The sequence below is a fragment of the Pinus tabuliformis genome, chromosome X (assembly GCF_031772625.1).
Source record: "Pinus tabuliformis cultivar Carrire ecotype Pingquan chromosome X, CPIR1, whole genome shotgun sequence".
NCBI classification, from domain to species: Eukaryota; Viridiplantae; Streptophyta; class Pinopsida; order Pinales; family Pinaceae; genus Pinus; species Pinus tabuliformis.
Window position 1 is genome coordinate 425,140,151 of NC_142308.1, and position 72,089 is coordinate 425,212,239.

At 38.2% G+C, this 72,089-nt stretch overlaps 1 protein-coding gene across 2 annotated transcripts; it reads right to left on the minus strand.

Annotated features, from left to right (window-relative positions):
* Positions 1–11,589: 11,589 nt before the first annotated feature.
* On the minus strand, positions 11,590–46,216 carry LOC149140386 (uncharacterized). 2 transcript variants are annotated; one of them, XM_089453167.1, is made up of 2 exons: positions 45,397–46,215; positions 11,590–11,960 (listed from the first exon to the last, which is right to left on the minus strand). In XM_089453167.1, the coding sequence occupies exon 1, from the start codon at positions 46,005–46,007 to the stop codon at positions 45,408–45,410; it is 600 nt and encodes a 199-aa protein (XP_089309293.1). In that variant the 5' UTR covers positions 46,008–46,215; the 3' UTR covers positions 11,590–11,960; positions 45,397–45,407. The 2 variants fall into 2 exon arrangements, with proteins under 2 accessions (XP_089309293.1, XP_089309294.1); XM_089453168.1 differs by lacking the exon at positions 11,590–11,960 and adding an exon at positions 13,303–13,835 and having other exon boundaries at positions 45,397–46,216.
* Between the last annotated feature and the right edge of the window lie 25,873 nt (positions 46,217–72,089).

Genomic DNA, 72,089 nt, shown 5'->3' on the forward strand with positions numbered 1-72,089 from the left:
TGATCAAACAACAAGATGTATCATTTAGTTTCATCAGCAACTTCTAACCATAATGCCAACAATGAATTATTTGAAGTATATGCTCCCCCTGAGTGTGAGCCAACCATGACTGAACCATTTCCTGAGTCTGTTCTGCTGCCATTTATGCTCCCCCTGAGCCTGAGCCACCCATGACTGAACCATTTCCTGGGTCTGTTCTGCTGCCCTTTCTACATATACGCGACTTTGCAGCCTGTAACTCGCGTATATACGCGACTTGTCTTCATTATATCAGCGTATGCAAGATGGAATACTGAAATTCATCACTTTCAGATTCCCTTGTGTCTGTTATGTCAGCTGACTGAGTTATGCCACACCTTTCTGTCTCTGTCTTCTTCAATTCCTGGAACTGTGATGATGTATGGTCCTCTTGTTTTGAATTTTGAAATCAGCTCCCGCATTCCCTTGCTTTATGCCCATATTTGTTGCATGTATAACATCTTACATATTTCATGTTCCTTCTATCGCAATCAATTGCTTTGTGTCCATATGCATTGCAGGCAAAGCAATATCCTTTGAAATACCTGGGATGCGATGATCTTTTGTAATGGTCTTGAACCATTCTACTTCTACATTTGGATGCAACATGTCCAGGATTATGACATACATAACATTCAACATTATTCAGTGGAGGAAATAATCGTCTATCACGTCCATAGTTAGTAGTAAAGGATCTTCCTTGAGGAATTTCTTTCCTTGGTTGTTCCTTGTTGAGCATTTAAGATTTCTCATTAGAGTTTCTTGCCTCACCTTGTGAACTAGATTCACCTTCAACATATTCATGAAAACCAAGACCAGTTTTGATAGCAGGAGACCTTTGACTATTAAGAATATCATCCAAGACTTTAGTACTATCTTGAAATCGTAAAAGCTTATCCTTTTCTTCTAGTTTACCTTTCAAGATATTTACCTCAACTTGATGTTGTTCTTCCTTTTCCAGATACTGATTCCTTAGGTCTTCTTCAGCTTTTCTTCCTTCTTCCACTTGTCGCTTTAGTTTGATCACTTCATGTTCTTGTTCTTCAAGAGCTTCTCTGTTCTGTTCTCTTGATTTTTTAAGATCTTCTTTTAGAGAGAGGATCTTTGATTCAAGTCTCTGAATTGTTATGCTCTGCTCCTTTACTGTATCCTGCAATTGCTCTCTTACCCTGGTTACTGTCTCCAATTGTTCATTTAATTTGGTAACTTCTTCAGTTTCTGCATTCTTCTTTTCATATGCCATGAGACTTCTAATATCTTCACTAACATTGAATGAAGCATTCTTCTTTTCATGTGCCATGAGACTTCTAATATCTTCACTATCATTGAATGAATCATTACTTTTAACATGGGTATAATAGCTTCTACCATCTTCTTCAGACATCTTTCCTTTGTTATGAGGGCATCTAGCAGCATAGTGACCAACTCTACCACATAGAGAACATTTGAAAGGTAGCTTACCTTTGAACCGTCCAGTTACTCGTTCAAGATTCTTGACAAAATTTACCTCATCTTCTTCCTCTGACGCTTCGAATGCGGCTTCCAATGGTACCTCTATTCGCATTTCAAAAGCAGTTAAGATCCCGTGAAGCTGTGACATGGTGATTTTCTGCACGTTCTCTTTTTCTTCTATGGCAGACACTTTGGAATCAAATTTAGAAGACAGAGATCTCAAAACCTTTTCAACTAAGACAACTTCCTTAAATTCTTCACCCAGATCCCTCATACAATTTACAATCTCATCCATACGCAGGAAATAATTAGCTATGCTTTCATTACTATGCATCTTAAGGTTTTCATACCGGATTCTGAGAGTTTGAAGCTTTGCTCTTTTTACCTGATCATCTCCTTCGTAGCTTGTAACGATTTTGTCCCATATTTCCTTAGCTGATTTGAAATGCATGACCTTCATAAATTCTGATTGTGTCAAACTACTCAATAAGACAGTAACAGCTTTGGCATTGAGCTCATATTACTTTTTCTCTGCTGGATCTGTAGGAGTTGCTGATGGGAATTTGTATCCTCCTTCTACGATTCCCCAAACTTCTGCTCCAAGTGATTGTAGATATGCAGTGGTTCTTATCTTCCAGTGGGTAAAATTGTTCCCATCAAAGACTGGTGGCCTGATGTGTGCCTCTTTTTCTGGATTAGCCATTCTGATGGATCTTTTCCTTCAAGCGATCAAGTTTCCTCTAAAGGACCTCCTCCGATACCAATTGTTGGAAATAATACTGAGAGGGGGGGGGGGTGAATCAGTATTATCAGATCAGTAAAACCTTTCCAATTTCATACTCAGAAACATATACGCTACTTCAGTTAAGTGAACCCGCGTGTACACGCTACTGTGTCTAAAGCAACTAGCGTATATCCAAAGATCTTATGATTTAGTTAGCTTATCTTCAGTAAATGCATCAGAACATTATTAACCATATTAACAGTAAACAGGTGTAGTATAACAGAACAGATCATCACACAAAAGCCACACACATGAACACCATGATATAAGATGGAAACCCAATGTGGGTGAAAACCACCTGCTGTAATTCGTCTCTTTCTTCTTTAATAAGAAACTTCTTTTACAATGTACTGGTGCAGTCCTTTACCAGTACGCAGGCTACAACCTGCAGAGGGCTACAACCCTCTCTCGTTTTTCAGCTACTTCTGGAAGGGAGCTACAACCCCCTCAGCTCTTGTACTAGCCGATCCATTTACTAGTACGTAGGTGCTGACCCTACAGAAGGCTACAACCTTCTTTCCTTTAGGGACCACGTTTCATCAATTTTCAGACTGGATCCATGAGTACAAAACAAACACTGCTGCAATACAATCATCAACTTATACTTGCATCATAATTCTCTAAATCACCCAATACTGAATCACTGAAACCCTGTCATCAAGAACACAGAACACAAACCAGAGCCCAGAACTCTGCAACAACCACCAGAATCAACAGCAACCTGAAATATCAAATCTTATTATGCATACGCTACTTCGCTATACCAAAACCGCGTGTATACGCGCTTTCACCAAAGGCAACCCGTGTGCAGATCCAGAAATAAATACTTGTACCTTCGCTGTCAGATCTGACCCTTGCCGAGCGTCCCGAACAGATAACCTGCAGTACTAGATCTTCTTACTTTGTCAGACACACCTTCATTGCTCAACTTTGCCTAATGATCTTCTCCTTATATAGCCTTAGGCCCTTCACAATACCACGGTCCAAAACCATAGTAACACAATACCATCAACTTCAAAACTAGGGATCGACACGTCTGTCAAGACACCATGGTCCAAAACCATAGGCACAACTTCCAAGGACTAACCGCCACGGACCAAAGGTACATTTTCACATGTACGCGCTTTTACTGAAGCCATCCCGCGTGTATACGCTGATTTTCCTTAATGAACCTGTGTATATCTCTTTCTTGTCCTGTTGTACTAAGATCTGTCCTCTGATTAAGTTGCCATCACTTGTACCTACTTCTGAGTGAGTTGCCATCAAGGACAACACTTGTATCATAATGCCAACACTCATTACTATGTACCCATCACTCCTACTCAATGATTTGCAACATCAATCTTGCCTCAACCATTTGCACCCATCTAAATGAACCAATATTGAAATATGGGGTCTAAGAAGCTATAATGAAACAATCCTTCAACCAGAGATAGTAACACAAAAGTTGTTGATAAAATGGCAAAAAGGTCATCCAACAATCCCAAACAACCTATAGATTGCTGATTTTATAGAAAGTATACATACTTGATCAAAATAACCATTACGAAGTTCCGAGAATCTTCCAACACACCTTACAATTGCATATTGAGATGGATCAAGAATCATTACATTAAAATATTGTAGATTGTCCTTAGACAAGGAAACAATTATATTAGGTGATGGTTCACTAAGAAAGAGTTGACCTTCCTTTATGATTATGTGAGGCAAACCACTCTTCAACATAGTTGCACAACAAACAAACAAAGAGACCTACTTATACCAGTGGATTCACAAGCAATTAGATTGTGACCACTTTTTATTTCCAACGATCTAAAACAATAGAGCCAGAGAGACCCCTCTTCTACTAGAAAGTGTCCACTACATGGAGGTAACACAACTTTTTACTTAGCTCTCTTCTACTAGCAAGTGTCCATTAAGTGGAAGTAACGCAACTTTTTATTTGAATTACTATAAAACAAAAAACAAAATAACTAAAATTTTAAAAATAATAACTAAAATTTTAAAAATAATAATAATACTAAGATTAGTTTCCATCGATTATGAAATTGACTTATTTTTCCCATCCATCCAAGATATTTCATGCATTTCATTTCATAATAATAAAATTCCAAATCCCTACCAAAAACACATAGTTTCACATATGCAAAGAGCATAATGTATTATTATATTTTCAATTATAATAATAAATGGTTTTCATAAAGTTGGAAAAGTGGGTGTAGCTTAAAAAGGATTGTATAATGATGATTTATATATCACTAAACTCTATGGCATGGCAAGGGAACTATTTACTATAAAACACAAGGTATAAAATTAAAATTTGGATTATGTAATTGGTCAAACATTCATTTGTCAAGCTAAACTATTTTGCCAATAAAAGTGGAGGAATAGGTTGTAACAAAGCTTATAACATGTTTTGTTATGTGAGGGTGAGGAATAGGTTGTAACAAAGCTTATAACATGTTTTGTTATGTGAGGGTGTAAAGATAATTGGCATAAATTTGATAAGTCATGTAACAATTGTATTTATCAAATATCGTAGTTATTGGATAAAAATTAAAGATATCATAAGAAAATCAAATTTTTATTCTATTCTTTATCTTAGATTTATTCTAAAACCAGAATAAAGGATCTAAGATATTTGTACTTGTATGAAATTATGAATGATGTATGCTCATAATTTTGATAAGAAAAACAAATTTAGATTTATGTTAACTCATGTAACAAGAGAGGTAGGAGTTTCTAAATATTTAATTTATTCATATCAAAATCAATAGTCTTTTAAACCATTAAATTGGTTATTGAATTGAACAAATTGAAGTGCAATTGAAAGAAAAGAGTCATTGAATTGTAAAAGGGTGGAGTTTCAAATCCTTTGAAAGTCAATTTTGAAAAATTGCCAATTCGAACCTCCCCAAAACTGAATGAGCTCATTTTCAATGTCAAAATCATTAAGGATTTAAAATAAATTGAAATAAAAAATAAACACACTTTTGGATGCATAACCAATAAAACCCAACATCCCAAGGTTGACAATTAGGAAAAAAACGACATAAAAGAAACAAGGGAGTGCGTACATATGGGCATAAAAAGTGCAAAATATAAAATGGATAAAAAAGAAACACATTTGCAAAACACCAATCAACAAGTCAAAGAATTATAAGACTCCTTACATGATTTAGATTATTGGGTTTTGATCTTCACAAGCAAAATAATCTAAAGGACAAATTGATTGAAGCATTTCAACTAAAACTAATAAAAATTGAACAACAAATTTCACACATGGTTGATGCGGCATATGCAACAAATGACCTCATACAAATCCTTCATGCCACTTGTGACATGAACAACCTAATTTAGATTGTTGATGTTACTTGTGATACACATGACCTAATGGTTGATACAAATACAATCAAAGATAATGGTTGATAATTCCTTAACAAATTATGAAAAGGAATTGTACCTTGAATTGATGAATGAATGTTTTGAGTCATAAGAAGAAACACAACGTGATAATGGCATCATAAATGTGAATTTGAAGTCATAAAAGAAAACATTTATGAAGAAAATAAAGTACAAAATAATCTTTCCAACATGGTTTTCAAACCTTGGGAGGAATTGCAATTCAACAAGAATCAACTTAAATTATGACTAAGGCAACAACGTTCATATCCCAGATTACTCTGAACCAATTCAGTTAGTGAGTACAAGGTTTATGGATTAAAAATTGAAGGTTTGAGAAATTAACAACAAAAAATAAAAATGTTGATGATACCACTGAGGATAAAAACATTGAGAAAATTCATAATAGATGTCAACATTATTATAGAGTTGACTATATGGCAACATTGTGTTTTTTATCTCCATCATTGTCTTCATCATGGAAAGACAAATCATCTTTCAGATAAATGCTTGAAAGAAAAAAAGGTTATGAAAATAACTCATTACGATTTGATGAAAGTTGCATAATTCATAGAGTGTAATGTAGACAAAGGTAAAGACACATTTCTATAGAGATCACAAAAAATAAGGTTTTCAAATAATTGTTCTAGATGTTAATATTGGGCATGATTGGATTCTATGTCTACATGTCTTTTAAGTTGAAACATGAATCAAAGACAGTACTCTTACACTCAAGGGATAGGGTTTACACTAATGAAGACAAATTGAACTCTTTTTCATATAAAAGGAGCAACTATATTATGAAAATCGTTAGTGGTTAGAAAAACTACCACAAAAATAATGAAATTTGTTAGTGGTCAATCAACAAAACCACCAAAGATTGTGATGAACCATTGAAGAACAAAAGAATCCAAAGGCTCAAATTTGGATCTCTTCAACAATCTTCTCACTTAGTGCTTGATAAGGGGGATATCAACAATGATAATCAAGGTTCAAGTTTTGAAGTCCTCTCAATCAAAATTCAATCAACATTTGGAAATTCCAACATGACAACTAGTCTCCTCAATAGGCTATCTACAGTGAAATCAATTATTCATCAAGATGTTGTTCAACACCTAATTGTGTGTATATTTAAAGAGAATTTTGATGACCCCATTTATTCACTAATTCCAAAATGGGGACCTTATTTGTTCACTAATTACCAAGGGAATGTTTAAAAAATGATAGTTGTTCACTTCCAAAGTTTTTGCGCTCTTAAAATTTTATTTGAAATCAACCATTCAATGTCCATATTAGCAATTTTTCAAGAATGTCTTTATCAAAGCTCAATGAAAAAATTTTAGAATAAAGATTGACGATAATACTAATTTATGCATGAGTTCATGTTACTTCACTAGTATAATTATTTATACTTGTGATTGATTGAGAAGAGAAACATCAGATTGTGAGTCACTAAATAATCACAATGTCCAAGATCACCTTCTTATGAGTTGCCATCTTTATCCACAAAGAGTTATCAATGAGATCTAGATCTAGAGGTGGTCAAATGCATGCATTAAAAATTAATATCATTGAATGGATACATGTGTTGGAAATCCTTAAGCATTTTTTTTCATTGTTATCTCTTCAAAATTCATTTCAAATGAACCATTCAACATCCATATTAACAATTTTTAGGCATCTCTTTATCAAAGCCCAGTTCAGAAATTTTAGATTGAAGATAATACTAGTATATGCACAAGTTTATGTTACCTTACTAGTCTAATCATTCAGAGTTGTGATTGTGAGTTGTAATGTTAGATTGTGAATCCATAAACAATCATGTTTAAGATCACTTTTTTATTACTTGTCATCTTTATCCATCGATGAGGTGTTGTCATTATCCAATGATGAGTTGTCAATGTAGAGGTGATCAACTACATGTACTATAAACTGATACCATTGAATGAATACATGTGTTGAGAATCGATTAGAGCCTTTTCCACCAAGTTCTCGTCTCTCGTTCTATTTCTTAACAAAAACCAAAGGGCTTGCAAAAGCTACTAGAGTGAGTGTTTGGATTCATTTTGCTTTTCTACCACAAGAGCACATTCAAAAGTCTCCTTAAGAAAGGCGCTAGAAAAACAACAATACATCATAATGTAATGAAGGTAGCAAACTTGAATTAAATTTGATAGTAAATACCTTTTCATCCAAAAAACTTATTGTTAAGACCAAAGCTTGGAGAAGAGTTTGATAAAGTGATAGACTCTCTACTTAAAGAATTGTCCCAATTGCAATGAACATGCAAAGAGATTTTTGCAATATCTAGGAGCGTAGAAACAACCACAAAAAGAAACTATGAAATCATTCTAAACACTGGAGAAGTCCTCATTTAATTTGACCATCAAAATGAGCTCAACTGAGGAGTGCATTTCAATAGGGATACCTTGATCTCATCAATGCAGTGCAAAACCCTCCAAATGTTGCATAACATTGGCTACTTTCTCATCATCGAACTGTGTTCGATAGGCCTAGAAATAGATCTTAAAGTTGTGAATCCAATAGTCAACCTTCTCCCCATACATAATGTCATTAAAATGGAGGGGGTGTGTGCACAAAATGGAGGGGGGGTGTACACATCATGTTGAAGCATTGAGCATGTTTGTTGCTTGGTAAGGAGATAAAAGAAGATATGTTGGCTATCATCTTGTCTCTCCTAAGTGAGGAACAAGTGCTTAGGAAACTATAAAGCAATATCACATTCTTTATCATGATGAATGAGAATGCAGCTAACACACAGGAGTGTGATGTAAGTTTATTTGTGTTGTTGGTGCACAAAATAAAAACCTACATAGGTGTGTCATTGGCGCATAGAGGATCTAGGAGGTAATAACGAATCTCCAAGCCATATATGTCAAGGAGGCAATGTGATTTTAAGAAATAGAGCAAGCAAGGCATGGATCAAGAACTCGGCAAAAAGAGATTTAAGCTCTCTCAACACATGTATTCATCTCATGAAGTCAATTTATTTTACAAGGATGTGAACACCTTGTAAACTAAAGAATGACAACACACTTACACCTCACCAAGAATAAGAATGATAGCTTATAAAGAAGTGAACTTGGACTTTGTGATCATCTAAGAACTTGCAATCTAAAATACCCCCCAATCACAGGTCCTAATAATTATACAACTAGGGCAATGATAACTAGGGCATAGACGGGTATCCTTTGAATCATCAATCTGAAACTTCTAAATTAAGTACCGATACAAATATGTTGAAAAACTATCAAATCCAAATTTTGAATAATCATATAAAATGGACTTTGAAAGAGAGAAAATTCTAAAAGTGAACAACTACCATGTTTGAACATGTCTTGATTACTTGATCATTTGCCAAATAATTTGGCTACAAGAAAATAGCATCGTCTAACCATTTGGTGAAAAATAGGATAATCATTCTTCTATTGGTGAACAACTAGACTCACCAAAGTTCTCTCTAAATTTAAACACAACTAGGTGACATAACATCCCAATGAATAACTAAAAAACAATAAGAGGGCTCTAGATTACATGATAATCATCTGAAATATGTTGATTAGAAAGGATTCATCAATTGAATTGTAGATGTCTTGATGAGGAGAAAAACTGGAAGGCTAGAATTCTCAAATGTTTATTTAATTTTGAATAACAAATTTCTTAACTTGAAGCCTAACTACCACCATTGATATAGAAATGGGCACTCAAAATTCAATGCTCACTGAAAATTCATTCTAGCTACTTCCTTGCTATGTAAATAAAGCGAGTCATAACACTAACTTTATTCATGACCATTCAAGTTGGAACTTTCACCATTCACATCATTTATTCCAATAGCATGACCTCCCTTACATGGATCTACAATATTAAACATCTTGGGGAAAACTACCATGGATTCACATTTAACTCGACAATCTCCATCTTACAAATCCACGAGTCTTATGTGTCTATAGAGCAAATCTATGTCATATGGCAATAGATCTATGAACTAATATGTAAATAAAAAATAAAATATTACTCTTCCCTCTATATCTCATATTCTAGACGCAAATAAATATTCTTCAAAATACATAGTTAAACAATTGCATATTAAACCAACAAGGAAAAGAATGGTGATTGTCTTTATCTTTGCCATTACATAAGAGATCTACATATTTGCTTCCACCATGGGGTGCACTCTCATGGATAACTACCATGAGGCATTACAATACCTCGCATTCCATTAATCACTATCATTGAGTTATCAGCCCCCTTAAGACTAAAGCAACTTTAACAGCATGGTGAGAAATAGAACAAGCAAAACACAAGACAAGAACTTGCCAGAAAAAAATTTAAGCCATATTCATCCCATGGTAGCAATTTATAGTAGAAGGATGTGACCACCTTGTAAACCAGAGAGTGCCAACATATCAACACCCCATCAAGGATAATGATGACCACTTATAAATAATTGATCTTACACTTCATGACTGTCTAAAGAATCCCTCTAAAAAGATTATCAAAGTAAACATCAAAGATAATGATGACCACTTATAAATAACTGATCTTAGACTTCATGACGGTCTAAAGACTCCCTCTAAAAGGATCATCAAAATAAACAAGGGAATGTAACTCTATAATGTTATAAAATCCTACAAATATCACTCAGAGATATTTAAATATTAAAATAAAATAAATAAATAAATTGACATGAACTTCATGCTCTAAAACCAAATGATATCTAGGTAAAGTGTGCAACAATGCATAAAATGAATATTAAAATAAAATAAATAAATAAATTGACATGAACTTCAGGCTCTAAAACCAAATGATATCTAGGTAAAGTGTGCAACAATGCATAAAATGAATATTAAAATAAAATAAATAAATAAATTGACATGAACTCATGCTCTAAAACCAAATGATATCTAGGTAAAGTGTGCAACAATGCATAAAATGATTAAAAAAATGCAAAATTCTAAAACCAAATGATATCTAGGTAAAGTGTGCAACAATGCATAAAATGATTAAAAAAATGCAAAATGCTACAATACAGAAGATTGTGTAATTGTACATTAACGATGTACACCTTATTTTCTATTATACATATTTACAGTTTAGTAGAACACCTTATTTTCTATTATACATATTTACAGTTTAGTAGACAAATAAAGCCTCTTTTATTGGGATTTTTATTTAAATTTGATAGGAATTTTCCAAAAAGAATAACTTCACTTTATTGATAAAAACATTGACTATATATTTTTATTAAAAAAATTCTTCAAATCCAATAGAATTGAATGGCTTCATGGCTTCATCTTATTAATAGCAACTTTGATTATGGAATTTTGCCTGTAAGAGTTTTTGACCTATTTTAAGATGACCCAATGAATCAGAATTTTGAAAACATTAGTAAATCAAAATAAATTTACTAATGTGTATCATTTTTCTTGGTGGATATCATCATCTGTGAATAAAAAATTGGAATTAAGATGAATTTATCCTTATTGATCTTTTTATTTTTTCTTTTTTATTTGGTAGAAAGATCATAAGTTTAACTGAATTTTAATCCATTTCATTTTATTACCATTCCCACATATACGGAAATGCAATTATTCAAGGTCAAATGTAACCAGTACATGTCAACTGCATAATTAACAAGAAATCACCTTTTAAACAAAACAAGCTCTTTTTCATCTTTAGTCCCAATTATTTTTATAGAATTCGCAGATGGAACCATCCAAAATATGTGTCTTTTCATCTATAATCACAGGTATCCTCAGAATGATTGATTTGCAGGCGGAACTATCCAAAATATATATACTTTGTATTGGCATTGTAGAAGCAATTATTGTTTGAAAAGTTTAAGCGTTTTGTTGATTGATCAACAGAGAAAACTGCCATAGGGAAATTACAACAGACCACATTCAATATAGTGAGTTTAGCAAAGAACCCCAAAGACATATTTCTTAATTGCAGCTCCAAATTAAAGCCATTTTTTGAAATAGTTGACATACACTGATAATTAATGTGCGTGCAAAGAACACTTTCAAAATTGAAAAAAAAAATACAGATATAAGTGTTGGATATCTTTGGACAGACCATCCATGTCTCCTATAAGATAGACCGCATCTAAGCAGTCTATCACTGCAACCCCTCGTAGGATGAGATGTCTTTGTCAATAACAGTGCATTCCTTTCCTGCCATTCCAATTTCGATAAGACAGATCACGTCTAAGCAGTCTATGACTTGCAACCCCTCGTAGGATGAGATGTCTTTGTCAATAACATACTGCATTATTTTCCTGTCATTCCAATTTTGATAAACTGATTATACAAAACTTGAGAATGCGTGTGCACACAAAGGATTTGTTATAAACCTAATTTGTCCAACTGTGCATGCACAATGAAAATTTGACCCTGAACCTCCATTTCTGATATCCATTTGAGAATATGCAGGTGATGATTTTAACCAGTGTATTGGCATGAGTCATCACTTAAAGCATAATGAACACTTATTATAGTATCAAAACATGCTACAACTTGAAAAGGACCAAAAACAGAAATCAGAATTTTGATTAAGTGTCTATTCAACGAAAAATAATTGATGCTCATAGACTGTTGAAACTCAGCTTATTTCATAAAGAACGCAGTTTGAACATTAGTTTAACATGTATCCCGTCACCATAAATGAAGGTAACATTAGAATGTTTCTTATGAACACACCAAGGCTTACAGACCTGCTCTAAAGAAGTTCAAAGCAAGTTATTCTCAACCAAGCAAGCATTGAAGGTGCAGTATTTTTTCAATTTTATATAAATACAAACATCAATTCCACAAGAAGACAAAGGTAAAAAAAGAAAAAGCATGGCTTTAACCTCCAACTGGACATAGAAGCATTTGACTCGCAACTGTGGATGCAGGAATAGCAGAAATTCAAAATTAATCAATGTTCCACCAAGACTCTGGGACGGGGAGACGCGGGTGCGGGGAGACACACAGGGGGGTCCTGTGAAAGTACCCTCAAATTTTAGAGAAATTTAGGGGGGGTAGGGAGACGTGGAGGTATATAATTTTTTTAATATTCTATATATATATATATATATATATATATATATATATATATATATATAATTCAAATTCATATTCAATAATGAAATCATAAATATATTGATCGATACATAATTGAATTAAATAATGAAATACACTAGTCCATTTTCATCGTTCATACTAGTACATACATCATTCATACTCATCATCCATACACCACGAGATTCAATAATGAAATACATTGATCCATATTCATCATTCATCATTCTAGAATTTACATTGATTTAAAAATTAATCTTATCATTCATAATTCTAGAATGCAAAATTGATTTAAAATTTAAATTCATCACTCATCATTCTATAATCTAATTAATACTAAACAAAATAGATTATAGTAGATAACAATGTTATCAGAATCGAACCAGTAATCAAATCAGAAAACCCTCTGAAATGAGAACCAGTCAAAACTGGCCTAGTACTGGTAAAAAAACCAGACCAAAAAACCAATCGACCAAAACCACCTAAAATATTCAAATTTTAGAGAAAAACATATATATTCATGTGCATCCATATGAATCCAAACCATTTATACACAAATAAGCAAAATTTCTCATTTATATAGCATGTAAGGGTGCACATAACCAAAATAACACTGAGTGCAATCCATCTTTGAACCGAAAATGCATCAACAAACAAGCTCTAGATGGCCTCTAGCATCTAAAAAGTCATGCTACAACAAATACCTACATATCATCAAAGTCATTACCTATATTGTGATCTTTGTCATCAGTATCACCCTCAAAGCATTAAAATGAGATAGAGAGAATGTAGCATGCTGCATGTCAAGTCAAGATTTTGTTTGAGTGATGGGTACATTTTTAGTAGGAGTCATGATAGAGGAGTTTGACAACCAATGCCACTAACATCAAGGTACATAGAGAGCTTGGTGCTCTTGCTTAAATACTACTCCCATACCCTTGTAGATGACAAAATCCAATGGAAACGTTTCCCCCTGCGTCTCCCCGTGTCTCCCCAAAAGGGGGCGTGGGGAAACCTTTCCCCAGGCGTCCCCCCATCCCGGGTGAAAGGGAAGCGTGGGGTGCGTGCACCCCACCCTAAGGGATGCATCCCTGTGGAACACTGGAGTTAATTAGCAATGTGACCAATATCCCAAACAATGATTGCATGTATGAGAAGCAAATTTGAAGGAATAATTGATTGCCCTGCCTAACAAATGGTTATAGAGAACTGAAATGCCTATCTGAAATTGTACGTCTACTTACCATGAATTTCAACATATACTGGAATTATGAAGATTAATTTCTTTCTGCGGAAACAAATACAACTTTCATACAATAAAGCCTCGTAATAAAATATTGATAGATGATATATACAGTAATATGAACTCTTTAACACCAAGAAATGAACACAGGAAAAGACTTCGTGTTTATCAAACAAATAGCAGAAAATAACTGAGAACATAAAATTCATTATTCAACAAACTAATGTTGTACGTTAAAACTTTGAATTAGCAACAGAATGCATCCCACAACAGACGTACTGAAGATACATTCTATTATAATGGATAGTACTCCAATTCAAGACAGAAAGACTTTTAACTTGTTTAATAACTATTTGTATTTCGTCTTGGTGAGACTCTGCTTTAAAAGCAAGCAAGCCCCACATTTGTTAGGAGTTCAAATTCCAGCATGTTTCTGGGGATATACACTGAATTTCGACATCCTACAAGTTGGGTCTCGCTGGCACAAATGGCACACTGAATCCAGTTCCAATGAAACACCTCGAAACATTCATGCCTGGTACATGCAAGTAAAACACCACTAGCCAAATCAATATGGTCCCAAATAGGTTGTTTGAGATGGACTAACCTCCAATGAAAAGCTGAAAATAAATGGAACATATGATGCAACGGACGGGCTTGACTGTTGTTTACCTATTAATATCATTTGCCTTATCATCTGCCTTGTAACTAACACTACTACCAGTTGATTGAAATTTTGAGAGGAGGAAAAATGGGAAAGACATATGCTAGGGTTTTGATATTTTTCTGTGATGCAGATGGCGCCGCCTCGAAGCTATGGCTCGCCTCTGGTGCTCCTGGCATCCTTCACTCTGGGATTCATATGCTTCGATAAGCGTTAATGGAGGGACAAGAGCACTTTGGTATAGGTTTGGCGGGCTCTCAGCTTAATCAAGGCCATCTTAAATTAAAGATGCACACCAAATCAGTCTCTGCAGTTTTTTCCATATTCAAAGATCCAGATCTGTTTTTTGCCATCCTACAGATATCGTTGTGAGTTTAGCCGTGGGGTATAGAGGGAGCATGGAATTTTTCTAATCAGAGGCATCTTCTGCAAAAATCAAATCCGGATATGGAGGAATCTTATCAAATCTTTGTGAAACCCTAAATGGGAAATCGCTCCTCTTTGGGATTCGGCTCTCTAATCTGGTGATAAATCTGAAAAAGAAGGTCGAGTATAATTTGGGGATACTGGCAAATCTACAAATTCTTATCCATGAAGACAGATCGTTACAAGATGTCATCCAACTGAAAGATTACAATATAGATCGCAATGCCACAATTATCATAAACCTGAGGTTGCGAGGTGGAGCTCCAAGAATGAGTAACCCATATGGATCAACTTCATCTGCCAGAAACCTTAAGGGTCCAGCCTCGTTCAAGGATGTCGTGAAAGGGAAAGTTGCTACAACATACAGACAATCCCCAAACCTATCAATTCTAGCTCCTTATCTGGTTGAACAAATGGAAAAAGCACCAGATATGTCAGTAAATTTGTCAGAAGTAAGTGGTCTTTTCATAGCTCTTCAAACCACAAATCTTATTTGCAGATTTAATGGTTTCTGGCCCAAGTCCAAAGATCTACATCAGTGGATCTTCACCAATTGGACCAATAAATGTGATATCTACCTGTGCTCAAAGCGGTTTTTTGTGGTTCAGTTCGATAAACAAGAGGATTTGGACTTTGTTTTAAAGAAGGGACCATGGTTTTGGGGAAGGGTGAGTCTCTTCATAACTCCATGGTTCCATCTTTTGATGCTACAACAATGGTGGTTATGAAGATGCCGGTATGGGTGAGACTACACAACCTCCCTCTCCCTTTCTGGCACCACCAAGTTTTAGAAGGTATTGGAAACACGTTGGGGAATTTCTCAAAATGGATCAAGACAAAATGCAAAAAGGTATCTTTACTTTTGCTAGGATCTGTGTTGAGAAAGACCTTAGTAAAGGCCTACTAGATCGCATCCATGATCCATCTGGTCCATAAAGATTTTAAGTGGACCCAATTGTTAGGTTTTGAAAATACGGCTTTCAAATGCCGAATTTGTCATCAGATAGGGCACTTGCAGAATACATGCCCCCAACAAAAAAAGGGGCAAAGAAAAGATCGCAAAAGCCAAATGGATGGCAATATCTAGATCTATTTTCTTTAGAAGATGAAGGAAAAGAAATGGACGAGAATCATCAACAAGCAAAATAACAGAACCAACAAGGTCCCCAAGTGAAGGAGGACAAAAAGAAGCAGAATAATCTTGAAAGTCACACCAAGAAAGCCAATGATTTAGCAGTGATCCCGGTTCCAGGAAAACAGCATGAGGATATATGCAACAACCAAGGAGGAGCCATAACAAAGCAAACTCATTCGTCTGAGAGTTGAGACTCAGATAAAGAAGTGCCAATAAAATCAGCAAGAGAAGAAATGGCAATTGTAATTGCCGATCCAAATTTTGGGGGTTGGCAAAAAGTAAAAAAGGGGAAAAGTAAAAAAGAGAAACTCAGTTTATCTGGGTAAATGTAATTCTTCTTTTTGTGCATTTTTTGCATGTTATGAGTACAGGTAGCTAGGCTACCATGAGCGCATTAAGCACATGCAAAATGTGATTTTATTTTTTTAAAGAATTACAAGTTTTTTTTTCGGAAGAACAAAAAAAACACACTACTACTAGTATAGTGCCAAGTGGCATAACAGTAACCACATAATCAAATGGCTGAGAGGCTAAATCATAGCAAACTTTTTAGATTTGGTCAAAAGATGGATAGCCAACAGCATATCTAGCTTCTTGCCAGAACAAGGATTCAAAAAGAGCTAATATAAAGAAAAAACTAAATTGTATAAATATTAAAAACAATGTGAGACAGAAACGTCCATGCAGAAAACAATGCCAAAAAGGAATTTCCTTCCTTAGACAAGTGATCCTACAGAGGTCAGAATCAGACCCAAAGAACAAATCATTCCATATCTAAAAACTATATGCACACCTTGACAAAGAAATAGACTGAATAACTGAACACTGGTAAAAGCAGAACTAGGTCACACAACTTGTAAATTTGTAATTTGAGACACGAGGAGCAATTTCTCTTAAATGTCCCTACCAAATCAGATTGTGACTTCTTACGTGAGTGCAAGATAAATACCAACCTACTCTACGTGTCCTACAACCTTTCACAATGTTCGATGAAAGGTTTTTTTTGTGGTTCAGTTCGATAAACAAGAGGATTTGGACTTTGTTTTAAAGAAGGAACCATGGTTTTGGGGAAGGGCGGGTCTCTTCGTAACTCCATGGTTCCAGCGTTTGATTCTACAACAATGGTGGTTATGAAGATGCCAGAATGGGTGAGACTACACAACCTCCCTCTCCCTTTCTAGCACCACCAAGTTTTAAAAGGTATTGGAAACACGTTGGGGAATTTCTCAAAATGGATCAAGACAAAATGCAAAAAGGTATCTTTACTTTTGCTAGGATCTGTGTTGAGAAAGACCTTAGTAAAGGCCTACTAGATCACATCCATCTGGTCCATAAAGATTTTAAGTGGACCCAATTGTTAGAATTTGAAAATATGGCTTTCAAATGCCGAATTTGTCATCAGATAGGGCACTTGCAGAATACATGCCCCCAAGCAAAAAAGAGGCAAAGAAAAGATCGCAAAAGCCAAAGGGATGGCAATATCTAGATCTGTTTTCTTTGGAAGATGAAGGCGAAGAAATGGACGAGAATCTAAGCCGCCTAGACACGGGGATTCGGGACACGTAGGATTCGAGAATCATGGTGTCGGATTCAGACACGCTGACCCCCCGGAACAGAACACGTTATATATTATTTTATATATATATATATATATATATATATATATATATATATATAGATATTTAAAATATATATATATATATATATTAAAAATTAGATATTATCATATTTCTTACACAAATTTATGACCCCCCGGAACAAGACACGTTATATATTATTTTATTAAAAATATATATATATATTTAAAATATATATATATATATATATTAAAAATTAGATATTATCATATTTCTTACACAAATTTTAATTAGTGATACAAATTTATTGATTTCAAACATAGATCTTCATCTATAGCTATTAGCATGCATAGTACATACAAAATTCAAATAAATGTCAGTGGTACTGGTCACATAAATGATAAATCTATTAAAAATTTAAATCATGATTCATAATTCATAACTGAAAGATAACTTACAACTACAAGATAGTAAGATAAACACACTGACAACTGTAGTTTTCTCATTAAGTCATCAAATCAAAATGTGTTACATAGGTAGTGTTGGTGCAATGCCAATGGCAAATAGAAATAGAAAATATAAAACAACTACAGGTATACAAGCCTCAAGGCATCAATCAGCATCATTGTCCCCAGCATCATGGTCCCCACTGCTCTCCTCTGCATCCTCCTCCTACCCTGTATCCATAATCGCCTTTGCATCTGCTGGTATGGAGGTTGAACCCTCTAAATCATCAAATCTAACAGGCTCTAGCACTAAATCACTGAGATCCATGTTGGCCAATGCCAACTCAACAATGGTGTCTAGACCCATATCATCAAGAAAGACATCCCACATCTTTGTCTTTCCCCTCAACCACTCTTCCCTCTGCCTGTAAATAAGACGAAGGTTGGTGTGCACATACACCATTGTCTATGCCCTGGATTGCTCAAGCCTACTCTTCTTCACACTACACAAATTCCCATATGTGCTCCAATTCCTCTCGCAACAAGAGGATGAAGTCACCTGAGAGAGGAGCCTCATGTCTAACTGCTGAAGAGGAGGGCTTGTTGCCCCATGATTTGCCCACCAAGAATAGGGCTTCTTAGCCCCCCTGTCTCTAATCACATCATAACCTCCAAATCGACCACTGCCAGTGGAAAACTCTGCAAAGGCATCCTCCGCCTCAGCAAGCAATGCACTATCCTGATAAATCCGCCTGAATGCCTCTTTCCTCCCCTATGAGATTTCACCATCGATGTGAGGAGGGAATCTGCGGGAAGGTCCACCATTCAGCCACTCATGGCTGTAGTATTTGGGGTTCAATGAGTGAGCCAAACAATGTAAAGGTGTACAATTCTTGTCCCATCTGCTGACAAGAATATCATGTATGGTATCACAGAAGGCAGAGGCTGATGTCTCATACTCGGGGCACTCACTCTGTAGAATAATGCTCCTCACAGACTCAATCATGGAATCCCATCCCTCATAAACCTCTCCTAGGATGGGTTTGTCTGTATCTGCAACTCGAAGCAAAGAAATGATAGGGTCCATGATCCGAATAATTAGATCTACCCTCTCCCACCAAGCATCATCTAGCACTGTGTCCTTCACTCTTTTAGAGGCTGCCTGATCTGTCTTTCTCCAAAAAGACCAAAACTCAGAAATAACCATGGACCCAAGAGTGGTCTTGACCCCCCTCAACCTCTTCAACATCATGAATGAAGTAGCAAACCGTGTATCAGCAATCTTCAACAATGATAGATTGTTGTACTCCTTGTAGATAGTGAGGGCGTTTGTATGATTTTGCACAAAGTTACAGATATGTCTTGCATCCCCATAATGCTTCCAATCCAAAGCACATCAGAAGTAATGGATTTCAGTGCTAAGTTCAATGAATGGCCAATGCAAGGTGTCCAAAACACTTGTGGATATTTAGCTTCCACAATCATGCCAGCAGCCTTGCAAACAGGTGCATTATCTGTAATGATTTGCACACAAGAATCAACACCTACATCTTCAACAACTTTAATAAATAACTCACCCATAAATTGTGCATCCTTGTATTCGCTAAGTGTATCCACTGCTTTCATGAAAACTGGACCATTCAAGGAAGACACCATGAAGTTGATGATTGGGTGTCGTGCTGGATCTGTCCATCCATCAGAAACAATGCTAACCCCAGATGTTGGCCATGTTGCCACAATACGCTCAAGCATTTTTTGCACCTCTTTTTTTGCCTTCGTCAACAATGTGGTTCTCAGCTTCTCTAACCCAGGGGGCACATATCCTGCTGGAGCCACTTGAGTTAGAGCTCGGCACATCTCAACAAATAACGGTGTACATGCAACATTAAATGATATGAAGTTTTGATAGAAGAAGAAGGCAATGGTGAGATCAAGCTCTTCTCGTCTCTCTTTTTGGAAAATCTTGTTCATTGAACCAAGTGCTCTTCTTTTTTATGCTTGTGCCCCAGTAGAAGTAGAACTCTCAAATGGAAATTTGGTGTTGTCTTTCCTCAAAAATGGAAGGGGGTCTTCATTCTTGGGTATTTTTTATTTTGAAGCCAGTGCCACATGTTCCATACCAACATTGGCCTCCTTTTGCAATTCTTTTCTCTCTTGTGAAGTAATAGCTCTACAAGATCCAATCCCACAACCAGGTAAAGCCAACAAATGTGATTTCACACGGTAATATGTGCTTTTAAAAGAAATGTTACAAAAATTGCATTTCCATTGCACATTGCCTCCTCCCTTTCCCTTGTTGTCTGGCCCATCCTCTCTTGTGACATATTTCCACAATGGATATTTATCATTGTCTTTAAGTTCTCTTCCCTCAACATTACTTGCAGCAGACTCTGATGATATTGGGGGAGGAAGGGCATCTCTACCCATGACATTCTTGCCCTTCCTTTGCCCCCTAACTGCTGCCTTTGATTGAGCCATGAACACTGTTACCTGTAAAAAAAATGAACAAACTTACAAAGCATGCACAAATTTGTAAATAAAAAATGAAAATCATATACAAACTGCTGTAAAAAATGCAAAAAAATGGAGGTGAAATGCCAGTCTTAGAACAGAGACAGTTTTAGCATGTCTTTTGGAAATTCAAGGTTGCAAAAGACATGCCAAGCTCGTACAGGATTTCAGTGTATTTGGGCAGCCAAGTTTTCTCCAAGATTGCAGTTTGATCCTGTGGAAGGAGAGGCCGAGGATGAGTGTGACTGACTAGTACAGTGACTAGTAATTTAGTTGTAGACTGTAGTATGAATTATTGACAGACTTTGGGTTAAATCCATATATAAGGACCTGGTTTCATGTTTACCAAATATGAATAGAAATGCAATTTCCTTGTGTACTACAGTAAAACTGTGAGAAATATAAATTAAGGGATTTTGTTGATGTTATTTATCTGCCTATTACTGTATCTTTATGGTCATTAAAGATAGTTGAAAAAGTGCTGGAATTTTGGTGCAATATTCTCTTATTTTCTTAAACCCTAAGGGAAAAAAATCCCCTCAGGACATTACACCACCTAACACAATGTTAATCTGGTCACTGACTGTGCATTAATCAATTTTAAGTGTCACAGGCTCACAGCATTCAAGATTTGAAACATCGATTCTCTGTGATCAAAATGTTTACAATGCCAAGGTTTCCATCAATCCAACAACAATCATACCACAGAGGATATACCAAATGGCAAACAGCAATGCCTCAGTGTTAGAAAAGCAATTGTGATATGCGGCTATGCCAATAAATAAGATTTTCCCACTATCTTAAGATCAGAAAACTCTGTTCTGAATACGCAAATCCAAGGAAGTTTCGTTATAAGTTATAAGTTATAAGTTTATAACCCTTCTTTGCTGCGATTGGAGTGGTTGACCGTTGAATAATAGTGTGATTGGAGTGGTTTCGTTATCCAAGTAAGTTGAGGCCCTTGTAGATGGAGACCGAGGATTGTCAAAGGGCTTGACTGGTAATGGAGCTGCTCAACGTAAACTATAAACACTGAAGTTTGAACAGTGAGATTAGAACTTACTTGGTGGACCGGTGGTCAATTCTCCTTGTTGAATGCTTTACTCCTTGTTGCAACAACACAAATCACTTGCCAAATGAAAATATTAATGAGCAAACATGCCCTTTTCATTCCCGCGCTGAGCTTAGCGAGTCCTGGAAACCGGACATGTGTCCCAAAATCGCGACACGCTTTTGAAAATCACGACACGACCTCGGATTCGACGTGTCGAAAACGGACATGACGTGTCATGTGATTTGGACATGAATCCGGACCGAATTGTGTTGGATTCGCTAGATTCAGGATTCATAGGGGGTTTAGGACGAATCCAGTGACTTAGCCTAAAATCCTCTAATCTTTGGGTGCAGTCAAGCTTTTCACTTTGAATAATCCGGCCTCTGAAATCATGATAAAAAGGGATTTTGTACCCTGGGCCAACAGTTGCAATAACATCAATAGCAGGTTGGAAAAATGGATTATTCCTTACAATGCTGAAAGGAATATCACTCTAGAGGAGAAATTTTGCCAGCAACTTGTCAAATTGTTCTTTCTCAGTTCTTTTTAGCATTGAACTGATAGATGGCTGTGAACCAGGTGTGGTTCGAGGAACAAAAAATGATGTGGCAGCTACTGGATTGGTTGATGCTGCAGTAGAACCAGTGCCACTTGCTTCAGCTGACTTTTTTAGTTGCCTCTTCACTTCTTCTTTGGCCTCTCTATTCTGGTCTAAAACTTCCAATGCTTTCATGGCTCTTCGGATGAGTTCAGGATTTGTTTTTGTGCAAGGTCCTACGTCAAATCCAGGGATTTTTGCAAGGTGATACTTCAATCTGTACACCCCCCCGGACATATGGAACCCACACAACTTGCAAGTCAAGTGTAGTCTATCATTCGGACCATCAGGTTGACCAAACTCCCAGAAAGGGTCCAATTTCCTTGGCATGTTTGTTTTTGAACTTTGAAGTTGAAAACTTGAATGGTGTTTCGGTGAAGTTGTGAACCTATGGGAAAATAAGGATTACAATTTAGTATTTACAAGTTACAAACTTACAATTTAGTATTTTAATTTTTACATTGTACAAAAACTAAAAAAAATTACATACATTTTAAGAAACCCCATTCCAAACCCAACCAAAAAAACTAAAAAAAATTTACATTGGGCAAATTTCATAAACCGATTCCAAAACCAACCAAGTTACCCAACCAAAAACAATGAAAAAAACATTAACAAAGTTTCAAAACAATGAAAACAAAAACAAAAAAAATTGGTTCCCATACCGTTTCTATGGAGATAATTGGTCTCCTCCTCTTGATTTTCTCCTCCAAGCACTTGAAATAGCTCCAATCCTCTCCAAACAAAATCTCCAAGCCCTCTCCAACACTCCACTGCCCTCCGCGCGCCTAACTGTGCAAATGAAATGAAAAAAAAATCGACTTTTGCCTTATAAAACCGCGCTGCCCCGACCCTCGGCGATAAATTAGGAAAAAATCGTGTAAAAAAAACGTGAGTATTACTCGCGATAATATCGACTTCGGGAAAAAATCGCGATAAAGCGATAATATCGCGATTTTAACAACACTGCCTTGAACACATATGGTGGGTCCGCTTGCCTTTTCATCTGTAGCTCCTCAATTTACCTCTATCAATGAACACAACTCCTTTAGGTCATTGATCTTTGGCTCAACACGATCTGCCCTCTAGCTATTCTTTTTTCATTCAAAGAGTCCAACTCATAGGGTCTTCATCACTCTACCCACTTTTTCCATTCTTGCTGCTCTAATGATGGGTCAAACTTAGGGCTTGGAGGCTACCCTCTTACTAGTGAAGTTTCCCTCCTATAACTCACTGATCTAGGGTGTATAATGTAGCCCACTTGGTTGCCTTATATTCCTTCAAGGATCAACCCTTAGGGCTTCAAAGCATCTGCCCTCTAATAGTCGTGTTATCCTTCACATGGGATTGTACTTACGACTTGAAGCAAACCACTACAGTCCTCCAACCTTCTTCACTTTGGTTGCTCCATAAATTTGTCCAACCACAGTCAATTTCCTTGACAGATCTAGGACCCACAGAATTGCCCTCATCTAGAGCTTGGAAGACTGCCCTTTCTTTTGCAATTTGCTCCTCAAATTTCCTAGAACTAAGGCTCTTCCAGATTTGCTATTCAAACCCTATGAACAAACTTCAACCTTTCCACATTACTTCATTTCAACTCATTTGGCCTACACATCACTTTGTCCACTCCTGGAGACATTTATTGCGGCCCTCTCTAGACTCCTTTACTAACACTGAGCACTGAGATATACTGCCATATCAATAGTGATAGGACAACCTTATTGTCACACTCATCAAGTTCTTAGCCTCTCTCAATATAGCTTAGAATCAAGGTGGACTACTATAACTCCTTGGACAATCATTTTAGAATAGAACTATGGGACTGAACAACCCTAAACTAGGGCATATAACTTCTGTCCTAAATTCTTTAGGACAACCCTCCATCACTTAGCATTGAATCAATTGGGAGCCAAGTCAAACATACACTCTTCTAAGATGTCTTGCTGCACTATCTTAAGGTCTTTGTGCTGTGCATTTTCTGAGTTTTCCGACCTCTTTTAGGGCACCCAAGTCAACGACAGGATGGCCCTAAACTTCAACCTGTTCTGTTCCTCCGTAACATCCCCTCATATAGACCTTATACACATGCGCTGGTCCATTAAGGAGTGCGACCCTCCTTCCTGCAAGAGATTAGGCCTTACGATCCTCTAATCCTTCATTCGCAGGGGTCTCAACCAATATTATTGGAACCGAACCGGTCATCGAACCAAAAAACCTTGTGGACCGAGAACCGGTCGGAATCGAAAAAAACCGGAAACAAAAAAAAAACGGTTTACCCAAAATACATAAAATATTCATATTTTAAAGAAAAAACAGATATATTCATGTACATCCATATGAATCCAAACCATTTATACACAAATATGCAAAAGTTCTCATTTATATAGCAAGCAATAGTACATATAACCAAAATAGCACTTAGTGCAAAACATCGTTGAACCATAAATGTTACAAACATCAAGAAGCAGGCTCTAAAAGGCCTTTATAGTCCAAAATAACATGCTAGATCATAGTATTATACTACATCCTACAATGCTCCAAGCTACAACTATAGCAAATCAATGATGAAATCATCAATCATCATCAGAATCATCATCCTCCTCATCCTCCAATTGCAAAAACCACTGAAGAAAACCCAAAAATCTCTGGGAAAAAATAAATCTTCGAAGTAGCTCAAAAATATTCCAACCCAATAGCTCTCCAAGACTCCAATCAGCTCTTCAAATCTGCAAAAAATGTCCTTTAGAACAACCCTGCAAAAAACTCTCCAAATTCTCCTCACCGAACTTAGCTCAAGAAATGCAAGAGATTTGAATGAATAGTGTGAGTAGAATAGAGGGGTGGGGGTGTTTAAACCAAAAAAAAAATGAAAAAAATTCATTTTTTTGGCCTACGCGGCTGTGGGGCCCGCGGGCTGGCAGAACCGGTTTGGAACCGATCTGGACCGGTTTGGAGGGTCGGTTCGGACCGGTTTTGCCTCCAAACCGGTCGCGACCGACCGATTTTGCCGGAACCGGTTCAATTCCGATAACACTGGTCTCAACTCTATCTTTCACACTTGTACTTCTGCCAGATCCGTGAGGGTTTTTCACCATCATATGCACACAATTGCACTTCCAAACTTAGCCAACAAATCTCCTATCTCGGCCAGATCAGATCTTAGAAGAAGAGCTCCAACCTCGACCTCCTTCACCTTCCATCTGACTCCACTAGGTCTGCGGCCCCTCATACTTGGACTCCTCTTGTTCGAATGCTCTTGATGGATAAACTCAACCTTACTATGCAGCCCTACAAGGCCTCTCCTTGGGCTACATCTCAACCAACCTCTTTGATCAAATGAGCTCCCTCTCACTTAATTGCCTAGCCTTGATCCTTAGGCCTCCTTAAATAACCTTTTCTTTTAGTCTCTAGGAACCCTCTAGATCTAGTGTTTTATTCCTCTTAGACCTTAGAAAATAATAATTTTCTTTTTAGATTTTAAACACCACTCTTGGGTTAAAAACCCCATCTCTTGGGTTCTTTGCCCACAAAGCCTTTCGTGATCAAACTCCTCACAACCCAACTCCTAGGGTTGTGGAGTACCTCCCAAGCTACACAAATCAACACTCCCTCTTAGTGAGGGAGGTACTTCCACTGCTTGGAAGTATCCATCATCATCACCGACAACAAGCCCATTTGACATCACTACTGCAACATATTATGTAGAATGGATCACACTGTCTTTGCAATGTCTCCGCCTCATCAGAACCTGAAGATCTCAAGCTTCCATAGGGTTGCTCCCTCTAAAGCTAGACTCCCTCTAATACACGATCTCCACTGGCTCAACCTGATTTCACTGCGAACACTCTGATCCACTGGCCCTTCAAAGTAGCTCTGATACCTTGTTGATTTTCCATGGCACTCAAAAATCTAGTTTGGGTCTTAAAATCCCTGACACAAACACAATAAAATGCCACAACACTTCTACTTTGCACAACAGAATAACAAACATCAGTGAATCAACTAGTGCACATGACAATTTTTAACTTTTTATACCCACTACTTGTTATATAAAAATCTAGAATACAACAGTCTTAGGGCTCTCGTACCAGGGATCTTGGCCCTTACATACAACCCTGATATAAGGAGACAACTAGGGCTTGGTGTCAGTCACTTTGACCACCAAGCTACCCTGAACAAAGTACACTTGACCTACTTGTTGATGGTGGCCACATACAACCCTTTCAGTCCACGTACCTTGAACACATCTGGCAGGTCCTCTTGCCTTCCCATTTGTAGCTCCTCAATCTGTCTCTATCAATGAACACAACTCCTTTAGGTCACTGATCTTTGGCTCAACATGATCTGCCCTCTAGCTGCTCTTTTTCCTTCAAAGAGTCTAGCTCATAGGGTCTTCATCACTCCGCCCACTTCTACCATTCTTGTTGCTCCAATGATGATCAGACTTAGGGCTTGGAGGTTGCTCTCTTACTAGTAAAGTTGCCCTCCTATAACTCACTGATCTAGGGCTTAGAATCTAGCCAACTTGGTTGCCCTATATTCCTTCAAGGATCAACCCTTGGGCTTCAAAGCATTCACCCTCTAACAGTCTTGCTATCCTTCACATGGGATTGTACTTAGGGCTTGAAGCAAGCCACTACAGTCCTCCAACCTTTTTCACTTTGGCTGGTCCACAAATATGTCCAACCACAGTCAACTTCTTTGATAAATCTAGGACCCATAGAACTGCCCTCATCTAGAGCTTGGAACACTGCCCTTTCTTCTGCAATTTTCTCCTTAAATTTCCCAGAGCTAGGGCTCTTCCAGATCTGTTGTTCAAAACCTATGAACAAACTTCAACCTTTCCACATTACTTCATTCAAACTCATCTGTCTTTCACATCACTTTGTCCACTCCTGGAGACATATATTGCGACCCTCTCTAGACTCCTTTACTAGTGTTGATCACTGAGATATACAACCATATCAATAGTGACAATACAACCTTCTTGTCACACTCATCAAGTTCTCTACCGCTCTCAATCTAGCTTAGAATAAAGGCAAATTATTATAGCTCCTTGAACAGTCCTTTTAGAACATAACTATGAGACTGAACAACCCTAAACTAGGGCATATAAATTCTGTCCTAAATTCTTCAGGACAACCCTCCATCACTTATCATCGAATCAACATCGGAGCCAAGTCAAACATACCCTTTTCTAAGACGTTTTGTTGCATTGTCTTAAGGTCTCTGTGCTGTGCATTTTTTGAGTTTTCCGACCTCTTTTAGGGCACCCAAGTTAGCTACAGGATGTTCCTAAACTTCGACCTGTTATGTTCCTTTGTAACATCCCCTCATACAGACCTTAGACACTTGTGTCGATCCACTAAGGAGTACGACCCTCCTTCCTGCAAGAGATTTGGCCTTACGACCCTCTAATCCTTCATTCACAAGGGCCTTTGCCCTATATTTCACACTTGTACTTATGTAGCCAGATCCGTGAGGGTTTTTCACCATCATATGCACACAATTGCACTTCCAAACTTAGCCAACAGATCTTTTATCTTGACTAGATTAGATCTTAGAAGAAGAGCTCCAACCTTGGCCTCATTCACCTTCCATCTGACTCCTCTAGGTTTGTAGCCCCTCATACTTGGACTCCTCCTCTTGATCGAATGCCATTGATGGATAAACTCGGCATTACTATGAAACCCTACTCGACCTCCTAGCTCGACCTCTCCTTGGGCTACATCTCGACCAACCTCTTTGATCAAATGTGCTCCCTCTCACTTGATTGCCTAGCATTGATCCTTAGGCCTCCTTAAATAACCTTTTCTTTTAGTCTTTAATAACCCTCTAGATTTAGGGTTTTAGTCCTCTTAGACCTTAGTATATAATAATTTTCTTTTTAATTTCTTTTTAGATTTAAAACCCCATTCTTGGGTTCAAAACGGCACCACTTGGGTTCTTTGCCCACAAAGCCTTCTGTGATCAAACTCCTCACAAACCCAACTCCTAGGGTTGTGGAGGACATCCCAAGCTACACAAATCAATAATCCTCACAACTATGGTTTGTAAATTACTATATATAAGTTTGAATCCTAGCAATGGTTCCCTAGTTGTCTAGGATATGCAAGTGCACTAGTTTAATTACTCTTGCAAATTGTAGATGAGTTGGAATCTCTAAAGCCACAAATGCAATTAGGGCTCAAAAATGTTGATTTTGTAGCTTAAAGAGGGCTTCTGCAGAGGCTTGTGTCTAGCATGCAGGAGGAGTCCTCTTTAAGTGGTAGTTCGAGAAAAGGAACTAATATGGTTTGTTTCCCATGTCTAACTTAGGAAAAACACATTAATTAATTTAGTTGATTAATGTTGGCTAATTAAGCAAATTTCTAAGGATCAATATTTGACTTAGATCTAATCTTAACCATTAATCTAAGTGGATTAGGATTTAATCCTAGTCGTCTATCACGTTGGAGATTGAGGGTTAGGGATTTTGCTCAGTTTGAAATTATAAAGAGAACCTATAAGGGAGAGGATGAAGACACACATTTGCATTGTCAAGGAAGTGATTTTCTCATGAGTGAGAGGCTCGAGTGGCTGAGGAGAAAGAGGAGGTGTACAACTGAATTTTGGAAGGAGAATTTGAGAGAGGGCCGAGATCCTAGAAGGGTTTTGAGATTTAAAGGAGAGAGGCTGAGTTTTTGGAGCAGGTCAAGACTGTGAGGAGAAGCCAAAATTTCCAACTAGTGCCATGTGAGGAAGGGAGCCTAAATTTTCCCTGGGTGCATCCGTACAAGTGGAAGCTGAGAAATTTCTAGGGTTGAATTATCTTCCAGAGCAACCATTTTCAGGGGAGTTGAATTATTCCTTGGGCCAAAAATCCTAGGGTTTGTTCTGGGTTCTAATATTGTTGTATTTTCTGTGTAATTTCTTTGTGGGTCTTTCTAGATTTCAACATAAAGTGAAGGGAGATTTATTGGGTTGAATATTTGTTGCCTTCTGATTTCCTACTTATTTTTTTCCGCTGCAAATTTACTGTTTAAAATTTGAGAACACCAACATATTTATTTTCATAGTTTCAGATTTTAATTTGGGGCAAATTATTTTCTGGGTATAAATAATTGTGAGAAAAATAAATAAGATCTGGTATTAAAATGTCAACAAAAAAAACCTTCAGTGGATCATTTCACAATTGCTTATTTTTAAACCAATGTGGAAGTGTTCGCATCAACTTCTATATATTCCCTAGGATATAATGATATTGCATGTGATGACATTTATTGTTCGTATAAGCAACAATTGGGAACCTCATCAATTGGTAAAACACACTTTTCAATGTTATATAAAGAAACTTGCCAATTGGATACTAGATATTGGCTCGTACTCGTGTGAGATGTGGTCAATTTTGACCACTACTACTATAACCTCTAGGTGAAACCATGTGCCCCAACACATGGCTCACGGGCTAAATTGAAGGGATTTGAACCTTGGATCACATACTTTACATAATACTTTATAGCATAGCCATCACTAATTGAGCTGCACCCCCCCGGGGACAACTTGTATATTTATTTTTATAAACCATAAGCCCTTTAAACAATTTTGAAATACATTTGTAAAACTACTTGTAAACCTGTGTAGGATTTTGGTTTTCTTCAATAACAATTACACATCTTAACCTAAAATCTAAAACAAGATACAATTTCGAAATGCCAACTACCAAACATTGAAGAAGTTGGTAAATTTCAATTATCTCTCAGTTCTAAGTTACACTTGTTCATTGTCTCTTTGAATCAAGCTTTTTACTCTTGGATACTTCCTCCCACACTCTTGCAACCTCATGCTTTTGATTATTGGACATTTCCTCTTCTATGTCCTTACTTGAATGCTAGTGGTTTTAGATGACTTGAATGCTAGTTGTTTTAGCCACATGGATTGCAGATTTAGATATTATGCTTTTCCTTGTAGAATTTTATATGGAGTTGGAAATGTTTTCAAAAGTTGTTTTTAAAATTCTCCTCATTGCTAGAGGAGCTTGATGGATTAAGTGATTTGTTTCATTTTTTTCTTTGTGCATTGATAGGTTCTTTTACAATGCATTATGGGGGAGATCTTGTCACACGGGAAATGCTGAGTTGTTTTTAAAATTCTCCCCATTGCTAGAGGAGCTTGATGGATTAAGTGATTTGTTTCATTTTTTTCTTTGTGCATTGATAGGTTCTTTTACAATGCATTATGGGGGAGATCTTGTCACACGGGTAATGCTGACATCATCATATGTTGGCTTTAGGTAAAATTATAACACTGTATAATAAACAATAATAGTAATACTATATGATAGAGAAATATAGATACAAATAGAAATAAAAATATCTTTACATATATAGAAGAGAGAGATACGATATGTACACATAACATACAAATTGGTATATAAAGAGATAACATAATATAAAAACTACTATATAAAGGAGATAGAAAGAAAGATACCAAATTTACACATAACTAGAAATATTATATATATGATATTTACATGTAAATATTGCTACATTGCAAATATAAATATCTTAGCAATAACCAAAATTGTATCAAAATACATATATCTTCATAAATTGTGGGTTCTGAGTTCCATGGAGTTGAGTGAAACTACAACCAATGTAGTGTTGAGAAATGTAACTAGTATCGGTCTTCATAATTATTGTCTAGCTCATAGTATAATCCTGATGTATTTGTCAAAAAGAAAGAAAAAGAAAAATTATTGTAAAGATCAAAATATTTTATTTTTTTTATAAGCATGGGTTTCATGCTCAATTTATTTTGTTTCTAGGTCTAAGCACCCATTGTGTGCTTCTAGGGTTTGTTTCTTGAGTCATATTCCTTGTCATCTTGTATTAGACCCTTCTTGGGCTTATTGTATCAAAGGAGAAATTTATTTTGTGTCAAAAATGTATGTTGTGCCTCCTCCACCAAGTCGGCCTCAAGTGCAGTCAAGCTGACCTCATTGAAGGGATTCGACCACCTTGAAGAGACTATAAATAAGTTGGGCATTTGACCTATTGTAGCATCCATCTAAGTGAAATTCGATCTACAATCAAAGGGAAGTGTGAAGGCCTAAAGAAGGAGCAAAAAAGACTTGAAGAAGGAGAAACCCTAGCGAAGGAAATGAGCTCATTTTCTCTTGTTCCTGGTTCACACATGCGAGATTTCAGGTTGCAGTTAGGGGCTAAAATTGCAGGTTTGCAGTAGAGGCTGAAATCTTGATGCAGGAGGCTGAAATCTGTGATTGATGCAGTATTGAAGAAGGTTGACTCTTGTTGACTAGAATTTGATGTTTGTCATCCTGGACGGACTATCTTGGGAAGCTGACTTGGTGGATCAGAGGAGGTCTTTATCTTGGTCAAAGGGTCTTGGTCATCTCATCTGATTTGGTTCTAAAGAAGAGGAGAATTTTGGGTTTTCCCCTAGAAGAGGGGCTTTTCCCTCGTTGAGAGCCTACATCCTGTCTCCTTGTTGTTTTGATCTTCATGCATGTATGTTTTGGTAGTTGCTTGATTGTAAGAAGACATAAAATAAGTTAATAAGATTGCAAAGAAATCACAAGTAACTATTAAGATAAGAAAATCTTTCTGCCTTTCTGATTTTCTAACATGGTATCAAAGCTTAAGGTGATGTAGAAGAATAAAAAAGTAGCTTGAAGATCAATAACTCTAATCATCTTAAGGAAGGATTCAAGAGAAGTTTCCATGGTAGATCATAAGGAGAAGAGAAGTCTTACTTTTTGGACCTTTGAAGATCTGTTGAAAAACACCATTTGATAGAAGGAAGGAAGCCTTGAAAGGTAATATAGAAGCTTTGGTTCCCTATAAGGTAGTTTGAAGAAGAAAAGCTATTGAAGGCTACAAAGATATCTTGATTTCATCAAGTGTGACATTAACAAGTATACTGATGGCATCATCAATGAAATCTGAGAACAAACTTCAAGGAGCATCTAACTCTAGAGGATGGAAGACAAGGATGGACCTCATCCTTGCAAGGAATAAAGTATTGGAACTAGTACAAGGAAAAGTAAAAGAACCAACTGATGATGCTGGAAAGGAGAAGTACAAAGGAAATGGCAGTATAGCCATGAACCTAATTGTGGATCGAGTTAAAGACAACTTCATTCCCTACATATCCACTCTAGATACCTCAAAGAAAATGTACGATGCTCTCTCCAAGTTATTTACTATCAAGAATATCGGACAAGTGGCAAGTCTAAAGAATGAGCTTCGAACTGTCAAAATGACCAAAGATGATACAATGTCCTCTTTGTAAGACTTGCCTGTATAATAGATGAAATACAAGCAGTTGATGGAATAGTTACTGATAAGGACTTGTGATTGCTTCCCTTCTAGGACTACCAAAGTCTTGGAATGCCTTTGCAGCTGGAATTAGTAGTTGGAAAGATTCTCCCTCCTTCAAAGAAATGTGGTTTGCTTGTATTCAAGAAGAAGCTCGTCTTTCCTTGATAGGAGGTAAGCAAGAAGATGAAGAAAATACCTCAAATGCCTACTCCACTCATTTCAAGAAGAAAGGAGGAAATAAGAAACTTAAAGGGTCAAAGAAAAATCACGGGAAGATTGACCTTTCTAAGATAAAATGCTATCATTGTCACAAGATGGGACACTATAAAAACCAATGCCTTGATAATCCTAAGAACAAGAAGAGAGAAAGAGACCAAGCAATAATTGCCACTGATGATAATCTTCCAAAGAAGGCCAAAACTGAGGTTTCTGAAGTCAAAGACTTATTCTATTAAGTCTTTATGGATATTATCCCTTGTATGTCATTCGCTTATAGTATAGGTTATTGTTTTTAGGTCTTGTAAAGTTTCTCTTATGTTTGACTCTAGGATCAATCTTTCTTTTTTATTTCTAGGGTTTATAAATCTAATATGTTTTGTTAGAAAATTCTTGAGTTGTTTTGATAAGTTGGAGAAATCCCTCACAAAACTAGATTGATGCAAGATCAAGAGGGAGCTTCCATCTTTTCACGAAAGATAAGTATTCCTTATTCCTTTAAATTATTTTGTTAATTCCCTCTATATATTTAGCTTTATTTTTGCAGCTTGATTGTAATCCTTTCCTTGTGTTTTCTTTGGAAGAAGGTTTGTAGGTATATTCTAAAGAAGAAAGGATTATGCTTAGATTCAGAGGGAGCCTCCAAAAGGAAGACTTAGGAAACTTTGTTGCAAAGAAAGCCCTTCAAGGTTTGTAAAAATGACAACTCTAAGTCTGTTTAAAATCATAAGTTTTGTAGCAAGTCCTTATCATAAAAGTAGGTACGATCATTTTGTCTTTAAAAATTTGCTTTGTATTAATAACTCTCTCATGTCTAGGGTTTTGCTATAGAATCATAAATATTCTTTTGTTAAGATGTTTAGATTAAATCAACCTTTGTAATAACTATCTTTTGCTATTTGTTCATTTTTGGTGAAACCCTAGCCTTTTGAGTTTTTTAGGGTTTGTTAGGGCATACGATAAAAACCCAAGTTTTTAAGGGTTTGATGATATTATCTTAGGGTTTATGATAAAAACCCTAGTAAAAGTTGAAATAAGATTCTAGGACTTGAAAGAGAAACCCTAGATGCGTTTGTTATGGTTGAAACCCTAACATGATCTAATTATTGGACATCTAAGTTTTGGAAAAACCCTAGCAAAGGTTGTTGTAAGAGTCTAGGGCATAAAAGTGTAACCCTAGGTGTAAATGCTTCTGTACAATTGAAACCATAACAAGGTTTAGGTTTTGAATATCCAAGGTTTATTTTCTTGTTTGAAGTTTTTTATTTTTGATAACCTTAGATGCTATCATTGATAAAGTTACTGTCATTCTCTTGTATATTTGTACTTAGTCGTACTTGATAAGATTTGCAGGTACAAGTTTGCAAGAGGTTGTAAAGAGGTGTGCCTAACTCATACTTGATGATGACCTTATGATGATATTGAGCATGATGGAAAGAGGGCGTTGTAAGAACCCTGTTAACATTGAAGATTACATTGATGTTTGAAAGATAACCTTGTCGCCATATGAAGATAAAGAATGAAGTTTTGGAAGGTTGAAGTTCTTTGATGATATGATGATGCAAAAGAAAAGGCTTGTGTAGTTGGAAGAATAAAGTTGTTGATAAAATTACCCCCTAGTTAAGAAAGAGCTTGGATGAAGGAAAGTGTATATCCTCCATAATTGGGAGGGAGGACATGATGTGTTAGTGATACGTATAAGAAAATGAGATCGGAGAATAACTAAGGCACTGTTGCTATTGATGTGTTGAGAATAAGATACAGTTGTTTTGAGATGTGCTGAGGTTGAGTTTGGTGCTGCGAGAGAGGTTGGAGAAAGGAAGCTTTCGTAAAGATTTGTTGGATATTATAATGAATTAAGCAACATCAAAATGAGGACCCCAGATATTGTGCTAGCATATCGATAATAAGAACCAATATATTGGAAGTGATTGGGGTTGTGAAGCTACAATATGTTCTTGTGGATGAACAAGTAGTTGATGTGTTGATATCTCCCTGAGAAGTTTGAATATTTGATAAGCATGCTTGGATTGGTGGATATCTCAGATTTGGTTGAGAGGGAGAGATAAGTACCATAAGCTACCCATATGATGGTACATGGGAGGACATCTTGGCCTGGTTGGTGTTGTGATATCAGTTATAATTTGGCCTTAATTATGTCTAGATCTCGGTGTGGGAGGGTGTCTTGGTCTAAATATGTATAGCCATCACCTACTCTTATCACATGCAACAAAACTCAAGGAAGGAAATAGGTCCTAGAAAGCCCATCAAGGGATATGTGAAGTGTAAGATGAGTATGGTAAAGGGGAAATCGAAGGGGTCCATTGATTGTCTTGCACATTCAAGTAAGGTTAATAATTTTTCATCCCATGAGAACTTTTGCGAATGATTTCATTGATGCTTTGAGTTACCCTTTCCTCAACATTATCTCTTTCCACCATGTTACTTTGCCTTTTAACTTTCCTCACACTTCCTCAATGTTTGATCGAGCATCTTTCTTTTCTTTTGATAATGATTGTGTATAAATATACATTTATAGTCTGGTTTGTGGGTTCCACTATTTATATGTAGTTTATTGCATGGGACATCGGGATACTTCATTAGTCCTTTTTTGGTAGATGCATAATACCAGGGGTGATGGCCTCGCATGAGGGGGCATTTCTCAATTTGCCTTGGCTTTTGTGGCATTTGTTGAAATATGTAACTAGGTTCGGCATTCATAATGTCTTATGTAATCTTGATTTTTGTCTTTGATGTAAAAGAGATAAAATTTATTATTATTATTTATAGCACGGGTTTCATGCTCTAAGTAAAATTGTTTTTAGGTCAAGCACCCATTGTGTTATTCTAGGGCTTTGTCATATAGTCAAAGAAGTCAAGGAGTCATTGTCATATGTAAAAGACCCTATTGGGCATTTTGTATCATGCAAAAAGAGTTTATTGTAAGTCAAAGAGTCACAAAGTCTCCCTCCAAGAGCAAGTCAACCTGCAAGAAGAAATGTCGGCCTACTATGATGAAGTCGGCCTAATTATGGCTCCTTAGAACCCTATATATAAGATGAAACTCAACCTCATTTGAACACATCCAAGGCATTCGATCAAGCAAAGGAAGAAGTTCGATCTCAAGGGAAAAGAAGTTAGAGGAGTAAGCAAAGGTCAAAGAAGAGAAACAGAGCTTTTGAAGACTGTTTTTGGGTCTCTATCTCCACACGTACGAAAGAATTAGGGCATTTTTGTTGTAGCAAAAACCAAATTGCAACCACCCCAAGAAGCCGAAGTTTGGAGTCAAGTAGATCAATTTTGGAAGCCAAATATCTGAGGAAGAAGCCATCCAAGCGAAGGAGAGAGAAGGTCAATTTCACCATCTTTTCCCACACGTGCGAGTTAGGGTTTCTTCAATAGAGGCCAAAAATGGTAGACCTGAAGCAATTGCTGAAAATCTGAAGTAAGGGCCAAAATTTGAAGTGTTGAAGCAGTTTGACTTGGGTTGACTTTGTGAAGGACAAGCACATCAAAGGAGAGGTTGACTTGGTCTTGGAGGGTTCTTTGTCTTGGGTCTTAGGTCTTGGAATTCATCATTTGAAGATTCTATAAATTCTTGTACATTTTCCTCTCAAAGGAGAGGTTTTGGCCCTGGCTAGCAGCCTATATCTTGTGTCCTCTTGCTCTGTTGATCTTCATAGTTTGGTAGCTGTTTGATGATAAGAACACCATAATAATCAACTAAAGAAGAAGCTAACTACAAGTACATCAAGTTAAGTAAAAGAACATCACAAGCAATTATCAAAGAAAGAGAAATCACCCTAATCTAGCTGCCATTGATTTCTCAACATGGTATCAAAGCTAAGGTGACAACAAGAAGAGGCAGCTTGAAGATCACTCAATAAAAGAAGGATACATAAGGGCCGAGCAAAAGAAGAGCATCAAGGAAATCAAATTATCAAGGAGAACGAAAAGGCATCAAGGAGGACTACTCAACACATCTCAAAGATCATATCATCTAGAAGGAAGATCACTTGGAAAAAGAAAGGCCTCAAGGACCCTACTCTACACATTTGAAGTATTTTGGGAAGTCTCCACATTCTACATCATCATCTAAAAGGAAGCAAGAAGAGCACTTCATCATCATCAAAAGAAATCAAAGTGATCTCCCTCTCATTGAAGGAAGAGGAACATCTCTCCTTATATTGAAGCAGGAGCATTGTCATTCTTGATGAAGGAAAACATCATCAAGGAAGCAACTAGTGGAAGACACCATCAAGGAGGTATCTTCATTTGACAAGTAAGTATTTTGTATTTTATGTCTCAACCTACAAACCAAATGACTTCTTTTAGGAAGGAGAACAACAAACTTGTTGGGACATCAAACTACCTTGCATGGAAGAAGAGAATAGATTTAATTCTCATGGAGAATGAAGTTATTGAATATGTGAAGGGCTCAATCACCAAACCTCCACAAGAGCAAACCCAAGCAAGATCAAAATACTTGAAAGGAGAAATAAGGGCTCAAAGCATCCTCATTGAATCGATCAAGGATTCTCTCATCCCCTATGTAGTAAAGTTAAAGACATTGAAAGAGATCTATCACAAGTAGGTGGATTTGTTTTCTGTAAGCACTGCAGGGGAAATCATATATTTAAGAACCGAACTATACAAGATGAAAGTTTCAAGGGAAGAAGGGGTAGCCTTATATCTCATGAAGGTATCTCAAATAAAAGATCAACTACAAGAGTTAGGAGAAACTATCTCAGATCCAAAGATGACCACTCTAGTACTCAATGCATTACCAGATGAATGGGGCAACTTTGTATCAAGCATCTATGGAAAGAAGGAAGCCACTCGATTCAATGATCTATGGTCATTATGTAAGATTGAAGAAACCAGATTAAAAGTTAAGAATGGCGTTGGATCAAATGAGCAAACACATGCATATGCAATTATGACAAGGAAGAAAGGGAAGTTTGGAAAGTTTGAGCCTCGTCAGAAATTTGAAAAGAAAATTGACGTGTCTAAGATTCAATGCTATGAATGTAATGAATATGGGCACTTCAAGAGGAATTGTCCTAAACTCAAGAAGGGAAACAAGAAAAGAAAAGAAATAAGTGAAGCCCGTGTGACCGAAGAAGTAGAAGAACCGGAAGAGAAAAAGTCAAAGAAGGAAGAGGTGAAAGAACTCTACTATTAAAAGGCCTTTCACATACATTTAGTTTATTTTTCAATATATAGAAGTTAGCAAGTCACGGTAGGAAGCATTACAAGATGCATTATAGCATAATTGAGATGACATCATTCTAGAGGGATGAAAAGGATATGGTTGAAGCAGACATCTTACATGAAGTAGCTCATGACATCATCATTAGAATCATAGAAGGATAATCAAAGTAGCAGTCTGTATGGTTGAAGCAAGTCATCTAGCATGAATGGAATTTATCACATCTCATCATCATTAGAAAGAAGCATTTGCAAAATAAGGATCATCAAGATCCTTCATTGGAATCTTTGTTAGAAGGTTCACCTCTACTTAGAGGAAGCAAGTGTCACACAAATAGTCTACATTCCACCTAGTGTGGATCCACACTTTAGAAGGATGAAGGTGTTGTGATATAGAAGTGCAACATGTCAAGCTAGTTGAAGCATTTTCATCTTCAAGCAAGGAAAGGGAAGCTACTGAAGGAAGCCTAAATGATCACTTGAAGGAAGAGATATACATATATTTGTTAACTTTGATAGATGGATAAAGCCTATTTCACAATATTCATCGAACTTCAACCTTGAGGTTCGAATTTTGGTGAACCTTGAAAAGATTTTGAGCTTCGACGAACCTCATCGAACCTCATGGCCATTAAACAAGTCCATAGATCAAAAATCATAACCTCATGTCACAACTCAAGCTTGTAATATATCCTTCCAGTTTCCATGTTCGTGATAGCATTTTTTTATTGCTGTTGATTTCTAACAATTTTATCCCATATTTCATTTTCAAGTTAATATATCTATACATATAGAAAATGTATATAGATGAACCTAATGGCTAACCTTATCTGAACCCCATCAAAAAATTCGAACTCGAACCAAACCTAATCATTGCTGAACCCAAATTCGAACCCGAACCATGTGACATTGGATAAAGCCATGTCATCACTTATTTGTAGGTAGAATGGTTGGAATGCTCCATCTCATAAGCATGATTGAAGATGAAAGGGACTCTTCCTTATGAATGATACATGAAGGCATGAATACAATGTGCCTTGAACTCTTCTATATGATGGATGACATGATAGAATCAACATTACATGACCTCATGGAAAATATGAGGTGGTTGACAACCGTTGTTCCTATGATGAAGGAATTATGTATTGAGATCTTGAGGAAGCAGTATATGAAGAAACTAGAAGAAGATTTCGTGAAGATGTACTTATAGTCACTTGAGATAAGATGAGTAATCAACATCTGATGACGATCAGAAGGATTAGCTATGACGTCTCCATGGAAAAGGTATGAAGACCTTGATAAGTATGAAGGAGGAGAACCTTGATAGTAAAATGTCTTGGAGATGGGTTCGAAGAGTATGCAGGATGTTGATGTTGCAGAAGTTGATATTATGACGAAAGACCATCATGAAGAGGTAATTATATTTTTGAAAATTCACTTTTTGATTTTGAAAGAAAGCATCTGGTTGGGTTGGAATAACGCTATCGGAAGAGGGTTGTAGAGATTCTCCTACAACTAGAACACATAGACTTGGATGGAAAATCCTGGAAGGAACATGACTTGGAAGAGGTAGTAGTATGAAGGATAGCCAGATGATGATGAAGAAGGTCACTTCTCGATGAAGAAAAGGATGACATGACTATTGGTTCAACACTGTTTTGTTGAAGGGAAGTGATGTGGAAGATGGCCGAAGCCCTTCGAAGAAATTATGAAGAAGTTGGCTCCATGAAGGATGAGTCGAAATTCATCCATGACGTGATGATGTAGAAAGGAGGAGCCCTACAAGCAACTAATAGTACCATGATCTCCACTGAAGAGCAGATAGTTGTTGTTAGAAACAAGTCCCTAGTTAAGAGGGAGCTTGGGTATATTCCTTTTATAGGAATGAATAGATCCTCCTTAGTTGAGAGGGAGAGATAGACACATCATTCTTGTCTTCACATTATGAAGAAAGAATGGAGGATTGGGTAAGCATCTGAAATTGATTCCGATACTCTTTGAGGATGAGGTAGGGCATCCAATAGATAAGAGTAGTTGAAGAGGAAATTCCTTGAGGATGAGGTAGGGCATCCAATAGATAATAGTAGTTGAAGAGGAAATTCCTTGAGGATGAGGTAGGGCATCCAATAGATAAGAGTAGTTGAAGAGGAAATTCCTTGAGGATGTGGAAATCCAAGACAAGAATGGTCTTAAAAGGACATACTGTGAACATCCGAATGTGGTATGTGCCTTGAGAGACAATGACGAGGGTGTCTATAAATCATTTGTCTCCCTAGCATTGTGCTCTAATCTAGTGGAGAGATAGATTTGTTAGTCAAGGCCTTGCTATATGACAATGCTGGTTGATATGATGAGATGCACTGATATAAGCTGAGAAGATAGGTTATGTGATGGCTTACCAATCCGACTCTTCTTATGAGAATTCTTCAGTATGAGAATGTCCATGTACCATGTATGTATTATGAATACCTCCCTAGTTAAGAGGGAGTGCTGAAATATGTAACTAGGTTTGGTCTTCATAATGTCTTATGTAATCTTGATTTTTGTATTTGATGTAAAAGAGAAAGAAAATTTATTATTATTATTATTTATAGCATGGGTTTCATGCTCTATGTTAAATTGTTTTTAGGTCAAGCACCCATTGTGTGCTTCTAGGGCTTTGTCATATAGTCAAAGAAGTCAAAGAGTCATTTCCATATGTAAAAGACCCTATTGGGCATTTTGTATCATGTAAAAAGAATTTATGTAAGTGAAAGAGTCATAAATTCACCCCCCAAGACCAAGTCAACCTGCAAGAAGAAATGTCAGCCTACTATGATGAAGTCGGCCTAATCAGGGCTCCCTAGAAGCCTATATATACAATGAAACTCGACCTCATTTGAACACATCAAAGGCATTCGATCAAGCAAAGGAAGAAGTTCGATCTCAAGGGAAAAGAAGTCAAAAGAGTAAGCAAAGGTCAAAGAAGAGAAGTCAAACTTTTGAAGACTGTTTTTGGGTCTCTATGTCCCACATGTGCGAAAGAATTAGGGCATTTCTGTTGCATCAAAAACCAAATTGCAGCCACCCCAAGAAGCCAAAGTTTGGAGTCAAGTAGATCAATTTTGGAAGCCAAATTTCTGAGGAAGAAGCCATCCAAGTGAGGGAGAGAGAAGGTCATTTTCACCATATTTTCCCACACGTGAGAGTTAGGGTTTTTGCAGTAGATTTCAGACTTGAAGCAGTGGCTGAAAATCTGAAGTAAGGGCCGAAATCTGAAGTGTTGAAGCAGTTTGACTTGGGTTGACTTTGTGAAGGACAAGCACCTCAAAGGAGAGGTTGACTTGGTCTTGGAGGGGTCTTTGTCTTGGGTTTTAGGTCTTGGAATTCATTATTTGAAGATTCTAGAAGAAGAGAAGAATTCTTATGGGTTTTCCTCTCAAAGGAGAGGGTTGGCCCTGGCTAGCAACCTATATCTCGTGTCCTCTTGTTCTGTTGATCTTCATAGTTTGGTCGCTCTTTGATGATAAGAACACCATAATAATCAACTAAAGAAGAAGCTAACTACAAGTACATCAAGTAAAAGAACATCACAAGTAGTTATCAAAGGAAGAGAAATCACCCTAATCTAGCCGCTATTGATTTCTCAACAACATTATGTATCCCTTTATTATTGTTTTGCATTTTGACATTTTATAGTTGCTCTCAACTCTATTTTTCATTAGCATTAGCTTCTGGTTTATTAGCCCCTTCTTCTCATGGGTTTACTGAAAGGTGGACCTTTAATGGAAAACATGTAAAATTTAACCATGAACGCAAGAATGAGGGATTTGAGAAAGATGGGAATTGTTATGTATGGTGGGGATATGGACATGATACCCCTTTTCAAGAACTCCCTAGTAGTACAACCAACCCCAAGAACTGCAACACTTTACTAAAATAGGGTGATGACCTCCCATTGAAAATAAAAAAAGAAGGTAAAAAGCACAAATAAAAGTTGTCTTGATCTATTCAACAAATCTCCCATTGATAACTGGGATGACCCCTATATATCAAAAGAGCACCCATTATGAAGAATGGAAATAATGTACCTCGTAAGTATGTGGCACCATAATCATTTGACTTGAATGAGAGTTGAGCAAGGCATTGGAGGCATCAATAATGATATTTATTGTGGAGAAGTGAAGAATAGGTTTGGATATTGGCTTGAAATATGCACCATGGGAGAATTTTTTTCTCTTGTGATTACCCATGCGTGTGAACGGGTAATAGTGGCCACCAAGTGCAATGCTTATTGAAGGAAAGTTTAATTTGAATGGATTTTTTGTTTTTTATTTCTATTTTTTATTTTATTTTATTTTAATCAGGAAATAAAGTGCTTCACAACCTTCTAGGCCTTCCAAATGCTTTGGAGAACAAATAAGCTTGAGATTTGAACATGAGAAGGTGCGGGAAGCAGTGTTTGGAAATAAACTCTTGATTAGGTTTGCTTACCAAGCAAGAGGGCCTTGTTTGACTTGGAATTGCAACAAGACCTTCTAGGTCTTCTTTTCTTCTACAACATGAATGACCCATTTAGCGCACACGGATTGGGCTTGCAATAACTTTCAGATAAGAACTAGGTCTCCAATTCTTGGGGCAAACAATAGAAAGCCTATTGATTTTATGGACCCACTATCTTATCTCAATTTTGGATTAGAGAATTTCTGAGTGCTTTCTCCAACTTTGGAATTGGTGATTCACTTGTGAATTTTCTTTTCCCATGTCTCAACAATGTCATTGCAAACATCTAAAGGAGAGGTTTGGAAGGTAAAGGGTATACCGAGAAACTTAAAGATTTATTTAGGTTGAATTTAAGATCGATTTTGAGAAGCCAACTAACTAGGTATTGGTTGTTGGTTTTTCTCATAGCGTTATGTCTTAGATGCATTTGAAGTTGGAGCCAAAAGCCCCATATAGAGTATGCAAACACTTCATGTCGTGCTCCCACAAGAGTTGTTTCTTTAGGATCTAAGGAAGAATTCATCTGCAAAATGGTTGTTGACCGTTGTTTGACATTTGGTTAAAGCAAAGAGATCCCATGAGTTAGGCTCTTGCTTACTTTAACATTGATTGGATTGCGAAGGGCTTCAATGGGTAATGCATATGAGGCCGAAGCCAATGGGCAACCTTGGTGGATTGACGAAAAGAGCTACACATGCTTAGATTTGCTTTTGGTAATGAATAAACATGTTGAGGCATCCACAAAAAGGGTTTCAACAGAGTGTATGAACCTAGGCCCAAGCCATCTCCACCTAGGAGGAAAGGCCTCTCCACTTGGTTGTAGGCCTTCTCAAAGTCAATTTGGTTGAGGAGGGTATCAAGTCTAGTGGTTTGGGCCATTCCATTCCATCCCATACAACTGTTACATTGTCTAGAATGAACCTCTAGTGGAGAAAGCTAGTTTGCTTTGGGTGGATGATTTTAAAAAGAATATGCTTGTTGTGTAGAGTCAATGCCCTGGCTAGAAATTTATAAGACATTTTGACCAAAGTAATGGGTCTCCAACTAGTGATAAGTTATAGGGTTCTTGCCTTTAGAATATATTTAGTAAGGCCCCAATTCATCCTAATCCCCAACTTGCCCCAAGAAATCATTTGTGAGAGCTTCTTGATACACTTGTAGTAGATTTAACTTAACAAATTTCCATGTGACCTTGTGAAAGTCACAAGGGAAGTCATCAAGGCCAAGTGCCTTGTCATCTGCTATTTCAAAGAGGGTTTTTGCTTGCTCATCCAAGGAATGATCTGGGGTACTTGATGTTCTTGTTTAGAAACCTTATAGGGAATGAGCTCCAAATTTTTTTGGTGGCTTCCCTCCTTTCATTAGTGAGGTCTTGCATTTGAAAAATCATTTAGTAGTGCCCCACAAATTCTTTTTCAATTTTTTCGTTGCTCTTTCCTTCACTGGTCTTGAGGGTCAATATATATTCACTGACCTCTTTAGTAGCAAGGGTTTTAGAGAAAGCTTGGGTGGGTTGGTCACATGCGTTAACTAGAGAAGATATGTGTGTGATTGATTGCCTTTGGCATGATGAATCTCATTCTCCTGAAGGGGATGCCTCAACTTGGTTACACACACCTATTTTTCTTCATCATGGGGGGCCCAATGCTAGCCTCACATGACTTCTTGTAGTTCATTTTGGATTGCTCTAATATGACCCTGTCAAATCTTGTCAATATAATGCCCATATTCCAAAGAAATGTTGTTGTTTTGGAGATAGCATCTTCCCACCAAATGAGCTCACCTAAGTCACCACGTGGCCAAGGGATTAAATTCCAAATGATTTGAATGTAAGCTAAATAATTCGAACTTTTGAGCTTGGACACATTCATAATATGGTGGGTTCTAGGATGCCTCATTCTATGAACCCCTTAATAGATGGAGAATTAGATACTGATGGGTTGAGAGTGTGGTAGTGTTGTGAACTTGGATGGGTTTGGTGCTATTTGAATCAAAGAAGAAAGAGGTTTGCCGAGACAAAAGGGCGTGGTTGGATTGTTGGTAAATTTTCTTATTCCCTTTTTTGAAATTTTGCCAAGTATACCATAGGTTAGTGGAGTCTTTCCGTCGCTTTCTTTTAGGGTCTAGAGCCCATGGCAGGCTTGGAGAGCATACTGCATTGCCTTTTCCCTAGCTGGAAGGTGAGCAGACAGTGCCCCTTCCTTGTCTTGTGGACATTCCAACATATTGAAATCACTGCAAATAAGCCATGTTGCATTTTATACCCCAATCCATATGCCAGCGCCAAAATATTGCATGCATCCCAGAATTATTGCAAGCGTAAATATTGGCTAGGCTAAGGCATCAACCATCAAGATTGAGTAGAAGCCAGCAGTCAAAGATCAAACCCTTTTCATCTTGATAGAATGGATTGTTGATTGACGGTGTAATCAAAACTGTTTCCAAAGTAATGAGCACAATTCATTCAACTAGTCAAGAGCTATAAAGATTGTAGCCATCAACCTTATTCCTTTTTACTTGTAATCTCAAGCTTTGGTCTCCATCATTATTATCAAACAAATTGACCAGTTTATAAAACATATATGTTACTGTACCAAGAAAAGCAAGGTGCATTCTACAGACCAATGTTGAAGAGATTGTAATTTAACATTTCTCTGAAAAAAAAGAACAATAGCCTAACCGGCCTCTCACCTAAGTATTACATTTTCTCAACCGACATCTAGGTCTAAGAATCAAAAAAAGAATTTGCGTCAGGAAACCGAACCTCGAGAAGAATTAGACAATGGTGACCTTGGCACCAACTTCCTCCAGCTTTTTCTTGGCCTCCTCGGCCTCTTCCTTACCGGCGCCCTCCTTGAACTTCTTGGGGAGACCCTCGATCAAATCTTTGGCCTCTTTCAAGGCCAAACTGGTGAGCGAGCGGATGACTTTGATGACGGCAATTCGAGCATTGCTAGGAACTTCGTCAATAACGACGTCGAATTCAGTCTTCTCTTCGACTACAGGAGCAGCTTCAGCGGCCCCCGCGGCAGGAGCAGTGCCCACAGCAGGAGCGAAGGCGGCGGCGGAGACGCCGAGCTCCTCTTGGAGCCAATCGACCAGGGATCGAGCCTCCTCCAGCGTCAGCTGCTTCAATTCTGCGCCCAGCTTCTCCACCTTGGGGTTTGCGGCAACGGCGGCCCGGACGGGTGCCGGGCGTCTGGCTTGGAGGCGACCCGCGGCGGAACTGGGTGTTCTGAGATTCAGTGGGGTGCCCAGGAAGACGATATTGGGTGGCGATGCGGTGGCGGAAATTGGGGAGTGTAGCGAAGAAGAGGAAGGTGCAGAGGTGGTGGCGCAGGAAAGTAGGAACAGTCGCTGTGTGAGGGCCGCCATTTTAATTCTCTCCGTTTACAAATTTTCTGCTCACTGGACGAGGAATGGAAGGCAATGGAGATATTTGCACAGGGATGATGGAGATAAGAGTGGAAAGTGCGGAGGAGAAAGGTTTTGGATAAGGTTTTACCACCTCACTCCCCCGAATGGGTTAAGGTGATTAAGGCTAATGACGGTCAGTATTTAAGTGGCCCAGTTTTCGCATCTCGCCCGAATAACAATGAGAAAATGAGGCGAACCCCGGTTGGTCGCTTCCTTATACTATTCATTGTAACGTGCGGCTCCCTCTCTGCTATGGAAATGAGAAAATGAGGCCAACCCCGGTTGGTTGCTTCCTTATCCTATTCATTGTAACGTGCGGCTCCCTCTCTGCTCAAATCTTTTTTATGGAAAAACTAACCAGTTCCCTGGTAGCTTATGCAGGTTAATAGCGTTGAGTTTGGTGATATTCCCTTAACTAACCTTCTAGGTTTAAATAAATGGTTTTTTTTTTAGATTTTTAAAAATGTATTTTCTCATGTTTTTTTTGTGTTTTGCAATACATTTTATGTGATTTTTCTAAAATTTCAAGGATATCATAAATGATTTCAAAGCTTTTTATTCAAATGGTTTCAAAGCATTTTATGGGATAAAAGCGCATAACTCTTTCCTTTTGTAATTTACAAGTATTTGGCAGAAAAGATATAATGACAATTTTCAAATTGATTTTTGAACTTTATATTATTATAAAGATCAATTATAAATTTTAATGTATTTTAAAAGATATCCAAAATTAACATCAATTTTCTGTCGTTTTTTAAGTGATGACCATGAATTTTATATATTAAATATCTTTTGATAGAGTATATATATTTTTGTGAATTTTATATATTAAATATCTTTTGATAGAGTATATGTATTTTTGTGAAACTAGGTTATAATAGCGAATCTCATAAATATAGAAAAAGTGTTGATCATTTTATTTTTTTGGCCTTGAAAAGTAAGTTATTTTCTAGTAATTTTAGAGTTTTTCTTGAATTAACAAGTTCTTACAATAGATAAAGTTTTGGCAAATCTTTCACAAAATTAGAAAGCATTGCAAACCCAATTTTTCGCAAAATTAAAATATAAAAACATGATTATAAATAACTAATTTTTAAAATGTTACTTATATATCAATAATTATTTTTTTTTAATTTTTAATTTTATTTTATTAAATAAAAACATGATTATATATATATATATATATATATATATATATATATAAAATAAAAGAATGTTGAACCTTATAATTATTGATGTAAAATAATAAAAAGATTAGGATACTATAGTTGTTGAGAAATTTAGGGCATAACAATTAGGTGATTTCTCTTAGTAATCATAGCTCCTTGTGAATACTTTTGTGTTTCTTTAGATTAGGTTCTTTTCTTTCCTTGGATTATTATAGTGTTCTTCTTCATCAAACAACTACCAAAGCATAAACAATAAGGAGACAAGAGATACAGAATGTAGGCGATCAACCAGGGCCAAAACCTCTCCAACTTGAGAGGAAAAACCAAATGAATTATTTTTCTTATAGAGACTTCAATTGATGAATACCAAGACCAAGACCCTTGACACAACAACCTCTCCAAGACCAAATCACAAGCCTTCTTGATTCAACTCCTTCTTCCTCGAGTCAACAATCGTCAAACTTCTTCCTTCTCCCACTAGATCGGCTATCCTTCAGATTTCGGTCCATTGGATCAGATCTACTGCTCGTCCCTACTTTAGAAACCCTAGCATGTGTGATTGACCAACTTTTGAACCTTGGTTTTTCTTCGCTTGGATGGTGTGACTTCTTATTACAATTCAGCTTGTAATCTTGCTTATTTTCCTCCTTGATTCAGCCTCTTGGAAAAGAGTAAGACCTTTAACCCTTTCTACAGTAGGTGGATCTTCATTTATTTGCACGTGTGGAGGTATTAGCCCTAACACAGACCTAAAAAAACTCGGATTTCTCTTCTTCTTCCTTTGATGGATGAGATTGCTCTTCTTGTGATCTTCGCTCTCCTTTTTATCCTTCTTATGTTGGATCGAATGAGTCTGCAAATGGAGGCCGAGTCCTCTTTATATATAGCGGATTGTCACTCAAAATAAGCCAACTTTTCCTTGCACATAGGTCGACATGCTTATCTAGAGACATCTTCATCCTTTTAGAAGGCAGACAAGAATAATATCTTGTGACAAGGTCTTGGAGGGCTACTGACACATCAAAATTAGTTTTTACAATATGTAATATGTCTTCAATACATGACATTGACTTCCTAGACTTCATGACTTGATGACCAACCCTAAAGGCTCACAATGGGAGACTTAACTATAAAATAAAATTCATTGAGCATGAAACCCATCAATCAAGCATTACAAAATAATTTTATTTTTCTTCTTTTCATCAATTACATAAAATCATGATTACACATGTCATTATGAAGACCAAACCTAGTTACATTTTTCAACACTCCCTCTTAACTAGGGAGGTATTCATAGTCCATACAAGGTACTTGGACATTCTCAATATCAAGAATTCTCATAAGAAGAGTCGGATTGGTAACCCATTTGTATAACATCATATTATCCAACATTGTCACATAGCAAGGCCTTGACTAACCACTATATCTCTCCACAATATTATAGCTCAATGCTGGCGAGACCAATGATGTATAGACACCTTCATCATTGTCTCTCTTGGAACACACCCTACCTGGGTTATCAAAGTGTGTTCCACCAGGACTATTCTTATCTTGGATTCCCAGTCCTCAAATAATATCGGTCCTCTATGACTACTCTTGTATTGGATGCCCTAACTCATCCTCAAAGAGTATCAGATGCCAGCTATTTGCCCAATCCTCCATTTCATCTTCCCAAGTGAGGACAAGAATGATGTGTCTATCTCTCCCTCTCAAATTAGGGAGGACATATCCATTCCATTGAAGGACTGTATGCATTCCTTTAAAAAAGAATGTACCCAAGCTCCCTCTTAATTAGGGACTTGTCCAAGCTCCCTCTTAACCAAGGACTTGCTTCCAACAACTCTTCAGGTGGAGATCATGGGATAGCCAACTGCTTGTAGAACTCCTTCCTTTGATGTCATGAATTTCTTCTTTATCATAGATTCTATATCTTTCAGGACTTCTTTGTAGGGCAAAAACCATCCATCACTTTCATCCATGAGTCACGTCATTCATGTCATCATTCCTCTCATTTGGAAAGTGATCCATTAAACCATATATGGCCTTCCTTCATGCCATGTTGCCTTCTTCATGCCATGTTTCCTTAAGGGTCTTACATCCTACTACATGAGCATCAATTGTGGAAGACATCCACAACTCTTCCCTTCGAAGCCTTGCATAATCCCATCCAGTTATTATTCGAAAATAAGAAATGAACGTTAAATCAAAATTACCTTTGTGATGGTCTTTAATGATGACATCTTCTTTCTTGCATCAACATCTTGCATACATATTGACACATCTCCAAAACACGTATATTGTGAAGGGTCTCTTTATATTTTAGACTTCATCAGGGTCTTCATATCTTTCATGGAGATATCATAGTCATATATTCTAGTCCTTGGATGTTGATTGCCTTCTCCATAGTTACATATTTCATTATCTCTTCCTTTCTTTCTTCGCACATTTCTTTTCTAGGAACTTCCAATGAGAGTTCCTCCAATTTTAGTCAACCACCTCATATTTCATATGAGGACATATTTGGTTGATTTCATTTAGTCAATGTGTGACCCATGCCTTCCTGCATCCTTTCAAAATAGGAGATCCTATCTTTTGATCATGCTCTCAAGATAAAACATTTATCCATGTTACTTGCAACCATATGACCCTCTGTTTTATCAAATACAAGCATAAATACCTCATTTCCCTTTTAGGTCATCTAAACTTCCTTCAACAACTTCCTTGATTGAAAGAACTTCAATCCCTAGACCTGATTTACTTCCTTTGACATCATATCATCGTCCCATGAATTCCTACAAGTTGGAATTTGATGAAGCACTTTCTCCCTTTCAAACGGTGAATCTTCCAATGAAAATTCTAATAGAGGATCTTGAGTATCCTCATTCAACAAGTGTTTCCTTTTGACTGATGTATAATGATCTTTGTACTGGATGGATTTTTCTTCTTCTCATAACTACCACTTATTCTTCTAATGAGGTTACCAAGAGTTATATCCTTCTATAGGTGACTTCCATAGACTTCTTATTTCAACTATCTTTCTATGATGATGTCACAAGCTCTCACTTTCAATGCTTCTATGATGCCATGATGCATCCTATCATGCTCCTTAGTGGCTCATGATAGCCATATCTTACAACAGAAAAACTCAAAAACATAAGCTTGAAAAGAACTAGGCGAGGAAGACTATCTTAGTCATAGTAGAGATCTTTTACTTCCTCTTTCTCAGATTTCTTATTTTCAGCTTCCTCTACTTCTTTGGTGATATGATCATCTTCTCTTCCTCTTTTGTTATTGCCTTTCTTGAGCTTAGGACAATCTCTCTTGTATTGCCTATATTCTTGACATCCATAGCATTGAACCTTAGCCATGTTTTTTTCCTTTTCTGAGGACCAAATTTTGCAAACTTTCCTTTTCCTTTCATCATTGTAGCATATGCTTGATTTTTCTCACTTGATCCTACATCAGTTTTTGCCTTCAGCCCAGTTTCTTCAATCTTGCATAGTGATCATAGATCATTAAATGGAGTAACTTATTTCTTCCCATAAATTCTTGAAGTAAAGTTACCCCATTCCTCTGGTAGTGAATTTAGTACTACGGTGGTCATCTCTTTGTCAAACATTATTTCACCCAAGTCTTGAAGTTGATCCCTTATTTCACATATCCTCATAAAGCATAAGGATTACTTATTCTTTTGATACCCTTAGCTTGTAGAGTTATTGCCTTAATGAGATAATGTCTCCTGCAATGCTTATGGAAAACAACTCTACCATTTTGTCATATATTTATTTTGAAGTTTCGAGTTTAGATACATATGGGATGAGGGGATCCTTGATGGATTCTATGATAATCCTCTGAGCCCTTACTTCCCCTTTCATAAACCTTGCAAGTGCTTGGGAATTTTGTTTTGGAGGTTTGGTGATTGAGCCCTTAACATGTTCCATGCCCACATTCTCAATGAGATTTAGATTTGTCCTCTTCTACCATGAAAGAAAGTTTGAAGCCCCAACCAATTTGTTGCTTTCCTTGCAAAAAGACATTTTGATAGATTCAAATGTGGACATATGTATACTTACTTGTGAAGATGCTTCTTCCACTTGTTGCTTCTTTAAGTTTGATGATGAAATATATAATAGAAAACTTCTTCTTGATGAAGATAGTTCTCTTCAAGAGTGATCCTTGGCTCCACAGAGAGGAAGATCACTTTAGATATTTTAACGATGATGTCCTTGTTGATGATGACTTCTTGAATATATGCTTATGCTTCTTGGATGATCTTTTTTAAGGATAAGGTTTTCTTTTGAGATGAAATCCTACTTCAACGATAGGGATATTGCCTTAGATTTTTTTTTTTGATGATGATGACAACATCCTTGATCTTACTTCTCTTGGATGAATAGAGTTGAGGACCCCAAGACTTCTTTTTTGATCTAGGATTTTGACATTTCTTTGTATATCTTGACTTCAAGAATGCTTTTAGGATGATATAATCTTCTAGATCTTTGAGTGTCCCTTGATGAGATGTCGTTTCCTTGATTTGTCACCTTAGTTTTGATACCTTGTTGGGAAATCTAGGGAATAACAATTAGGTGATTTCTCTTAGTAATGATAATTGTTTGTGAATACTTTCGTGTTTCTTTAGATTAGGTTATTCTCTTTGCTTATATTATTATAGTGTTCTTCTTCATCAAATAGATACCAAAGCATAATCAATAAGGAGACAAGGGACACAGAATGTAGGCGATCATCCAGGGCCAAAACCTCTCCAACTTGAGAGGAAAACCCAAAACAAATTCTTCTTCTTATAGATACTTCAATTGACGAATACCAAGACCAAGACCCTTGACACAAAAACCTCTTCAAGACCAAGTCACAAGCCTTCTTGATTCAACTCCTTCTTCCTTGAGTCAACAATGTTCAAACTTCTTCCTTCTCCCACTAGCTCAACTATCCTTCAAATTTTGGTCCCTTGGATTAGATTTGCTGCTCTCAACCCTACTTTAGAAACCCTAGCATGTGCGATTGACCAACTTTTGAACTTTGGCTTTTCTTTGCTTGGATGGTGTGACTTTTTATTACAATTCAGCTTGTAATCTTGTTTATTTTCCTCCTTGATTTGGCCTCTTGGACAACAGTAAGGCCTTTGACCTTTTCTGCAAGTAGATGGTTCTTCCTTTATTCACACGTGTGGAGGTATTAGCCCTAAAATAAACCCAAAACAACTTGGTTTTCTCTTCTTCTTCCTTTAATGGATGAGATTTCTCTTCTTGTGATTTGTGCTCTCCTTTTTATCCTTCTGATGCTTGATCGAATGAGTCTGCAAATGGAGGTCGAGTCCTCTTTATATATAGTGGATTGTCACTCAAATAATCCAACTTTTCCTTGCACATAGTTTGGCATGCTTGTCTAGAAACATCTTCATCCTTTTAGAAGGCCGACATGAGTAATAGATTGTGACAAGGTCTTAGAGGGTTATTTGACACAATCAAAATTACTTTTTACAATATGCAACATGTCTTCAGTACATGACATTGACTTCCTAGACTTTATGACCAACCCTAAAGGCTCACAATAGGAGCCTTAACTATAAAATAAAATTCGTTGAGCATGAAACCCATGAATCAAGCATTACAAAATAAATTTATTTTTATTCTTTTCGTCAATTACATAAAATCATGATTACACATGTCATTATGAAGACCAAACCTAGTTACATTTTTCAACACTAGCAATAATAAAAGAACTAAAAAGTAAGTCAAAATTAAAATAATGTATCTCATAGAGCATAGAGATAGATTGATCTGTGTTAGGGTAAGCTCTAGTGACCGTAAATTTGGCATACTTAACAAATTTCCAAACTTGAAAGGGATCTGAATATTTATAAAGGAGGACCTTATTCTAGTAGACCAAGCTGAGTTAAGGAAGGAGATTCAAAAGATAAAAGAAACCAGAAAGGAAGACAAATAAATAATTATTATAAATAGGAAAATTATTATTAGGAATAGAGACCAAAATGGGAGTAATAAATAGGAATTTGGAACACTCCATATTGTTTTTTGGAATTGTCATACTTCCCATGGTGTAAAGGTCCTATGTTAAGTTGGATCTTGAGTAAAATTGATATTATTTTTTAATCAAAACTTGGGAGCATGACGAGTCTAAGGTTACTCACATAGACGGATTCATCTTGTGGTCAACATGGAGCAAGAAATACTCTCGCAGAGGGATTGAAGGAATAGATTCTTATATAAAAAAATATGTTTCTCCTCACGCTCAACTTCATAAGAAAGACCCTCTCAATCAGTACATTTTGATCAGAATCTCTAACATTAGTGCTAAGATCATTTATATCACAATTTTTTATTTTGTGCCTATCAACTATACCTTTTATAATGGCGGAGGAAGGGCGCAAGTCGAAAAAATAAGGTTACAGGCTGTTACAGAGGTTGTTCTCCATGGAAGGATGCAAAGGAGGGAGCTCCACTCCCTCCTACAAGCAGGCGGTGGCCAGCAGGGGCAAAAAACCAATGGAAAATGTTAGAGAGCCTTCAGATGGAAGGAAAAGAAACAGTGAAGAGGAATAGGATGGAACCAAGTCAAGGGAGCATAATGGCACAAAGGAAAATGAGGAAGAAGACAAGGAGCAAGGAACAAAAGACAAAGCACACATGGGACCATGTAAACCAAAAGCGGCGGTTACTCCCAGAGTCATTTTAAATGATCCTGCACTGTAGGCGCACAGGGACCACATGCAGACATATGCAATCATTTGTAAATTCATGGGTTTATGGCCCACTGAAAAATCCTTACAAACGTGGATTAAATACCACTGGAAACCAAAAGGCAACATTGACCTACATCTTGGGTCCAAGGGTTTCTTCACTGTGGTATTTGCAAATATTGAAGACAAGGATAGAGTGTTTGAAGGAGGGCCCTACTTTTACGCTGCAGCAGGCCTCTATATGAGACCATGGATCATGAATTTTGTTCCGGAATATGAAACTTTTACATCGGTCCCGGTTTGGGTAAGACTTTACTCTCTACCTCTTGATTACTGGCAAACGGAATCCTTATCCGCCATAGGAAATAAGTTAGGACGTTTTGTCAAAGCTTCTGAGGCCACTAGAAGGGGAAAGTATACTTCCTTTGCTAGAATATGTGTGGAGATGGATCTCTCTGGAGCTCTGCCAGATGAGGTTATCTTGGAAGTATTTGATGAAGAATGGGTACAAACAGTAGATTATGAACATATTCCTTTCAGATGTCGCAAATGCCACGAGCATGGGCACCTATTCAGAGATTGCCCTCTCAGTAAAATAGAAAATAAAAGAAAAATTGACACAATGAAGGATTCCAAAAGCTTCCACAAGGTGGCACATAAAGGAAAAGGAGGCAAAAGAGGGCCAAAGATACATAAATCTGAAGGGCAATAAGCTAGCCAGAACAAGTTTCAAGTTCTCGAAGAGGAAGAAGGTATAACATAAGCAGATCAAGCAAAGGGAGGAAGTCCAGTGGAGGAGGGGAAAGAAGAAGATAGTGAACAAACACAAGATAATAACAAACAGAAAGAAACCATAATGAGTGATGCAGAAATGGAGATGGACCATGAAATGACCCAGAGTGAGATGGAAATGGAGGACCATGAACTACAGGAAATTCTTGAGAAAGAGAACCTAGATTTGGAAGGTTTCTTGAATCAAGGAACTAGAGAAGGGTTAGACTCGTTACCTCCAGAGGACTTCAATAGAGTTCAACAGTTGTTTATATGGAAAAACCAGACTAAAGGGGTGGAGAGACAAAGAAACAATGATAGGCAGGGCAACGAAGGAGTGAAAACGATTAAAACCACAGCAGGACTAGCACCCAGAAACCCAGGAAAGAAAAGAGGCAGAAAAAAGCAGAATGAGCTATTGATGGAATGTGGAAAGCTAATGATAGATTCAGGTAAGATGAAAGACCTATCTAGTTACTCCTTTACTAATATTTAATTATGAAGTTCACTTCTTGGAATATTAGGGGTCTAGGTAGTAAAAGAAACCAAAGATTACTAAGTAACGGAATGAAACAAGCAGCTTCGGATGTGATCTTCATCCAGGAAACCAAGTGTTCCATTCAGAAAATGAAAGATATCCATAGTAAATGGCTCAATAGATTTGAGTTTCTGGAGGTCAAAGCAGAGAATACAGCAGGAGGTATACTCACTCTTTGGAACCCACAAAAAATTGGCATAATAGATGCTGAGGCATCTAGGGATTATTTATCTGTGGTCATTCAACCTGTGGGAGATAAGGAAACCTACTTGGTAACGAATGTGTATGGCCCTCAAAGAATGGATGATAAACTTAGATTTCTAAATTCTCTAGAGAATCTCAGAGACAGATATGCAGGAATACCCTGGATCTTGGGGGGTGATTTCAACTTGATCAAATCACTTTCGGAGAAAAAAGGGGGAACCAGAGTTCTAGGCAAAGACTCTTCGACATTTCAAACCTTTATCGATAAGATGAAGCTAGTGGACATTGTAACGAGTAATGGTATCTTTACTTGGAACAATAAAAGAGGAGGAGAGTCTCAGGTGGCCTCAAAATTAGACAGATTCATAATCTCAAAGGATCTTATGCTCAATGACAAGGAAATGGTAGCAAGAGTTCTCCCCTTTGGAGGCTCAGATCACTGGCTGGTTCAACTGGAGGTTCAGGGCATTGGTACCCCCAGGAACAGACCTTTTCGATTTGAGAACATCTGGCTTTCCCACCCAGATTTCATCAGCAACATAGCCAAATGGTGGTCAGAAGATTTAAACATTCAGGGCACCAAAATGTTCCTTCTTCAGAAAAGACTAAAACACATCAAGCTCCAGCTTAAAGATTGGAACAAGAATGAATATGGCAATATTTTTGAGGAGAAAAAATCTATGGAAGGTAAAATGCAGGAACTCAACCAAACCCTTATCATGGAGGGATTTGATAAAGTCAGAAGTGATCAAGTCACCAAATATCATCAAAACTGGGAGAATTTATGTAAACAAGAGGAAATATTTTGGAGACAAAAATCTAGAGTTCAGTGGCTAAAAGAAGGAGAACGTAATACTAGATTTTTCCACAAATCCACCATGGCGAATAGAGCTCATAACAGGATTTCTTTGATTAAGGACGAAGGAGGAAATCTTCTCAATTCTCAGGAAGAAATAGAAGCAGTTCTAGTTCAGCACTTTCGAAGCATAGCACAGGAAACCTGTTATGATAGAGAACACTCCATTAGGGACTTCACTAAACATATACCCAGGCTGGTATCTAGAGAGGATAATTTCAACCTTTACAGGCCAGTGACTGAAGAGGAGGTTAGTGGGGTACTCAAAGAAATGCAGAATGGTAAAGCGCCAGGCCCGGATGGTTTCAATGTTGATTTCTTCAAAGCTTGTTGGAATATTGTCAAACAGGATATTCTGAATGTAGTAGAAGACTCTAGAATGAACAGAACTATTTTGAAGGCTCTGAACACCTCTTTTATAGCCCTGATCCCTAAACAGGAGTTGGCTCAAACCCCTGATAGGTTCAGGCCAATAGCTTTGTGCAATGTGGTTTACAAGATAATATCAAAAGTTGTAGCCAATAGACTCAAACCCCTCCTTCCTACCCTAGTTTCTATGGAACAATCGGGATATGTGGAAGGAAGGCAAATTCTTAATAACATCATTCAAGCACATGAAGTGGTGCACTCTCTAACTAGCAAGAGAAAGGCTGGAATGATCATGCAATTGGACATAGCCAAAGCTTATGATAAGCTGAATTGGACCTATATCAGGAAAGTTCTTATTGCTTTCGGGTTTGATCACAATTGGGTGAGATGGATCCTGGCTCTGGTTACTTCTTCTAGCTTTTCAATTCTGGTCAATGGTTCTCCCTCGGAGACTTTTATTCCTTCTAGAGGCCTTAGGCAGGGTGACCCACTCTCTCCCTTTCTCTTCATCCTCATGATGGAAGGACTGGGTAGGTCTATCAAGCATGCAAAAGAAGTTGGTAAAATCAAAGGTCTCCAACTCTCTGACAATGGACAGGCCTTGACTCATCAACAATTTGTTGATGATACCATGCTGCAAGGAATCCCCACAGTCAAAGAAGCTCTTGCGTACAAACAAATCCTCAGTGACTTTGCCATGGCTTTAGGTATGGAAGTTAATCTCTCCAAATCTAAGATTTTTTTCTTCAATACTAATATTGCTATTCAGAGGAACATATCTAGAATTCTGGGCTTTCAAAGAGATTCTCTCCCCTCAAAATATCTGGGAGTTCCTCTTACTGATAAACCATTACACAAGAGCATCTAGGAGCCGGTGATTAATAAATTGCAAGATAAAACCAGGAAATTGACTATGAGATCCTTAAACTTGGCTAGTAGGATGGTGCTCACAAAGGCTATACTGCAATCAATCCCAGTCTTTATGCTTTCAGCTCTCCCAAATCCTAAAGGAGTCCTGCATCAATTCAGAAACATACAAAGAGACTTTCTTTGGGGCAAGGGGGAAGAAAGGAAGAAATGGGCCTTAGTAGCTTGGGAAAAAAATATGCAAACCCAGAAACCACAAGGGTCTTGGATTGGATGATCTTGAGATTCTAAGCAAGGTTTTAGGGGCAAAATTATGGTGGCACTGGATAAAATAACCAGAGGCTCAATGGGCAATCATTTGGAAAGAAAAATATGTGAACCCATGGCAAGATAATGACCACATAAGGATGGATGGTAATATAAAGGGATCACACATTTGGAATAAAGCCTAGGAAAACAGGGGCTTAGTTCAAGATAATAGCTTCTGGGAAATTAGAGAGGGAGACTTAGCTTTATTCTGGGAGGACAGATGGCAACAAGAACCTATTCTGTTAAAAGAGGATTTGGAGGACCTCAAAGCAGAGGCAGATACTAAGGGGCTTTCCAAGGTTAAGGATTTTTGGGATCAAAACAACAGTATAGGGAAATGGAGAAATTGGAGGAAATTTGATTTCAGAGATGACAACCCCCTGAAAGCTAAGGCTGAGATACTAATGAAAGTGTTAGAACAAAGGAAAATTCTAGTATCAGGGGGGCATGACCAGCTGAGATGGGGCAACAACAATGAGGGTACCTTTAAGCTCAAGGAAGAAAAACTCATACTCCTTGAACTAGATTCCCATGCTCTGGATAGGATTTGGCAAAACCTATGGAGGCATCAAGGTTGGATGAAAATTAAACTCTTCATGTGGCTGGTTCTGCATAGGAAGATTCTGACCTGGGATAACATTCGGAAGAGGGGTGTCCTGGGGCCTTCCAGATGCCAGCTCTGTGAAGCTCAAGAGGAAACAATGGAGCACCTTCTCAACAACTGCATTTTCACTTCCAGGTTATGGGATTCTTTTGCCTCCATCTTCCAACAGTCTGATAGGGACTATGGGAGTATTATCAATACCCTTATCAACTGGAGAAGAAACTTTTCGGATAATGAAGTTCTTGGTTTAGCTTGGGCCCTTACACCAAGCTTCATTATTTGGAATGTCTGGAAAGAAAGGAACAATAGAATCTTCAAGAATGTTAAGAAACCTTCCCATTACCTTCATGATCTGATCCTAAAATAGCTTAAGGAGATGGTTGGCACTAGAGTTCGAAATCTCCCTACGAATCCACCTTCTGCAATAGATTTGAGGATTCTCTGTCAGCTAGAGTTGCAGGGACTTATTCCTCAGGGCTTGGATAAGAAAGTTTCAATTTTGGATCCTGAGCTAGATTTCTGGCATCCTCCCCCTAAGGGTTTTCTGAAATTCAACATTGATGGTGCTTCAAAAGGTAATCCAGGCACGACCGGCCATGGAGGGGTGTTAAGGGATGAAAACGGAAGTATTTTGTTCATCTTCTATTGCCATTTAGGAAGAGCCACCAACAACATGGCAGAATTAATGGCAATGGAGCAATGTCTAGAGTTCCTGGTTCAGGATAACCGCCAAAATGTGATCATTGAAGCTGATTCAGAGTTAATTATTAACTCGGTCAAGAAAATCAGCTGGGGTACGAAGCTGGAAAAAGCCTCAAGAAACTGGAGGCTGATCCAGGTCTTTCAACGGATACACAGTCACCTCTAGAGCCTGAGAACAGTCAGGTTTATTCATGTGCGAAGAATGGCCAATAAACTGGCAAATTTTCTGGCCAATCAAGGAGTGATCTGCACAGATAATAGGGTGGCGACGAACTGGCAAGAGCTACCTCAGAATAGATTAAAAGCGAAGTGTCAAGACCAAGCAGATGAAGATAAGACAGTGTTTCTGAATAGAGCCATGGAGGCGGGGTACAGATGACTAGCAGTTTTTTGTTTAGCGGTTTGTTCATAGTTGGGTTTTTTGCGGGTTGCTTGCAGTGGTCAACCCTCGCATCCCGGGTTAATATGTTCACTGCAGTTTCTAGTTGCAACAGCACGGGCGATTTGGTTTTTTGGATAACAGGTAGGATGGCAGTTGCTTCAGGTCACATCGGTTCTGGAAGGGCAGACGCAGCGAGCGGTCGGGAGCTGGGAACTCTCGGAGGCTGCGAAACCAGGGGTTTTTCCTCTTTGTTTGCATTTCCACGGCCTAAGCGGTTTTCCGGTGATCGCAGCCCTAGCAAGCGGGAAGCGGTTTTTCCATTTCGGGAGCGATTCCATTCAGCATGCTCCACGTGGCGGTGGGGTCAGGAGGAATACCGCCCTCATCGCACGCTATTGTTCGTGAATGTAGGCGGGCGCGATATGATCCCCAACCGTCGGATCTTGCAAGGCAGATCTACGGATGGGATTGATCGAGCATGTTGGTGGGTCCTCTGGGTAAAATTCGTGCTGCTTAGCATAGCGATTTTAGCCATAGCTGTTGGATCGAGCAGGGAGGTTCGACAGTTGAGATTAAAGAAGCAAGTTAGGAAAATGGCGGGAAGCAATTTGTTCTTGGCGGGAGGAGGCTTATCACTCATTTCTCTGATTTGCAAGTTAGGGAGTTGTGCGGATATGAAAACTTTATAGTTTGGCACTTATGTTCCTCTTCGGGTCCGAATCCAGATTCTTGTATTTTTCTTTAGAGAGTTGTAAGGTTTGGTTGTAGGGGGTGGGGCTTTGGCCTTGGGCCCGGTTACAGGTTTTGCTGGGTTCTCTCCATGGGCCACGGCCCATCGAGATTGGTTGTATTTTATGTATTTTATTTGATGATTAATGAAATAGAAGGTCCAACTCTTGCATTAGCAAAAAAAAAAAAAACTATACCTTTTATAATAAAAACAATTTAAATAAAATATTCCCTTGTAATACCTTAAAACAATATATTCAATTTTTGAGGAATGAAGGTAATATCATCTTGTTAGGAGACTTTAATGCTAGACCTTCAACTAACTAAGTTATTATTCTAAACAATTATTCTAACCCTACTCATGTTTAGCTAGATGAGGACATTATTTTAGCCAATATATGCAAAAGAAACTTTGAAGACTTGACCATGACTTTATTTGGTACCGAGTTAGTCAAGCTATATAGTTCTCAATACCTTATAATTTGCAATGGCATAATTAAATGATTGAATTCAACCAAATGAATTGTATTCACGGGATCAACAATAGTGTCATAGATCATATGATATTCTATATCCCTATTTCTAATCAAATTGTAAATGTTGACCTCTTAAATGACCATTAGCCTTAATCTAATCATATAGCTTTAGCCTTAACTCTAAACTTTTCATGCATAAAATCCACATGCAAGAGAGTTGTGAGAATCAAATGCATTTTCTTTTTAACAAAAGTAAAATTGATCTCTTCTTAAAATATTTAAATAAGGATTTACACCCCTTAACTTATAAGGACAACATTGAAATCTTATATCATAATTTTAGTAAAACCCTCTTCACTTCCATTAACAAGTTCTATATAGGTGTCACATAAAAAGAATAATAGAACTACCAACCCTTGGTATGATAATGATTGTAAAATTGCTTGAAAAACATTAAGGATGCTTCTAACAAATCTTTAAAGCTTTATAAGATAAGTATGTGCAAAGCTCTTATTAAAAGGAAGAAAATGTACCATATAAATAGAAATCAAGAATAGTTGTTGTCGGTCTTGTCTAAATATGATCCTAGGAAATTTTGCAGGAAAATTCTAATTCGTGAAGCAAAAGGAAATAATCCAATTTCCATGAAAAATTGGGATTCCCACCTTAAAAACTTTTATGAATCCGCTAAAGCCATGGACACCATTTTGAATGCCCCTATGAATGATGATATTTTTTTTTCTAGAAGACATGAAATTTGGTGTTAAGCAGTTCACTAATAGGAAAGATAAGGATATTGAAGCCTACTGTTATCACTCAGGTTGTCCCTTTTGACTCCCAAAGGGATACGGCCGAGGTAACCACAAACCAACTTTGGACTGTAGGCCCTAGCCTGCCTGCAGTCAGAGAGGGCTCTCTCTTTATGATTTAGCTTTGTTGAAAGGGGTGATTTTAGGCTAGATATGATGCACAGGGGTTTGATTGAGTTTTGGTGGGAAAACTGACACTTTCAGGTAGAGAGGCTGAGTATAGTCTGAATGTTTCAAACCATTGGGCGTGGAGTCGAGGAGGGGAACTGCTGGTGTTTTTCTTTAATAACAGTGAGGGGAAAATGGAGCGAGATAACTGAGGCAGAAGCAACTTTCAGGTTCAAGGGATGGCAAGAATGCTAAAGAAAGAGAGGCAGTTAAGAATCTCTCCAATAGATTAGCAGAGGAAACAACAAGGCGCTACCTAGGAGCAGTTAAGAATCCCTAGATAATTGGCCAGCACAGGTGAACTGGGGTAAGCATGAGCCAGAAGGAATTCAATGTTCATAACCAATTCATTCAGAAGAAAACATCAAGAAACAACAGGAATTGAGCATAGAGAGTATTTAACTAATTCTAGGCTATTCTTTCTTCCTGCTATTTAGATAATGGCAAACACATAAACAGAGATAAGAGGCACTTATTGCTTCAGGCCGCAGTGTAGGAATTCCATCTCCAACTCTTCGACACATTCATCAACAATAGACAGTTCGCTCTCCAAGCTTTAAGTAATCTTTGATTACAGAAACGTTCAGGTATACACAACGAGTCTCTAGTGAAAATCTCAATTAACCAACCCTTTAAAACTATACAGAGGGTGGTATATATAGGGCAAAACTCTCTGCAGAGTTTCCTTTATTACATTTTGACCTAATTAGGTCATAAAAATTGACTACTTGACCTAATCCTATCTAGAAATAAATGCAAAGAATGTCTCAGGCCGTGCTCAGGGCCGATGTGTCAAAACTAAATGAATGATGTTGTCCTCGGTGGCTTGCTGCAGTGCTTTCTGCAATAAATGGGTATGGGTCTCTGCTTCCTTGCTGTCCTGGTGCCTTAATTGTTTCGACGGTGATTTGAAAGCAAGGATGGGCTGATGCTTATCGATTTGATTTTCTGGGGGCTTCATCAATGTTCAGGTGCCTCGAGCCCCTAAAAAATCATGACTGATTCTTTCTGGCGTCCTTTCTTCCACTGATACTCTCTGAAAAAATCTGGGCTGCTGATCTGCTGTGCTGCGTGTCTAATCACCAGTAAATGGCCGTTGTTCGGCCTCTGTATCATCTGGAATTGTCTTCTGATCATTTTGGTATGCTCTGTGAAGAAAACGGATCATTTCTGCGCCTTTTCGGGCTTCCTGGGGCTGCATGGAGCGAAGATTCCTTAAAGATTCCCTGAAGATTCTCCATTCTGGCCCAAAAAATCCTACGATGAGCGATTTGCGCAAATCGCTCATCAAAAACTGCCTCAGAATTCGATTTCGGGGCTCCGAAGTGCGATTTTCGCGCCTCTGCGTCCAAAAAGGGCTGATGACGTCAGCATTGTACGGAGGGTGACGTCAGCATGGCGACGTGGCGGGATGACATCAGCATGACGTCATTACATACGTACGATGATGTGGCAGGTACGGTGGCGGGACACGTGGCAGTGACGTGGCAGGAGGCCACGCAGGCGGGTGACTCATCGGATGACTGTACAGGGGGGTGACGTGGGCTGTTGACTGTGCAGGGGTGACGTGGGCTGGTGACGTCACCGAGCGGTAAGCGGTATGTGGCGCACCGCTTATGGGGGTTGGCGGTTTCGGAGGGAGGGGCTCCGCCACAACCCGGCGCCTGACGCGTGGCGGGAGTACGGCGGCAAAACCGCCGAACTCCCGGACGTTAAAGGCCGAGCGCGTCGGGGATGAGGATGCCCGCCAGCCGTTGATCTGCGAGGCTGTGGATCGGACGGCTGGCGGCGAACGCGACGGGACAGGGGGTTAATGGGCGGGAATATTCGCAGGAATATTCCGAGTTTAATGTGCGCGGGGGTTATAGACTTAGGAAAACTGGTTTGCGGGGTTAAATAAAGGCGCAGGTTAATAATTATGCGCAGGGTCTTTGGGTTAGGGGCGGAATGTGGGTTTTTTTTTTACAGCGTTAAGGTGAAGTTTTACAAGGGGAAGGTGAAAACATGGGTTTTTTGGGCTAAGGAAAAGGTTACTAGCTAACCAGATGTCAAACTAGTTCCTCAATGACGCGGATGGGCTAAAAACAGTCCCAGATGGACTGAGATTTCCCGGACTTAGTAGAATTATGGTTATAGTGCCAGGAAGGGGTATTTACATAGGGGGATTTATATACATGGTTTTAATAGGGGGAGGGAAAAACTAATAGGGAGTTACATAATAAGGGTGATGAGAAAAAGAGAGATGTTAGTGAACTCCAGCCTGAGTACCTCCAACTGAAAAACTGCCTCAAAGCAAAAATGGATTACTTTATCAAAATTGGAACACAGTAGTGGCCTTTAGACCAGCCTACTCTCATGGATACTCTTTGGCCATCTGTAGCAAATATGGAGCATTGCAGCATGCATAGCACGACATATTTGGCATGTAAAACTGTCGATCATGAAAGATGATTAACCTGCTGCAGCAGGAGGCTAACAGTGGCTCCACTTGGGGATGGCTTTTCCTTGTGAAAAGTCAAGAACAACAGGTTAGACTACCTTGTATTCAATTGTTACTGTGTTCTGCAAATGTCTCTTGGCTAGCTGCCTTATTAATCCTACCTACCTACCTACCCTAACCAGCACTTACTTTGCTGTTAGGTGAAGTGAAATAACCAATGCAGCCACTTAAGTAATAATAACATGAGTGGGCTTTGCTGCTTATGCTTGCTAGTGACATCAACTGAGATTTTGCACTTTGCTATGGCTTTGTCAATCTTTGAGAAGATCAGGAAGCTACTGACCTCCTTTGCGGTGCTTAAATACTGTACAAAACTGTCCTGCAACATATATATACAATTTATTGGCTGAATTAAATAAATGTACAAAGGTTCAGGATCACTACCATGCCTTGGAGTCGGGAGATCATTGTCAACTCGATACTGAGCCTCGCAGCCTGTTGATGGCGTCGTGCACTGATTTCTTTCATTATTCTGCCTGCCAGCGGATAGGTCATTCAGTACTTGCAGAGGTGCTTGTAATTTATTACAATCTGGCTCGAATAGGGCCGGACTGATCTGTGCGGGCTGCTGGTCTTCTTCTTCTTTGAATAATTCAGATGGCTGAAAACAAAGAGGCAGGGGATCCATTTGGATCATCTGGTCATATGCTTCTGCTTCTGGGTCCTCCTCAATCTGATATTCAATGGCTCTTTGGGGCTGCAAAACTAGAGGCGATACCTTTGGAACAGTATCTTGATTAACCTCCAGACGGTCAATAGCAACAGGTGGTGACACTTGATCATATATAGCATGATAGTTATCCTTAATAAATTGAAAAGATTCAAAACAAAACGGTAAAGTTCCTTCACTGAAATCGGCACACTCTGCGTCTTCCTTTTTTTCTTCATAGCTGAGATGGGCACGCTGATCATTTGGTTCAGGTTGCTGAACCTGAATACTACTTCCTGCCAAAATAGGATCTGATTCCTCTGCAAGGCTGATTTGACCATTAGGCTCATAATCCTCATCATACAGATCGTACTTGGGCAGACAGTTGAAAGAAGAGGAGCTGTTATATTCACACAGTATATCAGGAGACTGCTCCATCATGTATGGCTGGATGAATATGTCATCTGTTTTGTGGCAGGTTTGTTCGTGAATGTCACTACTTTCCTGTTGTGAAACAGATCTGTTCTGGTGCTCTGAACTTTCTACTTTCCTTGTGATCAGCTGCATGATTTCCTCGTTCTTTTGTAACACGCTATGAAATCTTTCTTCTTGTGGTGTTTTGCGCTGTTCCTCCCTTCTTTTTAGATTTGCCTCCACGTCCACAGCTATGTCCTGCATCTGTTTCAAAGTGGATGGGCATCTTTCTCTCAAACAGAATTCCATTTCTGCGTCAAATGCTCTAGGATATTGCAATAGAGCTAAATCAAGGGGAGGTCTTACATTTAGAGGCATGGCTTGATAAACTTGATTGAATCTGTCTGAAAACTGCTGAACAGATTCATCTGGATGCCTTTCTAAATGATTGTATTCTTCGATCAGCAAGAAGAGATTACCTCTGATCATCCATCTATCAAGGAAAATCTTGGCACACTGCTGAAACATAGAGATGCTCGCCTCAGGCAACGCTTTAAACCAAGTCCTAGCTTCGCTTTGCAAAGAAAGGGAAAATAGTCTAAGACTGACATCTTCATCTTCCACTTCAAATGTATTAAGATAATCTTCAAAAGCCTGGATATGTTTCTGGGCAGTAGCGCCATTCTCTCCATCAAATCTAGGGAGATACTCAGGATGATTTGCCGGCAGGGGACCAAGCACAGGAGGCAAAATGAGTGGCTTATATCTTTCAGGAACTTTACGAGGCACGGGAGTATGTACAGGAACTAGAAGACTGGACTCTATTTTTGGTTCCTCCCTGACTGTATGATGATCTTCAACAGCATTTGAAAGCTGCTGCTCTGATGTGCAAGGAGGCTTTTCAACAATCTCTTCCAAAGGAAAAACACAAAAATTTGACATAAAATCGCTTTTAAAGTACAATATGCACAGCAAAATTTGGTGCAGGAGAAAGAACATGATTTCTTGGATGATCATCCAAGTCGAGAGCCTGATCTGCTTATATAATTCCTTCGGGTTCATTTCTCCAGCGGAGTCTTTATTATGGGGATGAAGTGGAGTCGCCAGGTGGATGATGTGACCTTAAAGTGCCTGATCTCTGTCCACCGTCACAGATCAGAGCTGAACATGAAAAACCCTGAAGAAAATGAACACTTTCTCCAGAAAACGAGGCGAACAGGTCAAAATTGAGGATTTGCACTAATAAACACATGATTCATCTCCCCAGTGGAGTCGCCATTATGTTATCACTCAGGTTGTCCCTTTTGACTCCCAAAGGGATACGGCCGAGGTAACCACAAACCAACTTTGGACTACAGGCCCTAGCCTGCTTGCAGTCAGAGAGGGCTCTCTCTTTATGATTTAGCTTTGTTGAAAGGGGTGATTTTAGGCTAGATATGATGCACAGGGGTTTGATTTAGTTTTGGCGGGAAAACTGACACTTTCAGGTAGAGAGGCTGAGTATAGTCTGAATGTCTCAAACCATTGGGCGTGGAGTCGAGGAGGGGAACTGCTGGTGTTTTTCTTTAATAACAGTGAGGGGAAAATGGAGCGAGATAACTGAGGCAGAAGCAACTTTCAGGTTCAAGGGATGGCAAGAATGCTAAAGAAAGAGAGGCAGTTAAGAATCTCTCCAACAGATTAGCAGAGGAAACAATAAGGCGCTACCTAGGAGCAGTTAAGAATCCCTAGATAATTGGCCAACACAGGTGAACTGGGGTAAACATGAGCCAGAAGGAATTCAATGTTCATAACCAATTCATTCAGAAGAAAACATCAAGAAACAACAGGAATTGAGCATAGAGAGTATTTAACTAATTCTAGGCTATTCTTTCTTCCTGCTATTTAGATAATGGCAAACACATAAACAGAGATAAGAGGCACTTATTGCTTCAGGGCGCAGCGCAGGAATTCCATCTCCAACTCTTCGACACATTCATCAACAACAAACAGTTCGCTCTCCAAGCTTTAAGCAATCTTTGATTACAAAAACGTTCAGGTATACACAACGAGTCTCTAGTGAAAATCTCAATTGACCAACCCTTTAAAACTATACATAGGGTGGTATATATAGGGCAAAACTCTCTGCAGAGTTTCCTTTATTACATTTTGACCTAATTAGGTAATAAAAAAGGACTACTTGACCTAATCCTATCTAGAAATAAATGCAAAGAATGTCTCGGGTCGTGCTCAGGGCCGATGTGTCAAAACTAAATGAATGATGTTGTCCTCGGTGGCTTGCTGCAGTGCTTTCTGCAATAAATGGGTATGGGTCTCTGCTTCCTTGCTGTCCTGGTGCCTTAATTGTTTCGACGGTGATTTGAAAGCAAGGATGGGCTGATGCTTATCGATTTGATTTTCTGGGGGCTTCATCAATGTTCAGGTGCCTCGAGCCCCTAAAAAATCATGACTGATTCTTTCTGGCGTCCTTTCTTCCACTGATACTCTCTAACAAAATCTGGGCTGCTGATCTGCTGTGCTGCGTGTCTAATCACCAGTAAATGGCCGTTGTTCGGCCTCTGTATCATCTGGAATTGTCTTCTGATCATTTTGGTATGCTCTGTGAAGAAAACGAATCATTTCTGCGCCTTTTTGGGCTTCTTGGGGCTGCATGGAGCGAAGATTCCTTAAAGATTCCCTGAAGATTCTCCATTCTGGCCCAAAAAATCCTGCGATGAGCGATTTGCGCAAATCGCTCATCAAAAACTGCCTCAGAATTCGATTCCGGGGCTCCGAAGTGCGATTTTCGCGCCTCTGCGTCCAAAAAGGGTTGATGACGTCAGCATTGTACGGCGGGTGACGTCAGCATGGTGACATGGCGGGATGACATCAGCATGACTTCATTACGTACGGACGATGACGTGGCAAGTACAGTGGCGGGACACGTGGCAGTGACGTGGCAGGAGGCCACGCAGGCGGGTGACTCATCGGATGACTGTACAGGGGGGTGACGTGGGCTGTTGACTGTGCAGGGGTGACGTGGGCTGGTGACGTCACCGAGCGGTAAGCGGTATGTGGCGCACCGCTTATGGGGGTTGGCGGTTTCGGAGGGAGGGGCTCCGCCACAACTCGGCGCCTGACGCGTGGCGGGAGTACGGCGGAAAAACCACCGAACTCCCGGACGTTAAAGGTCGGGCGCGTCGGGGATGAGGATGCCCGCCAGCCGTTGATCTGCGGGGCTGTGGATCGGACGGCTGGTGGCGAACGCGACGGGACAGGGGGTTAACGGGCGGGAATATTCGCAGGAATATTCCGAGTTTAATGTGCGCCGGGGGTTTATAGACTTAGGAAAACTGGTTTGCGGGGTTAAATAAAGGCGCGGGTTAATAATTATGCGCAGGGTCTTTGGGTTAGGGGCGGAATGTGGTTTTTTTTTTACAGCGTTAAGGTGAAGTTTTACAAGGGGAAGGTGAAAGCATGGGTTTTTTGGGCTAAGGAAAAGGTTACTAGCTGACCAGATGTCAAACTAGTTCCTCAATGACGCGGATGGGCTAAAAACAGTCCCAGATGGACTGAGATTTCCCGGACTTAGTAGAATTATGGCTATAGTGCCAGGAAGGAGTATTTACATAGGGGGATTTATATACATGGGTTTAATAGGGGGAGGGAAAAACTAATAGGGAGTTACATAATAAGGGTGATGAGAAAAAGAGAGATGTTAGTGAACTGCAGCCTGAGTACCTCCAACTGAAAAACTGCCTCAAAGCAAAAATGGATTGCTTTATCAAAACTGGAACACAGCAGTGGCCTTTAGACCAGCCTACTCTCATGGATACTCTTTGGCCATCTGTAGCAAATATGGAGCATTGCAGCATGCATAGCACGACATATTTGGCATGTAAAACTGTCGATCATGAAAGATGATTAACCTGCTGCAGCAGGAGGCTAACACCTACCAAGCTGAAATTTTTAAAACGAGAGGGCCTATCCTCATCCCTCACATACACAAGCTCTTTAATTTGGCAGTGAAGCAAGGCTTCCCTAAGCCTTAGACACATAGCCTCTTTGTGTCTATCTTTAACAATGGGTATAAAAGAATTCCCTCTAATTATACAACCATTATGATTGGTCACATTTTAGCCAAGCTATATAGAATTATTTTGGAAAAGAAGATTCACCCATGGCTAGAAAGCGATGGTAAAAGAGCTAAAGTTCAAGCTACATTTAGGGGATATCATTCAACTGTGGACCGCCTTGTTACTATGAATACCATTGCAAAGGAATATCGCAACAATAAATTTAATCTTTTATGTTCTTTCATTGACTTTAGAAAAACTTTTGACATCATTCCTAGGACAAAAATGTGGAAAAGAATGGAAGAGATAAATATTCCTCTCGATTTTAGGGTTGTTGTAACAATTTTGTATAAGAATATTATTTAGGACCATTGATAATTTGTCGAAAGAAATTAAATACAATATCAGAGGTAAGAAAGGATGTCCCTTATCCCCTACTATTTTTGGCATATACATTGATAATCTAGAAGAGTGTTTGGAAGATGCACGTTGTGTTGGCACCTCGTTCACAGACGTAGTCATAACTCCACTCCTTTATGTCAAGGATATTGTTCTTTTGGAAAGGAGTCAATACTATCTTGGCAAGAAACTAAGAATCTTCCAATTTTCCTGCTCCAAGAAAGATTATATCACCTTTATGACATGAAGAGGGTTGAATATGAAAAGTACTTTCTCTTGGGTTGCCCATATTATACTCATATTCAATCTAATTTTCAAAATATTTGTCACACTACCAACCTTATTAACCTTTTAAATCAGAGAAACTATAATGATCTTCGAATGCTTCTATTAATTCTTTTCGAGCATAGAAATAAAATGTTAAATAATTCTAAGTAATCTCTTACCTTCTTAAAATAACATTAAAAGCATATTATGGCCACCAACAAGAAACAAAACAAAGAATATTATAAAATTAAAAAGATGGTTGAGACTTTTAATATAGCACGTGTGAAAAATCCAAACATGAGCTTTACCCCTTCATCATGTTGAGAAATCTATGGCATAACAAATAGGTGATTTCTCTTCTATTAGCAATTGCTTGTGAGTGCTTTTTACTTCTTTAGATTAGGATCTTCTTTTACTTAGGTTATTAATGTTATTCTTCATCAAATAGCTACCAATGCATAAACTGTAAAGAGACAAGAGACACAGAATATAGGCTATTAGTTAGGGCCAAAACCTCTCCCACTTGAGAGGAAAACCCAAAAAAAATCTTCTTCTTATAGAGATTCCAATTGACAAATACTAAGACCAAAACCCTTGACCTATTTTCCGCTCCAAGAGCAAGACATAAGTTCTCTTGATGAGATCCTTACACAACGATAGTCTTCCTTTTGCTCCTTCTTCCTTCTCGGCTTCTTCTTCAACCTCGACTTGCTTCTGCTTCAGACCTTCGGCCTTCTTGAATTAGATCTGCAATTATTGACTTTAATTTAGAACCTTCTTCTATATAAATATCATTGATACCCTTGCATAGGATAGAGTATCCTCTTGGCGTGTCTCAGCTTCTCTTTTGACTACCCCTTCTTCCATTGCGGCTCCCTAGGAGGACTATAATTCTCCTCAGCTCCCACTGTTCCAACAAACCTATTTCTTCCTTGCACGTATGGAAGTTTAAAACCCTTAAAACACACCCCAATATAGCCCTAAGAACTTCACTCTTCCTTCTTCTTACTTCGTTGGTGGAGAGGCTTCTTCTCTTACCTTTTTCACACTTCTATTTCAAATCTCTGCTCTATTGAAATTCTACTCTGAAATGTGGACATGCTGCCCTATTTATAGTTGTTGTAGCCTCATAATAAGTCGATTTGATCCAGGTGGATATTGGTGGCCACCTACCTATTCCACTTAGACCCCCAACACTATCTCTTTCAACTTTTCAGTTTCCTTAATTGTAGCACAATTTACTATTTTTGGCAGTTTTTTCGGGGTCTCGAACTTTCGAAGCCGTTTTAGGGAAAACAGAGAGACCAAAAACGTCCCTATTTGGCATGCCAGTTTGTTTTTGGGATCCTCTTCGAGATCTTCTAAATGACGTATTATGATAGCCAAATAAAGATCATATTCCAAAGTTACGACCTGAGAAATCTGATGTACCAATTTACCCAAATGGGGCCCACAATTTTGGTGCTTCATCTCCTAGGATTAGGTTTTTCGATGTTTAGGGTTTTCCATTGTTTCTCAATAATAAATAGGCCTTTGAGCCTCATTGTAACATAGTTTAGAGGCATGTAGCTGCCACATCTCTTCTCAAAGATAAGTTGCCATCGCTTGAGCTAGTTTATTTCCATTTTGTTTGTAAGCATATTTCAATATTATGATATTAATGAAATGAAGTGTTATTTCTGCTACATTTCTATATTTATAGTTATATGTGTAATTTGTTGCATTAGTGTTTAAGTTCAGATCAATGGTATCATAACAGTCTTCTCTTTCTCTATTTTTCTTTGCATGTCCCCAATGAGGTTAGGGTATAAGGAGTTAGGGTGTGATCTAGTTGAACCTTTGCAAGACCAGCCTCACAAACGCCGACGACCTCCCAAGGCGGAAGAAAAGAAAGATGAAGGGGCAAGAGATCCTTTCAAAATATTTCTCGAGGAAACCCTTGAGTGACAGAGGAACGCGATGATGGATAACTTTGCCCAGATCCTTCGACGACTACCCACAGGCGACACATGTTCATCCAACAACCACTCTGGAGGCACCACTCATTTTAAGGTACAAGTTAACTTCGATATTCCCTTATTTGAG

Coding starts and splice junctions, on each gene's coding strand:
- LOC149140386 (XM_089453167.1), bottom strand. CDS start 46,007: ATGGCGGCCCTCACACAGCGACTGTTCCTACTTTCCTGCGCCACCACC.